Genomic DNA, 72089 nt, shown 5'->3' with positions numbered 1-72089 from the left:
TAGGCGCCATTACGACAAGGTTAGTTTTTCGGTCGTGACATAAGTTATTTATCATTTTGGGATCAAATCGATTCGCTTTCTATAAACCAAACTATAAATTCAACTGTACTGTTTTATGGGTAAACAGTTTGGCGCCCACCATGAGGCTTAGACGGCTGCATAATTAAGTTAATTCTTGCATCTATTACTAACCTGTTTGATTCTTTGTATCTTAGCAAAAATTATTAAAAAATGGTAGCTAACAATGTCAACATCGTACACAAAGTTGAGACACAAGAAAATCTGCCTCAACGTGAGGAATCTATCAGTGGCACCCACAACGAGAAGGACGTAGTAATGTCGTTCCATGGTGGGCATTATCCCCGACATGTATGGGAGGCAACTCCTGACGATGCTGAGGACGAGCATGTTGAGGAAACAGTGAGGATCTTGAGAGAACAGCAAAAGGCCATCATAGGCCATCTCTCAAGGCAAGACCAGGCCATGACAAAACTAAGGCAAAGCATTGTCAAGTGCTTCCAACAACACGAATGGAAGGGGCCTTGCTCCTCCCAGAGCTCCCGTAAATCAAACAGCACAAAGGGTTGATAATAACACCCCGAGGGGTGAGGTCGGCTTCGATGGAGCTGGGGGGATCAGCTTCGACAAAGCTAGGGGATCGGTTTCGATAGTGGATCTGGTAACGACAATAACAATGATCCCTTCAAAAACTGAGATCATGCGGTTCATGAGGGAAATGAATGAGCGGATGGACCAAAATGCGAAAGAACTCCACTCTCGAATGGACAAAATTCTAGGCGCACCACCAGTGTTGAAAGGCCCGGACTCAAAGAAGTACATCAAGTTGTCGTTCAAACCAAGCGTAGCATTTGAGTTGATTCTGAAATGGTTCAAAATGCTAGACGTACCAAAATATGATGGAACCTCGGACCATCAGGAGCACATCACCACCTATACAACAGCGGTGAAAGGAAATGACTTGGCTCAACATGAGATTGAGTCAGTCCTGTTGAAGAAGTTCGGAGAAACCCTCACGAAGGGGGCCCTGACATGTACTCACTCTTACCCAAACACTCAATAGATTCCTTTGAGATGCTCGCAGATTCTTTCTTCAAGGCGCATGCCGGGGTGATGGATATAAATTATTCATGTAATTTCATATGTAAAAAATAAGTTTTTAAAATAAAATATGAATATTGATATCCTATCCTAGCATATTTTCTAACAAATCTTGTAGGAAGAAGAAATTATGAAAAAGTAGAAAAAAGGCTAAAAGACAAGAGAATGAAGCAAAGCCACAGTTGCACACATCATCTTCATATTCGCAAATGTGGAATATATATATATATATATATGTCGGCTTATGGAAAGAGATATATATATATATATATATATATGGGTTTATGGAAAGAGACAATTAGAGAAGCAAAAGAGCGATAGATGCATATGTGGAATCTATATATGCAAAAGTCACATTTGCAAGCCTAACTCATGAAGTCAAGAATGGAAGCAAAAGAGTCATAGATTCATGCGTGGAATCTATATTTTCAAAGGTCACATTCGCATACATGGAACTTACATTTGCAAGACTAACTCATGAAGTCAAGAGTGAAGCACAAGTTCCATAGTTGCATATATGGAATATACGTACACAAAGGTCACATTCGCACATGGATTTCACATTCGCAAAAGTGGAACATGATAAAAGCTACTCATCTTTTCCTATAAATAGCAAGCTCTCTTTGTATAAGGATATCCAATCTTTTGTAAGACAAGAAGTAGTCTTGGTCTTCTTTCTTTATAGTAAAAATATTTCCTTGGTCTTTTAAATATTTCTAGTTTTCTAAATATCTTTTTTAGCTTTTCTTACTCTATAATGGAGTAATCTTTTTTCATTGGGATAGTTGATGAAACTTGATATATTTTATAATACTATCTTAGTTTTTATATATTCTTGGCTTGAAACGTTTTATTTACATTTCATACTGTGCTGAAATGATAGTTTTTAATTACTCTATTATCACGTCTATATATTTTATTTCTAAATTATTCATATATTAATTTTGTAATTCTCGCGGAGAAAAAGTAATATATAATAACTTATGAATAAAATAGTAGAGTGAAAGTTATTTTTAATAGTAGAGTGAATAAAATTAATATATAATAATCATAAAAGTAATATTTCAGTAAACTATTATTTCAAGTCAGTAATCTTGCTTGTCTCAGTTTTAGTTCTCACGGAGGAATTGTTGTAGACAAGATTTTAATCCTTAGTAAAAATATTCTCATGAAGTTTTTACTTTCTTTTAGCACAATTTAAGCAAGAAAAATATTTCGGTTTAAACGTCACTAGTCATAAGTTGATTAATTAACATAATTCTCACAGAGTGTTATTAATTGACTATTTTTTAGTGAGAAAAATATAATTGTATTAGAAATAAGCAATTATTCTTTAAAGAAATATATGTTAAAATTGAAATTTTATTATAGTAATATTATCAAGTGAATTCAATGATTCCCGACTCTTTTTTAAAATTATAAATATTTCAAAAGTTATTTATTTTGTTTAAGTAATTTAACAAGTTTTAAACCTCGCTCATTTTTCATCAATTTGATTCTCTCAAATAGTAGTTAAAATATTACAAGTTTGTAGCATAGATTTATTGATTCCATGGAACGGTGTAGCTATTTTATCTGAACATTTTTATTGTACATTATGTGTTAGAGCACTTGAGCTGTAATTTATGCTAGAAATCATGTTTAGGCTATATGTTGGCACTATTGGGACCCACAGTGGTCGTTCTTTCCTGTTGAGTTATTTTCTTAATTGTAGTTATATACTCAACAGCATTCATAATTTCATATTATATCTCAATCTCTGATATTGTATATTGTCATATCACATCATTGATTAGGGCTGCATAATATGACCATTGTGAGCTCGAGAGACTGGAGAGATTAGTGACTGAGTTGGGGCCTGAGCGTCGTACTGTGAGATATATATATATATATATATATATATATATATATATATATAATGTGAGGGGGATCGGATTGCACGCCACAATGAGCCTTATGGCTATATATGTGTGGATCGGGTTGCACGCCGCGACAAGACTTATGGCTATATATATGTGGATCAGGTTGCACGCCGCAATAAGCCTTATGGCTATATATATGTGGATTAGGTTGCACGCCCTAACGATCCTAATGGCTATATATATGTGGATCGGGTTGCACGCTGCAACGAGCCTATATATATATATATATATATATATATATATATGTGGATCGGTTTGCACACCGCAACAAGCCTTATAGCTATATATATGTGTGTGTGGATCGGGTTGCACGCCGCAACAGGTCTTATGCCTATATGTAGATCGGGATGCACGTCGCAGTAGGTACTGTACAATGTCGAGTGACTGAGTGTGCTGAGTATTGAGCATGGTGAGAGAGAATACGAGACAGTGAGATTGAGAACTATGAGAGTGTGAGTACATGAGTTCATCAATGAGATACATTGCATTTAACATGCGTACTTGAGATACATGCATAGAGATGCATTTCCTTCAACTGCCCGATTTTGGGGATATGCATGATTTCACATGTATATTGACATGTAGGCATAGAGATGTATTTTCCTCATGTTATTAAAAAATGAAACATCTTATTTATTGTTGAAAGGTTTTTGGAGAAATCACAGTTTTTACAACTTACTCGTATTTTGGTAATTTCGGTAAAAGATTTGGATTTTCACTGATATACTTGAAAAGCATGCCTATTTTCTGGAATTGTGAATGAGCTGAGAAATATATCTCTGAGTTACTTCTTTTGTAACTTTTATTAAGTTGTTATGAACTGGTGTTGGCTATTGGTTTTGGACTCTGACCTCTGTTCCAGCTCGTCACTACTTTCAACCTAAGGTTAGGTTTGTTACTTATTGAGTACATGGGGTCCATTGTACTCATACTACACTTCTGCACCTAGCGTACAGATGTTGGATACTGATGTTGTTGCATACGGAGGGAGCTGGATTGGAAGATTTACCTACATTCCAGTAATGGCTATCACTAGTCCTTAGTAGCATTAGATTCGAATTCTGTTCATTTACATTTCAAATAGATGTTGTAATTATTTCAATTCAGTTTTGTAAAGAAATCTAAATCTTAGAAGCTCATGATTTGTGCTACCAGTCCTTGGGGAATTCTTGTATAAAAGTAGTTGTATTATTATTTCTTTTCTTAACAAATCTCACTAAATTTGATAATTGTTAATTGGCTTACCCAGTGGGTCGGGTTAGGTTCCATCACGACTAGTTGGATTTTGGGTTGTGACAAGTTGGTATCAGAGCACTAGGTTCATAGATTCTACAAGTCATGAGCAAGTGTCTAATAGAATCTTGTGAATCGGTATGATGGCGTCCATACCTATCTTCGGGAGGCTACAGAACATTTAGGATAAACTTCCCATCTTTCTTTCCTTATTGTGCAGAATTGATTCAACTTGAAGCGTAATGCTTTGAATTCCTTCCACGTATTTGTATGCGCATGTGACCACTTGGTATCAGTTGTACATCGACGGCTTGTGATTCCATGGATGAGGTGCGAGATGTGATTTCTGTGTGCTGATGATGGGCTAGTCTGGAGGACTTACAGCCGGGTTTTGTCTGTAGCTTGAGCACCGGAAATTTCTTTTGTGTGTATTTGTCATGCATGTGCTTCTACTGCTTTCTTATGCTATACATGTTCTTATGTGCTTTGTTTTTCTACTGTGTTTTGTACCATGCTCGCATGTTTATCTTGCTGTATTTTCCTATATGATCTTTTGCTATGCTTTTCCGGTATTTTTGTGTTCTTCTACTATATGTATTTCCTACTGAGTTCTTAAGTTTTGTTTGCCTTCTACTGAACTCTGTTTAAGTCCCTTCTAAAAGGTTTTCTTAAACATGTTTCTTTTACTGTCATGACTATTCTCTCATTATGCTCCTACACTCTGTCTGCTTTGAATGTTATTTGTATTTGTTTGTCTTCTCATGAGATTCTGAAAAGAAATCTCTGAGCCTGTTGCCTCCTCATCTCTGTATTTGACTCGAGTCGGAACCTTAGAATTTGGGGGTTTCCTCCGAGTTTGGTTATATGATCAAACTAGGGTTCTGTTTGAGAACCCTTGACTCTTTCAGACTTATTTCTGGGTTTATGAACTAAGTGTGAACTTCTTTTGTTTGCACACAATTCTGATTCTCCTACACTAGACTCTTCTATTGAATAGCATGACAAATTTCTTCATGTTTAACGTGTCTATGTGCTTTTATATATGAGGAATCTTTCTTCAAAATGGTTTTCCAACTTGTGATTGATTCAGAATTCCTTTTAATAAGTTTAATTGATTGGCACTGATTTTCCTTAAGTCGAAATCCTTCCCATCTTTCTGACTTGGTTCATTCATACGAAAATTTCTGATTTACTAGCTGTTAACTGACTTTCTTTCCTTATTTGCACAAACCGTGTGCTATCAAGACTTTGTCCTTAAATAAACCTCTATGTATTTACCCCTCTTGTACTGCTCTGGAAAAGTGTTTGATTGACCCCTTTCCTTAATTATTTTGCCCGTTTTAAATCTGAATCTCTTATAATAGAGACCTTGTGTAATTGATTTCCAAACTATTTTTTAACCTATTTCTACTTGCTTTTTGCACTATAAAAGGGTACGACCCTTCTGCACTTTAGGACACCTTCAATTCAATACTTCTACACTTCAGACTTCACAATTCTCTTCTAAACTCATAGCATTCTGATTGCTCGTGTGCACTTTGGCTTTACAAGACTACTGCTTTCTCTTTGTTTGTTTTTTCTGAAACTGGTATGTCCTAATTTTAGTTTTAGCATCACCCCAATGTGTTTACTTAAAGTTTTTATATCCATGGCTACCTTACTGCTATGTAGAGTTCAATATTTAACTTAATATGCTTATGTTCTACTGCCTGTTTCTACTGTAAATCTTTGCTCCCTACCCCATTACCCCTATGTGTTTGTAAGTGGTGACTTAGGGCATGGCAACATGAGTTGTTGCCTATGATTTGAGTTCTGAACCAGTGAGGTCCTAACCTTTAACAGGCTGGAGGGTGTGCCAGCATATCCCATTGTTGAGTATGCCCATCAGCCTGCTTCTTTTGTGTTCTTGCAAATTCCATACTCCTTTATACCCCTATATGCTCTGATTTTTAAGTTGTTCCCTTTTCCCCCTTTTCCCCTTTCAGAATTTCACTTCTGCACTTGCACTCTCTCCTAGCTTCTAGGTTCTGCCCCCTCTTGTGAGCCTTGCTTTAGGACCTTGAGTTCCCTCTGAACTTGGACACTTGAGGGTTGGCCCTTCCATACTGCACTATGTTCTTAATCTGGTAATATTTGGGTGTGAGCACTGCCCGGAGTCCATATGAGGCTCTTAAGGAACTCTGACACATCCAAAGATGAGAGGAAGGCTTTGGATCATGATCTTTAGAGTTGGTTCATCTCATATTTCAGACATGGAGTCTGAATTAGGCTCCCATTGGTTGTACCTTTTAATTTTGCTTTTCTAATTTCATTTCGAGTTGTAATAACTTGTAATAACTATTGGGGATGGCTAGTGAAAAGGGAAGGAATATGCATGCAAAGGGGTAGATATCATGTTCATAGGGAATCATTATACTTCTGCATTTCATACAGATATCATGTTCATAGGGAATTATTATACTTCTGCACTTCTGCATTTCATATAGATATCATGTTCATAAGGAATTATTATACTTCTACACTTCTGCATTTCAAATAGATACTATGTCTATAGGTTTCTGCACTTCTGCATTATATAGAGACCATGTCTATGGGTTTCTGCACTTCTGTATTATATAGAGACTATGTCCATAAGTCATTTCTGAAATTCTGCATATCATATAGATAATATGCCTATAGGACTTCCTGCAATTTGCATGTGCATCTGTCATTAGGTAAACCTATTTATAGGAGTTAAATAACTAACTGCATATAGATGACTTGCCTATAGAATTTCTTCATGTCAATAACAATATTTTTAAAGTCAACAACGCCTAGAAAGCATGCCTATAGGAATTAACAACCTAGTATGTAACGTTTTCGTTCACCTATAAGTCTAAAATCGGCAATATCATTGTCCAACATCTGCAGAATCTTTTGTCAAAACTCATCTTCCCTGAATAACTGACGGCCTCTTCTAAAATTAGTACACTTCATCTTTTCTAAAACCAGTAGATATCATGCCTATAGGTTTCGTCTAACGCTTAGGCAAGCCTTAGGATAAAAAGTTATGGCTGCACCAGTTTTTTTGTTAATTACAACCAGCGGACAGGTCTAATTCGGACTTCTTATCTGAAAATATGTGATAAATTAGCCTGCTCTCCCCTTTTAAGTTTTAATCAGACCCTAATCAGTACATGCAAGACATGTTAAACTATATGCTTTTCTTTGATTTAAGGAGGTCTGTTTGAGTCGTATCTGCTTATGTGTTTGCCTAATACTTGTTATACGTGCTTCTGTTTATCGCCTTAGTATTTTTACCTTTTGAAACAATAAATAAACCAACTTTTCCACCATTATAGGATTAGTAGTCCCAATCACCTCCGGAGCTGATAGGATTGGGGCGGGTAATAGCATGCATTAAGTAAACAAGACTATTCCGCGCTTTAACACCTTAACGGGGTAGGAAAGGATAGATATGGATGTGATGATCACGCGATAATGTCACGTGTAACCCCTCATCGAGGAGCGATTACCAAACATTGTATGGGGTGATCCATATTATTTATAAACTTAGGACCCCCCCCCCTTCCCTTTACTTGTTTATTTCGTTGTTTACCTTTCAAAATTTTAAACCATTTTTTCTCAAATTTCAGCTTGCCTTTCACTTCTTTTAATTTTATCTATTTGCAACCATTATGTGAAAACCTCCTCATATTTGAAACTCGTATTTGCTTACTTAAAGTCACAATTATAGTATGGCCGGGAACCACACTAGTGGATCTTGAGGGGTGCCTAACACCTTCCTTCGGTATAATTTCAAGCCCTTACCCGATCTCTGATTTTCCTAAATCAAACTCTTCTTAGTGTTCTAATGCACTTTAATCATTAGGTGGCGACTCTTCTCTTTTAATACCCGTTAAAAGAGTTTTCAATGTCATAAACCCTATTTCGCGAGAAAAAAAGGGGGCGCGACACCGGGCAGATGCTTCTCCTTTCCAAAACGGGTCGCTGGTTCAGGCCCGATAGCACTCAAAGCGGGCTATTTTCTTATGAAGCCCAGACAATTCAAATTGCAAGTTTTAATAAAGCCCATTAGCATACAGATAAGTGATATGTTAGCCCAAACATCACAATACTTAGCTAGCCATGTTATACATCCTTTAAACAAATTGTTCTACTATTACTGCACCATATATATATATATATGAAGATTTAAAACTATTACCAATTTATTGTTGAATTCACACATGTAATTATCCGAACAGTATTGAAACTCTAAACACTCAGATTGAATATACACAATGGTGACAATGGATCCTAAATAAATCCAGGTGTTCAAAGCCAGTAGCTAAACCAATGAAATCATGATACGAACTTAAATCTGGACTAAATCCTTAATACTAACCTAAACAATTTTAAACAAAATCAAACAAGAGATGTTCATCATCTAACCCCAATCCATACTTCAGGAAGTTTAAACAATATGCTTAACCAAGGACTTTCTAGCCAAATCACAAACTAACATAATAAGCTGAAATCATAAACCAGCCTTGACAATGATATTCAACATCAGTAGCATGAATGAATGAAGAGAACACATAAGATAAAACTAAACTTAATACAACAATTGGATAAACCTTTAAGAGAACAGATGAAATAATATTTAGCAAACTAATATTAATCTTTAAATCTCCGCACTTGTATACATGTTTCAAACTTGCACTTCACATATCATTCAAGGTCCAAAGGATACCTGTATGTCAAAATAATGCAAACGTGAGTGAGGATTTCAGCAATAGCAAAACAACAGTCAAGCAGCAAATCAACAGCAGGACTCAACCCCTTTTAGACCCTCTTTAAACTCAGCAAAATCAGAATTTCCATGAAGAGGAAAGGATGCTCTTAAAGTTGCAAAAAGGAATCAGAAAAAGACTATCCAGTAATGCAGAAAACCATTTGTGTATTTCTAGGGTATTTTCAGAATGCCAAATCTCTAATGAAGAAAGCAGTGCAGGAACTTCTTCTTTTTTTCTTTTTTAAGGTCTGAATTCTGATGAATTTTTCAGAATTTTTCGTGCAGAGAATGATGCTCAAAGTCTCTCTTTTGAGAATGAAGGAAGGGCACTACTTATAGGCCTCTAAGTCCATGTGCTCAAAACAAAATTGGGAATTATTCCCAGCTTGCAAAATGCATCTTTTTTAACTAACTGGGATAACTGGCTGTCCTTTATTGGCTCAGCACATTTGTGCTAACCAAATAGGGACAACTGCCTTCTTTCTAGAGTCTTCCAAATAGGAAATATCTGGAAACCCTTGTTATTATCTCCCAAATTAAACCCCTAAGTTTCCAATTGCTCAATTAACCCCTCCTAAGGATTTGCAAACTATGGCCAACAAGAACAAAATCAAAAGATCAAAGTTTCAAAAATAAAATGTCAAACAGAACCCTACTGGAATTCAAACCTAAAGCTAAATTAATCAATGAATGGAAACGTTTACCTAAATAAATCTAATAAGAAAGAGCCTGAATTTTCGGATAAATATGGATGGTAAACAAAAATGCATATGAACCCTAACTAGACCAATTTTATGATATTGAAGGTAAACCTTAAATACCAAAGTGCTGAAATTTTAAGTGCCCTAATGAATGAACCAATAAGAAGAATTAAAAGCTACGAACAACAGGGAATGAATCTAAACATGGTAAGATTAAACATGCGGCCAAAATCAAACCAGTAACATGCAGAAAACAAAATCAAAGAAAAAGAAAGAAAAGATAATTTACCTACACTTTCCCTTTACATATTGGAACTACTATGAACTTGATCAATCCATAAGTTAGAAGTGCACTTGAACTATCATTAATCGACTGTTCTTGTGTTTTGGGTTCACTTAACCATCAAACGACCAGAAAAGCAAAAAGGGGGGAAAATTAAGGCTCGAGATTTTTAGATTCAAGATTTGAACAATTGGAGGGTATTTTCGGGGAAATTGGTGATAGATGTAGGAAGAGGAAGGGACAACGGTTTCCCAATATCGATTTGGGGAAGTTTGCAGGGATTAGGGTTTTGGGACTCTGAGTTTAGATCTAAAATTGGGGGAATTTGAGAGGGATTCGAGGGAAACTATTTTGGGATTCGGAATGAGGGGAGGACGGGGATTATAGGGTGTAATTTTGGTGGTGTTTGGAGGTGGTCCGCCATCGTGAGGCGATTTCCGGCGGCGGAATACAGCGGAGACGGGGGGAATATGAGGGCAGCTAGGGTTTCCGTCTTTGAGTTTGAGAGATGGAATGAGGGGGTCGAATGGGTATGGGGGCGTTTGGACAATTTTATGCAAATAGGTGACCAGTTCCGGGCCGTTGGATTACAATGATCCAACGGTCGTGATGAGATCAGGGCAAAACGGGGTCGTTTGGGGATGGGGCAGGCCTGGACCGGGTTAATATATTGGGCTGGGGGTTGGAACGGGTAAGGGGGAGTTTGGGCTTAACCTGAATTGGCCAGTTTGAATTAAAACAACCCTTTTGCAATTAACCCTTTATTTCCTATTCTTGTTGTTTCTTTTTCTTTTCTCTTTTTTTTCAATTAAAATCCTAAATTAATCTAGATTTTAAAACTAATAAATTTCATAAAAATTATAAAAATATCCTTGATCCTAAATCAAAAGAGAAAAACTACTATTCTAAAATTAAAGCTAAAAATGCAACAAAGGACCATTTTTGTGATTTTTATTTTTTAATAAAATAAAAATTAACTAATTAACCTTAAGAATGTAAAAATAAAACCTAAATACAATGCATGGTATTTTTTGGCATTTTTCATGATTTTTAATGGAAATTAAACGTGCACAAAATGCAAATAATTAATAAAATTCTACAAAAATCCTATAAAATGGCAAATAACTGGAAAAAATCTATTTTCTTGGATTTTATAGGATTAATTCATAGAGGGAAAAAATCATGTGCTCACACTTTCCACTCTTCAAGTAGTTGATATACTTGTTCCTCAAATGGTTAGTCCGAGTATTGGTTTAGACATAGAACACAATAAACCATTAGGTTTTTATTGATCAATATAACACCCCTTAAGGATTCTTTAATCCCCGAGCTAAGTTTAAATTGATTCGATGTAAGCTCGAGATGTCGAGACCCTTGAATCCGAGTTGAGTGAGAACGGGGTCTCGAACTCTATATGTTTTGGCCCTTATGCTCTTTTAGATCGGCTCTCAGGCTCTTTAATTTGGCCCTTAGGCTCTTTAAGTTGGGCCAATTCAGCCTCTAGAATGGCTATATAATTTTCCCCTGTTTTCGGCTAAAAGACTTGGTAAAAATTTAATTATGCCTTAGCATGTGTTTTTTGTACCTATTGGGTTTTTCGAAAGTTTGACGAATCGAAACCTTTATTAATAATTTATTTGTGTAAACATAATCTAATACCTCTTGAGGATTTTCCGAAGGCTGATGTTATCGAAGCCTTTAGATTATTCGAGGGCTGAATTTATCGAAGCCCTTAGATTATTCGAGGGCTGAATTTATCGAAGCCCTTTATATTTTGCTTTTGCCGAGGGTATCCTGATTTAACTGGTTTTTACAAAGTGTTTGAAGGCCTTTAATTTTATGGCGGAAGTCGGACATCTCCAAGCCGCATTATTTTGGCAGTAGCCTTTTTATATGACCGTAGCCTTCGGGTATGTCACTTGGACTTAATTCCCGATAACCTTTCGAACTTGTTCGAAAAGTTAGTCCCCGAGTATATTGGTCTTGGCTTTTGTTTCGAGGGGATGCCTCTTTGAGGTCTTGTGAGTTCGAGTTTTCGACGACTCGAATGTGCTAACTATCGATGACAGTCCCCGAGTATTTAGAGGTGCATTTACGTTTTGGCTCTTGGGTCGCTTCCCATAGGATTGTAAGTGTAGAGCTCGTATAATAGTAAGTTTTTTAAAGACACAAAGTATTTTTGATATAAACAGAATGCCTCTTCAAATAATTGATACATGTGTATATGTTTTGTCGTCGGGGCTCGACTATTCTATATGGACACGGTTCATTTGATCGTTTGGCCCATTATAAAGTTCTCTTATCGAGGCCTTCTTAGGTGTGAAGTATTTTCCTTGAAAATATAACCTCCGAGGGTGATGTCCCCCAGTATTCGAGGTTGATTGAAAAGAAGACTTGGATACTGTTGAGTTTTCCTTAGGTAGCACATAGTTATTGCCTCGTTAAAAACCTTGCCGGTAAAACCTATTTGGGACAAAATCTGATCTAAGGGAAAAAGAGTACAATGCATGCTTTAAAGCCTAAGGCCTTCATGTAAAAAGGGGGCCTTCGAGGTCGTATGCCTTCGATAGCTTCGATCGAAAATCTGCAGTGAGTTAGTTCTAAACTCAAATGGAAAAAGGGATAAAGTCATACCTTAGCAGTAGTATCGTTTGAGTAATGATATGTTCCAATTGTTTGGCAGTTGTTCACCTTCCATTGTGCTAAGTTTATAAGATCATTTGCCAACTACTCCAAGGACTCGGTACGGTCCTTCCCAATTTGGGCCAAGTTTCCCTTCATTCGGGTCTGGAGTATTGAGGGTGACTTTCCGTAGGACTAAGTCCCCGATTCCAAAGTGTCGAAGGTTAGTCCTTCTATTATAGTATCTTTTAATCCTTTTCTTCTGTGCGACCATCCAAACAAGTGTTGTTTCTCGCTTTTCATCTAATAGCTCGAGGCTAGTGTTCATAGCCTCGTGATTTGATCCCTTCGATGCATGTCAAAACCTGGCACTGGGTTCTCCGAACTCGATAGGGATTAGGTCTTCGGAGCAATAAATTGAAGAGAACGGGGTAGCCCTCGTGCTAGACTTTGATGTCGTTCGATATGCCAAAAGGACCTCGGGTAGAACTTCTCTCCATTTTCCCTTTGCATCGTCCAAACTTTTCTTTAGGTTTTGAATGATAGTTTTGTTTGTTGACTCGGCCTGTCCATTTCCAAGTGGGTGGTACGGTGTTGATAATATCCTCTTTATTTTATGTGACTCGAGGAACTCTATCACCTTATTGCCAATGAATTGTTTTCCATTGTCACATGCAATCTCGGCAGGTATCCCGAATCGACATATGATGTGGTCCCAGATGAAGTCAATAACTTCCTTTTCTCTGACCTTCTCGAAGGCATGTGCTTCCACCTATTTAGAAAAATAATCAGTCATAAACAAAATAAATTTAGCTTTACCTGGGGCCATTGGTAGAGGGCCGACTATATCCATTCCCTATTTCATGAAAGGCCACAGGGATAAGACCGAATGGAGTTGCTCCCCGGGCTGATGGATCATTGGTGCAAATTCTTGACCATTATCACATTTTTTGACAAATTCCTTAGTATCCTTTTCCATGGTATCCCAATAATAACCTGCTCTGATAATTTTGCGAACCAAGGATTTCGTCGTCTTCCAACTCATTCCCTAGGAGGTTACATGGTCATTTGGATCTGTGGTCCCATTATACTTGGGAATGTCGGGCATCCGAAACCTCTTCGGGATCGGCTTTGGTGTCGCGCTCGAGGGGAAAGGCTTCTGAATATCTTTTTGGAATCCGGCCCCTTCAATATTGGAGGTGCTCCCGGGATCTAATTGACCCTGGAGTTATACGTTTTCACCTTGTTGTCGTTGGCCTCAATCTTTTTTCGTCAGACTCTACCCGTTTTGTCAATGCTTCGAGCATCTTTATCACCTCAGAAGTGTCCCCGAGCCTGACTTCACCCGGTTCCACAGAAACTTGTTCAACCCTATGAGTATTTTCCCGGGATTGTTCGGGCTCGACCTTGTTAGGCGCGTGACTTTGGTTCTGCAACTATGCTATCGCTGCTTGTTGAGCCTATAACATTTCGAAAATCAATCGCAGGCTCACTCCATCACCCTCACCTTCAGGCGCTTCTCGAGCCGCTGGCTGGGGTCCCCCGCGAATATTATTTTCGTGATCAGTTGGTAAATTGATGTTAGTAGCCACCTGTGAGTTGGCATCGACCGGATCGGCGACTGGGACACCGTTGGGATCGACTTGAGGCATATCATTGCTAGGCATCACGTTATTATTCTTACCATGATGGCCTGACTCAGCGTCAATGTTTAAGTAAGCAGACTGAGAGTTTGACATCCTTAGGCTTTCCTATAATCAAAATTTCAAAGAACAAACGTAAAATAGAGTGTGTTATGGAAATTCTATCAAATCACCACTATTATCTTTAGCCCCATTGTGGGCGCCAAATTGTTTACCCCAAAAATAAGTAACAATTGAATTTGTAAGCGATTTAAGGAAGAAGTGATTTAATTCAATACGAATAACTAAGAACAACAGGCAAATAGGTTTAAAATAAAATAAATGATCAAACCAATCGTAATACGATGACCAAGCCTAATCTTAGTTTGAACAATGGAATTCGTCCTCGATTGGACCTTCGGTATAAGAGCGGTCGCGAATAAAGAAGAGAATAAATGAAGAACATTTTGAACAATAGCTAGAAGACAATAGTAAATTTTTTATTGCTTTGATTTGCGTGTCACAGTGTGTTGAAATAAAAGAAACATTTCTCTTTATATAGTAGGGGAATTTTAGTCCTAGTACAAGTCTAAATAAGGTAATTATCTTCTTTTTCTAGTAAATGTCGATCCGTAATTGATATTGGACGAGATTCTCACCACAATATCCGATCGAGGCCTCGATTTTAATCACATTGAGTCATGCTTCCCCTTTGTTTACTCATTGGGGAATCAGGGAAAGTTATACCCCCGATTTTACCCATACACACTCACATTTTTATTTCCTCGACCAGATATGTTTTTTTCTCATATATTAGAATTTTATTTAAGGAAAAGAAAGTGAAATAGGACATCAACCTATAACTTGTGGCCAAGTTTTTGGAAAGTTAAAAGCACTTTCTTGGAGATATAATCTCACTAAAATATAGTAAGAAAGATTAGAAAAGGTTTATAAACATAAAACGGTTATGATAAAAATCAAAATATGGTAGATGTCTACTCTTCCTCCATGATCTTTCTCTCAAATAGTTAATGACATATTCAATGACATATTTTCTATGTTCAATGACATATTCCATGACATATTTTCTTCACTTTTTATGCTTATATAAAGGCCTTGTAATAGATATAAAAATACACCAAAGTGAAAGAAGAAAACACTTCTCCATTCTCTCTATCTCTTCTTGTTTACATTTTACTGCATTGCTTTTATTTTATAACACGTTATCAGCACGAAGCTCTAATTTTATTCTTAACTCCCGCTAAGTTGAGCCATATTTTATTAAGGTATGTATCATTATAATCATTTTATTTATGACAGTATATATCATATGCTCATTGTTTGCAGAGTACTTGTGCGCTTGGGCATCTTAAATAGTTTAAGTACATTGCAGTGATAAAATAACTATTTCCTTCCGTGCTCAACTCTTAGAGGACCTCAAAGTCATCAAACTAGCTATGCACTAATGTCATACTTATAATATTCATGGACTCCCTAGATCAAAACATATCTTTAAGGCATTTTGAAGAACTGTGAGAAATAAATTGACAAGCAATAATTTTATAGTTTAATTACTTTATATTTATTGGAACATATAAATAATGTTAGTCACGTTCAGTTCTATTAACACATATATATCAATAATATAAAGTGAAATGAAACAAGTATGTAATTTCTACTTTATGGCAAGAATAAAATGAAATAGTAGATTGTTAACATGATATAGCTCTATTTTCATTTCTTTTACCTTAATCGTTTTGTTTTCATTAATTGTTTATTATTATAATTATTTCTCTAACTTATTCATCTTTTATGATAGTTTTCACTATGTCAAATTTATCAAAACTTGAATTTGTGGCACTTGACATCACCGGGAGGAACTATTTATCATGGGTTCTTGATGCTGAAATTCACCTTGACGCTAAAGGTCTTGGAAATACTATTATACAAGGAAATGAAGCATCAAATCAGGATAAAGCGAAGGCCATGATTTTCCTTCGTCATCATCTACATGAAGGGTTAAAAACTGAATATTTAACCGTAAAAGATCCACTTGAATTATGGATTAATTTGAAGGATCGATATGACCACCTAAAACTTACGGTATTACCGAAAGCTCGGTATGAGTGGATACATTTAAGGTTGCAAGACTTTAAAACCGTAAGTGAGTATAATTCTGCTATCTTTAAAGTAAGTTCTCTATTAAAATTATGTGGAGACACTATCACAGATGAGGACTTATTGGAAAAAATATTTTCTACTTTTCACGCTTCAAATGTGGTGCTACAACAACAATACCGTGAAAAAGGTTTTAAGAAATATTCTGAGTTAATCACATGCCTACTTGTGGCTGAGCAGAATAATACTCTATTAATGAAAAATCATGAAGCCCGTCCCACTGGGTCAGCTCCATTTCCGGAAGTGAATGTTGTAGCAACATATGATAAGTTTGAAAGAAAACAAAATAATTACCGTGGTCGTGGACATGGTCGTGGACGTGGCAGGGGGCGAAACAATTATCGTCATTATGGTGGAAATAAATTGGAGAACAATAAGGGTTCTCAAATTAATCATTCAAAAGGTAAAGCTAGTATGTGTCACCGATGTGGTATGAGAGGTCATTGGGCACGCATTTGTCGTACGCCAGAACATTTTGTCAAACTTTATCAAGCCTCCCTCAAGAAAAAAGAAAATAATGTGGAGGCACACTTGACCTTTCAAAATAATGATGATGAAGCAGGTCCCTCAAATAAATATGATTCTAAGGCACATCTTGCATATAAAGATGATGATTTTGAAGGCCTAACAAATATTACTCATTTAGAAGTTGGGGACTTCTTTGAGGATATTGACTGAAGAACTAATCATCTTACTGGGGAATGAAGCTATAAAAGTTGTTATGTTTATGTTTGCAACTAGTTTATTTTTCTTGAGTGTATTTTCCTAATGCATCATGTGTTGCTAGTTTCTACATTTCTAATGTATTTCTTAATGTTTTTTTCCTGCTTGTCTTTCATATTTCTTATGATGTATTATTTGTATTTGTCTTTTTTATGAAGAATATGAAAATTCCCCAGTCTTCAGTTGGACTCAAGATTAATAAAGATGATATATGTCTTCTGGATAGTGCTACAACACACACTATTTTAAAAGATAAGAGATATTTCTCTTATTTGGTAATGAAAGAAGCGAATGTTAATACAATATCCGGTAGTACAAGATTAATTGAAGGTTCTGGAAGAGCCAATTTATTACTACCAGGAGGAACAAATTTGGCTATTGATGAAGCACTATATTGTAGTAAATCTCAAAGAAACTTATTAAGTTTCAAAGATATTCGCCAAAATGGCTATCATATTGAGACTACAAATGATGAAAAGATTGAATATCTTTATATTACTACAATAATGTCCGGTAAGAAATATGTGCTTGAAATGTTACCTGCTCTTTCCTCCGGCTTATACTACACAAGTATTAGCAGGATTGAAACACATGCCGTAGTAAACGAGAAGTTTACTAATCAAGATAATTTTATTATTTGGCATGACCGGTTGGGCCATCCTGGTTCTAATATGATGCGTAAAATAATTGAGAATTCACATGGACATGCAATGAAGAATCAGAAGATTCTTCAATTTAAGGAATTCTCTTGTGCTGCGTGTTCTCAAGGAAAATTAATTATTAGACCATCAACTATTAAAGTTAGGATGGAATCCCCTGCATTTCTGGAACGTATACAGGGTGATATATGTGGGCCCATTCACCCTCCATGTGGACCATTCAAATATTATATGGTTTTGGTAGATGCATCTACAAGATGGTCACATGTGTGCTTACTATCAACTCGCAATATGGCATTTGCGAGATTGTTAGCTCAAATAATAAAGCTAAGAGCACAATTTCCAGATTATGCAATTAAGACAATTCGTCTTGATAATGCCGGTGAGTTTACATCCCAAGCCTTTAATGATTATTGTATTTCAACTGGGATAACAATTGAGCATCCGGTTGCTCATGTTCATACACAAAATGGTCTAGCAGAATCATTGATCAAACGCCTCCAATTAATTGCTAGACCAATGCTTATGAGAACAAAACTTCCCATTTCAGTATGGGGTCATGCTATTTTGCACGCAGCAGCACTTGTGCGGATAAGGCCCACAAGTTATCATAAAGTCTCCCCATTGCAATTGGCTTTTGGTCAGGAGCCAAATATTTCTCATCTTAGGATCTTTGGTTGTGCGATATATGTTCCAATTGCTCCACCACAACGCACAAAGATGGGTCCTCAAAGAAGGTTGGGGATATATGTTGGATATGAATCTCCTTCTATTATAAAATATCTAGAGCCGATGACTGGAGATTTATTTACGGCAAGATTTTCTGATTGCCATTTTAATGAATCAATATATCCAACATTAGGGGGAGAAAATAAGCAGCTAAAAAAGAAGATAGATTGGAATGCATTATCACTGTCTCATTTAGATCCTCGAACAAATCAATGTGAACAAGAGGTTCAAAATATTATTCATTTACAAAATATTGCAAATCAATTGTCAGATGCATTCACTAACCTACCAAGGGTGACTAAGTCACATATTCCAGCTGCTAATGCTCCAATTCGAGTTGATATCCTGACAGAATAATTAATTAAAGCAAATGAGTCTAAGCCATGCTTGAAACGTGGTAGACCAATCGGTTCTAAAGATAAAAATCCTCGAAGAAGAAAAAGAGCAAGTGATCAAAGTGAACATAACACAGAGGTAGTGGCTCAAGAAAAGCCCCAAGACGTAACAAATGATAAGATCTTAGGGGAGGTCCAGGTACCTAAAAATAATGAAAATGAAGAGATATCAATAAGTTACGTCTCAACCGGAAAAGATGGAACCGAAATAATATTGTTATCGATAACATTTTTGCTTATAATGTTGTTGTTGAAATAATGCAACAAGATGAGGATCTTGAACCAAAATCTGTCAATGAATGTAGACAGAGAAATGATTGGCCAAAATGGAAAGACGCTATCCAGGCAGAGTTAACTTCACTTGGAAAACGTGAAGTCTTCGGACCCATAGTTCGAACACCTGAAGGCATAAAGCCAGTAGGGTATAAATGGGTTTTTGTGCGAAAACGAAATGATAAAAATGAAGTCGTTAGATATAAAGCACGACTTGTGGCACAAGGGTTTTCCCAAAGGCCTGGAATTGATTATATGGAGACATATTCTCCTGTAGTGGATGCTATCACCTTCAGGTATCTCATAAATATGGCAGTACAAGAAAAACTTGATATGCATCTAATGGATGTTGTTACAGCCTATTTGTATGGATCATTAGACAACGAAATTTTTATGAAAGTACCTGAGGGATTTAAAGTGCCAGAAGCATATAAAAATTTTCGAGAAACTTGTTCAATAAAGCTTCAGAAATCTTTATACGGATTGAAACAATCAGGACGTATGTGGTACAATCGCCTGAGTGAATACCTGTTGAAAGAAGGGTACAAGAATGATCCAATTTGTCCCTGTGTCTTTATAAAAAGGTCTGGATCTGAATTTGTTATAATCGCCGTGTATGTTGATGATTTAAATATCATTGGAACTCCTGGGGAGCTTCCAAAAACAGTAGACTGTTTGAAGAAAGAATTTGAAATGAAAGATCTTGGAAAGACAAAATTTTGTCTTGGTCTACAAATTGAGTATATGAAAGATGGAATATTTGTCCATCAATCGACATACACCGAAAAGATTTTAAAGCGATTCTATATGGATAAAGCACATCCATTGAGTACCCCGATGGTTGTGAGATCACTTGATATAAAGAAAGATCCATTCCGACCTCATGAAAATGATGAAGAGCTTCTTGGTGCCGAAGTACCATATCTTAGTGCAATTGGGGCATTAATGTATCTTGCCAATAATTCCCGACCAGATATAGCTTTCTCAGTAAGCTTATTGGCAAGATTTAGTACTTCGCCAACACAAAGACACTGGAATGGTATTAAACATATATTCAGATACCTCCAAGGGACCATTGATATGGGTTTATTTTATTCAAATGAATCCAAGCCATCATTGATTGGTTATGCAGATGCAGGATATTTGTCTGATCCACACAAAGGTCGATCTCAGACAGGCTATTTATTTACAAGTGGAGGTACAGCCATATCATGGCGTTCGACAAAACAAACTATGGTTGCTACTTCTTCAAATCATGCAGAGATAATAGCCATTCACGAAGCAAGTCGAGAATGCGTTTGGTTAAGATCTATAACTCAACACATTCAGCAAACATGTGGTCTTTCTTCGAAAGAGAATATTCCAACAATATTGTATGAAGACAATGCTGCATGCATAGCTCAATTGAAAGGAGGATATATCAAAGGAGATAGAACAAAACACATTTCACCGAAATTCTTTTTCACTCATGATCTTCAGAAGAATGGTGAAATAGATGTACAACAAGTTCGTTCAAGTAATAATTTGGATGATCTATTCACTAAGGCATTACCAACCTCAATATTTGAAAAGCTGATATATAAGATTGGAATGCGTCGTCTTCGAGACATTAAGTGATTTCTCATCAGGGGGAGTTAACACGCGTTGTACTCTTTTTCCCTTACAAGGTTTTGTCCCATTGGGTTTTCCCTGCAAGGTTTTTAACGAGGCAACCAAAAGGTGTATTTCTAAATATGTGTACTTTTTCCTAATAAGGTTTTAACGAGACACATTATTTATGGACATCCAAGAGGGAATGTTATGATAAAAATCAAAATATGGTGGATGTCTACTCTTCCTCCATGATCTTTCTCTCAAATGGTTAATGACATATTCAATGACATATTTTCTATGTTCAATGACATATTTCATGACATATTTTCTTCACTTTTCATGCTTATATAAAGGCCTTGTAATAGATAGGAAAATACACCAAAGTGAAAGAAGAAAACACTTCTCCATTCTCTCTATCTCTTCTTGTTTACATTTTACTGCATTGCTTTTATTTTATAACAAAAACAATGGAAACAAAGATCTTAGTATACATAAAAGTATGGGTTATAAAATAGTCTAAAGAAAAAATTGATCGTTATATTTTTATTCTTTTTTATCTTTTGTCTCAAAAGGATATCCGTCAAAGAATTCAAACAAAAATTATATATTGCTTAAAAATGTCATTAGTGCAACGTTATTGAATAATATCTTCGTTATTTTGATTAAAATTATCCACCATTTTGTTCCGTCCGCTTTATTATAAGTTGTAACCTCCATAGCTCGCGGCGTCCCTATCCCCTATTCCCCTCCCCAATATTTAAAAAATGAGGCCGAAATATTTAATATCATAGATGACCCAATATGTCAATTTCATAGTTGTAAAAAATTTAGCACAAGATCATTAAGTAACATGAGAAAAAAGTTCATAGTTATGGCGTATTTGCACACTCGAGATGATATAATGATATACATGGACCATGGTCTAGCCATGTAGTATTATGTAGATTTAAATATTTCCATTTATGGTCTTCCAAACTTTTTAGAACTAGTGGTGGCTGGCTGGCTATAGATACCATATTACAGTTGTATCAACTTAAAATAAGAAGTTCCAACCTAAGGCCTAAAACACTATAAATAGACAATTCATTCCACGTGGGGCAACTTTCACTTATTTTTATTTATTTATTTACAAATGAATTACGTAAGTGTACGAAATTATTACTACTTTTTTTGGATTTGAAAGCTGATAGTCCTTACCTTATCACCACGTAACTTAAAGTCAGACCATCAAGATACTAAGATCATACCAACAATATATAAAATTATAATATGTAGCCATGCCATATGAGATCAGCTGGTCGATCTTACGAATTAAATGGGAGTTGATTTCACCTTATACGACTTAGCTTAGGCCTAAGAGTATTTAAATACCATAAAGAACGTGCCACTTATTATATTTCTTATATTTTATATACACGGGTTTATCCTTACAAAAACAAAAAGAACATAAAAATAAAAATAAAGGAAAAGAGAAAAATCTAATTCGACATAATGTATAAATAAAAATTATCGAATCGCCTTGATATAAGGACTTTATTTTTAGTATAGTTATAAAGGTGATTTAAAAATTACGTCTGTTTATATGTTCAAATTTCAAGTGTGATATTTTAGCATTATTTCTTAACTCTTTGTTAGAATTCTTTAACTTTATCACTACCTTAGTGGTATTGATAAAAGTTTCAGTATATGTGAGTTCGATATATTCTATTTTCATTTATCCTTCTCCTACTTTTATAGTCTTATATCTCTGAATTTAATAAAAACTAAAAAAAAATTGTCTACCCAAAAAGAAAAAAAGAAAGCGATTGCAAGAAGTTCCGTGGCGGAGAAATTTCGGTCTGTATGGTGGCTACATACAATGGAGCCGACTCACTCAATCGGATATGTAAAATCTTTTGCTATTTTTAATTTGTTATTATAGAAGGGGGAAAAAAACCAAAATTGTTGGGTGACAATCATTTACATCCTGTAATGTTGCTTTAAAAAATCAAACTCTCCCTCTAACAATAAATAATTGACATTCTTCCCTCATTTTTCAAATGAATTTTTAAATACTCGTTTTACCCCTTTATATTACCAGTCGTACTAGAGATTCTTTCCCGAATTATTCATATATTAATGCCACCTGGGATGATTTTAATGGATCAAGGGTTTTGAAAAAGTCAAGATTATCTAATTTCATTAAAACTTTATTTTTGTAGTTGCTACTAATAGTTTTACTAATTTCAATTTGATATTAGAATTATTTAAGAAGTAAAAAACAAGTACTTATTTGGGTAGGCTTATAAGTTGATTAAACTAGTTTATACTTACTTTTTAATGTATCTATGCGTTTAATAAATATTAGTCTGTACGTTCGTGCGATGCACGAATATCTTATGTCAAATATTATGAAACACATACAAAAAAAATAAACTTTCAATTACATAATATTCTAAAATTAATAACAACTGAATATGTACGAAATTCAATATGTAAAAAGTTTAATAATATGTTTCCTTCGAACAAATTAATAATGTTTTGGCACAATGAAAGGACAAAATAGAACTAAATATTATGGAATTATACAATTAAAGTTGTAAAATTACTTAAAGAATACAAAATACTTAATATTATTTTTCTGATTCAATAAATATTTTTTGATTTAATTAAACCTTAATGATTCAGATACATAAAAATTATATTTACTCAATTAGTAATAAAGAAACTAAAAATAGAAAGGTCATTTAGTCATTCATACATTGTGTTGGCATTTTTTTTCTTGTGGTGCACGTTATTTTATGTCAATTACTATAAAAGTCATATTTAATAATATATAAATTCTTAACTATACGAATATTCAAAAGAAAATTATATGTTACTGCTAGAAAATAATTTAACTCCAATCCTAATCAATACAATCTCTAAATTCAATTCCAATTCTGATTAATCCAATCTCTAGTTAAAAAGCACATGAATCTATATTTTGTAAGTTCTAACTAAATATATAAAAGGTATCGAAGAACCTTCCAAATATCCTATCGTGAAAGGAAAAAATACCTCTTCAAGAAGGAATCATGATGTTTTATTCGAAGGAAAAATATTGGTATTTATAAAAAAAAATCCTAACACGTAAATAAAAATAAATCACTTTTCAGCAATGAATGAAATTTATATGAAGTTCGTTACACAATAAAAAGGTAAAAATTCATAATGTGAATAAGAAGGGAAAAAAGTTCTCCAAGAAGGAATCTCCTATCCTCCCACTAAAATTACGTACTTGTTATAATTAGGAACAATATTTTTTTTTAAAAGAAAATTATGGACATGCCTTTCTAGTCTAAGTAGGATTAACTTTGTAGGTTTAGCGTATGTGTAGTTTAAATTGAAAAAGAATTCCATCATTTGATAATTTACAATTAGACCCTTAAATTATACAAATACGTAAAGGGCAAATAAGTCGATTAATATTTTGGGAATATTTTAGTCGTTCAACATTTAGCATAAATTATTTGTACTTTTATAATAATATAAATTAAAATGCTTATAAGTTAGTTACTTATCAGTCACAAGCCATAAGTTGATTATCCCAAATATAAGTCTCACCTGTGTTTTTATAGTGCTAATATGAAAACAAAATTTACATATTGGTCCAAATAAATGAAATATATTGAATTTCATTTTGAGATAGAGATGTTCTTTTTCGGCTAGTAGACTATTGGGTTCAAAATATTTTCTCATCCCGATAATAACGAAAAAGTTCAATTTAACTACAAAATCGAGCTTTTAATGCTTCCTATGGACCAATTCAATAAAGCTTAATGCTCAATTTGGTGCCATTATCTTTTCTTATTTCTTTAATTTTGTTGATATTTCATTTTCTTATTTTAAGGAATATCTTAACTATTCGTAGATCTAATTATATGGTTTAGTTATTTCTAGTATATCATTCTATTACCATTAGTAACTATTATGTGAAATGGGAAAAAAAGTATTTTGTAGTTGTTTTTAAGCTTTAGCTATTTCTTAATCTAGAATTTTGTAGGATATTCCAAATAATCTAATATTGAATATTGCTTTATGGTCTGTGCCAAAATTTAGGTGCCATAATACAGGGTTGAAGTAGTTGGTCAGAAGTAATGGACAATTTGTGGGCTTTTTTTGCACTTGTCCATGGAATTTATTTTAGGTAAAAATAGCACGGGTTAGCCAGTTTTTGGACCGGTAATTGAAAAACAGCAAGCGTTTGCAAAGTCAATAAAAAATAATCACTATTTTGCTGCAATACGGAAAGTTTCAGCATAATATACTGGAGATCGGTGCACCTGTGTATGAACTTCCAGTATATTATGCTGGATCGGTATATTATACTGGAATTCTAGTATAATATGCTGGAAGTCCAGTATAATATACTGGAGTTCCAGTATATTATGTTGGAATATTTTTCGGATTTTGAATAGTATTTTCGTTCAAATTTATAAAAATGACTAAATTTCATTTACTTTTGAAACCGTGGGTATTGACCAATTTGTCCCATTTATTTTATTTTATTAGGTTCAAAGATGGCACATGTTACATGAAACTAATATAGAAAAGAAAACTAGAAAAGCAATCTGAGGTTTGGCTCCTATTTAATGGTCACGTCAAATGTGAGCCGTTTTTGACAAGGAATCTGTGATTCTATCTCTTGCTATTATTATTCTGTGTATCGAATAAAAGATAAATACAACAACTTTACCAATAGAAAGAAAAATCGAAGCCAAACAGAAATATGCAGAGCTTCAAATCAGCAAGTATTTTGAGGCGCTTACTGCAGAATTCGCGCTTGGTTTCTCACTCCAGAAGCTTTTGCATTGTCTCTACCAATGCCCTTGTTGATGAATCCCAAAGCACTGTGAGTTCTGATTTTTTTTTAAAAAAAAAAAAATTGTCAATCCAATTTATGATTCATTATCAAAATTTCCATTTTGTTATAAAATATGAGTTTGCATTTTTTAGGTGTTAGTGGAGGGAAAAGCTTCTTCGAGAACAGCAATCCTTAACAGACCCCATGCGTTAAATGCTCTCAATTTTTCAGTTGTTAGTTTCCTGCCTTTTAAAGACCTTTACTTTTTGCTTCTGTTTTTGCCATTTTTGAAATCTACAGTGTGTACGCACAAGAAGATCATTTTTGAAATCTATTGCTCTCTTTTTTGGATTTTTTTTATTGATACCCACCAAGTAAAATCGTGTTTTAATTAATATCCAACCATCAAAATCGTGTTTTTATGCTGAATTGATTTTGTTTTGGCTTTGGGAATGAACCCTACATGACACTGGGGAATCTTGATATTCCAGTTGGTTGGCAATCTTAATTTCCACCTTGTATAATAAATAAAAACTCTGCATGATACTGTTGTTTAGGTGGGTAGGTTGCTAAAGCTGTACAAAAATTGGGAAGATGATCCTGATATTAGATTCGTGGTATTGAAGGTAATTTGTTAAGTAAATTATTGTTTGAATTTTTTTATGGCTTTTCCTATTGTTGTTCTTCTGGATTATCTTAAGGTGAAGTTACATATGTTAATCTACTGAGTAGTAACTCAGTTATTCTTTAACTTTGAAGGGAAGTGGCAAGGCATTTTCTGCTGGGGGTGACATTGTCACTATTTATAATTTGTTAAAACAAGGTATGTTGTGTCATTTTGACTGTTGTACTTCACGGCGAACTTGTTCATATTCTGCTATGTTGCAAGTGATACATGGTTAAAGGAATTTTAAATATTTAAACACTGTCGATAATTGTATTATTGGGGTGTGAAGAAGTTGTTTAGATGTGAATTATCTTAATTAAGCTATTTGTGCTGATAGCTGGATGTTCTGTTGTTTTCATTGAGTAGGGTATTGATATCTATTTATTTTTGGGAACAATTAAAACGTTTCTACTTCGTTTTAAAAACTGCAGCCGGCATCTTCATGCTACCAATTTACTATTACCTCAATTTTAATTTGATCTTCTCCATTCTTTGTGTAATATTTTTTGTATTGGATGGATGCAGGGAATCTTCAAGACTGTAAAGATTTTTGTTGGACAATAAATAACTTAGTATACGTTGTCGGCACACTCTTGAAGCCACATGTAAGTATCATTATTGTTCAAACATCAGATACTAAAAGAACTGTTGACTTGAATTTTCTTCTGTTTTCTGCCTCTTATATATGTATCAGGAACTTTTGTTGTATTTACTAAACCTTGATAGAGGCCAGCGTCTTATAAATTTTGTAGTTACATGTCTTTTATGTTGTGATCTAACTGTGCGTCTAGACTTCCGCATAATAAAATATGCTTCTGTAGTTGGAACCTAAGAATTTCTAAAAAATATATGTAAGTTCTATTAGATGTTGAATCAACATTTTCATCCTATATTCGCCATTGCTTATTGAAATTTCAACACCTTTGTACTTTATGCTGGCAGTTTTAAAGATACTCTTATAGAAATATCTGGATTTATCTTTTTCAAAATAAATATCTGGATTTATTAGAAGATCGCTTGTTCTGTTAATTGGATTCTCTCTCATCTTACTGTGACTAAGCTGCTGCAAAGACAGCATCTCGACAGTTAATTATACCAATCACTTCTTTCTGAATTAAAATGGTATTCAGAGAGGTTAGATGTGTCTTGCCAAAGTTTGATTGGATCTTATTCATAAACTTGAAATGGTAGCAACACTACTTTATCATGCTGGCTGCTATACAATCTTCATAACGATGCCTGTTGAGGAAAACATAATCAGTCACATTAACATTATGATTCATAAGCTTAAAGAACTTCCTTAGGACAAATGCAAATTTGATCCACTTATTCATAGATATTCAACTCCATTTTCTTAGTTCATCCATAGTTCTCTTGCTGCTGTGTTCTTTGACTTCTGAAATGAAAGATTTGGGATAAGCTGTTGTTGATGCTCAACAAAGTGGTCACCTGTTTAGACCTATAGTTTGTCTGTTCCTTTTTGCCCATGAAATAATATCTCCTCAATTTTGGAAGTTGTTTATTTTGTTAAAATCATGTGATCATTTTTGCTTTGACAAGATGCAGCCATAATGGTCTTTTCATTCTTTTATTAATCATAATATACGTCTTTTTTTAGTTCAGAAACCCGGTGTGCATTTATCAGTAGTTATCATCCATATTTCTTTGTATCTTTTTATCGATTAGAGCTTTTTGCGCACTTTCGGATTTGAGTTACTTCTCGCTCTCACCTCCTCAATTCCATGTTGAAGGAATTCAGTCATTGCATATTCAGTACTTGTCATACTTTTGTTGACATTAGCTGGTCCCTGGATGCGGTTCCCAAGTATAGATATTAATCCTCAGATGCCATATGCAGGTTGCTCTTTTGAATGGAATTACCATGGGTGGTGGGGCTGGCATCTCAATTCCTGGAACTTTCCGTGTTGCAACTGAGAAAACTGTATGGAAAAGATTAGTCATGCTTTATTTGTTTAAGCTTTTCATTTGTTGGTTCAGAATAACCTCTCCTACTTCAAGAACTGCTAGACTACATTGCTAAGTAATGTGAAGTTCCATTTGTGCTCATTCTTATATACAGCTTAGTGACTTCACATATCATGAATTTTCTGTTCTTTAAATCTTAATTATTTCTCTTCAGAGAGAAGTTCAAATCCTAGTGCTACAAACTTATTCAGCAAATTTTTCCTCTGCCCCTTCTCTTGCTTTTCCTTTATTGATAGTTTTGGCCTTATCAGTTATTATTATCTATTTATGAGTTCGTACCGAGTTAATTTGATAACATTCATCTTTTAATCTTCTTAAATTGAATGCTCTATATTGATGAAGTTTCTTTGTACCAATAAGTTAAATAGTAATTTTAATTGTATATTATCAATTCTTTTGACTTTTCGTGATGAAGCTTGTTTATTTCGGTTATATATGACTTATAACCACAGGCTTAGCGTTTAAAGTGCTGAAAACATTAAGATATCTTGGTCTTACTGAAATGCTATAACCTGATTTTAAATTACTCAAGAACTAAAGGAATGTGCAGGAAATAAAAATTTTATCGAACTTAATAGTCAAAGAGGTCTATCAAATTTGGCCGGTGCACGAGGTGATAGTTTAGGTGTTTCAAGTGCTGTTAGATCGATTTTTCACCGTTCTTACAAGGGTATTGGGTCTTGTATCAATGTAGGTTTTTGCCACACCAGAAACATTGATCGGTTACCATCCCGATGCTGGGGCGTCATTTTACCTTTCACACCTCCCTGGTTATTTGGGTATATTCGTTTGCTGATCTCATGCTGTGGTTTGGATCCATCAGTAACTTCTATCATGTCATGTAGCTGATCGTCTTTGATGATGAATTATCTAGTTGGAAACTACTTTTCTGATCCCCGCGCCCTCTCTCTCTCTCTCTCTCTCTACACACACACACACACACACACTTCCCCGATCTCCTCTTCTCTGGGGAGATGCGCATCTTCTATGGGGAAAAAATAAGCATGTCATATCTGGACGTTTCCCTTCTTATATGCTTGTTATCAAAATATTTGTACTAACGTGATTTTCTTTTTACTTCATCTTATTTTTCCCTAACTCATTGGGAAGTAAGCATGTGTTCCTCCTCCTGTTTCATGTATTTTGGAGATTATGACTTTGAATTCTACCTATGTTCAGAATTTTTCTGGACTGCCTTTTTTTTTTTTTAAATTTAACTTCATACGGTGATGTTAATATGTGGTTCTATCTATTTAATATTTAGCTTTAAATGGTGGCGGACTAAAATTAGTGGGTTACAAGCCTTTTTTTTTGTAGATAACTGATAACTCATGCTAGATCATGTAGCACTGCATTTACATGGCTGACTCTTTGATGACTTCATATTCTATGGCATATAAATGTTAAGCAACCTGATGCACGCATGTCAGCTCATGTAAACCCTATCTATCTTATGCTATACTAGTTTGTGGTTCAAGTGGAATATGTTTTTAGTATGCTGCCTCTCTCTGTGTCTCTCATCTGTTTGGACATTTGCTACTGCGTAAATGAAAGAAAAAATCAGCATGGAAGAAAGCTATTTAAATGTTTTCAATTTGCAGGAGAGTACCTGGCCCTAACTGGAGACAAGATCAATGGAGCAGAAATGATATCCTGTGGGCTTGCTACTCACTACTTGCACAGTGCAGTAAGTCTACTACCTTTGCTTAATTTGCTTTGCACCTAGGTACCGATAGCCTACTTAGGTTATTTGACTATTGCTCTGAAAACTTCTTCTCTGCCTTCTCCACTCCTCTCAGAAGCTTCCCTTAATTGAGGAACAACTTGGTAAATTGATGACTGATGATCCTTCAGTGATTGAAAGATCTCTTGAAAATTGTGGAGAGATTGTCCATCCAGATCCAACAAGTGTACTTCACAGGTACCTGTCATCCTTGCTAAATATGGAAATTGGAATGTCCATAAATATATTAGTTCCTGCTACAGTTTGAAAGGGGGTGGACTGATACATATTACCGTTTAATGTTAAGGGCTGCTTTTGGATTTGAAACACCTTTTCTAGTTGTTAACCAAACATATATACCACAACAGTCAGCGGATTCCCTACCTACATCTTCGGGGAATCCCGTTCACGTTTCTTATAGAACATCGAAAGAATCCCTTGGCTAATTGAAATCATAAGTGGACACGCTGCAGCCTTGCTTCAATATTTTACCTGCTGTTGGAAAGCAAGTTACAGGTTTAATTGGATGAGACACTTGCCCTCATTTCATAACATTTTTCATACTACTCAAAAAGAAAGAATTGCAAATCAATCTCTTACTTTCTTCTTCGAGGAATCAAATTGGTAATTTTTGGTAAATTGTTTAATTCAGTAAACACAAAATCCTGCAATTAGCTCTTCATATTTAGCTTCACTTAGATTTGTAAGTGGCGAAATTGTTTTTTCCATTATAGAGAAACTGGTAGTGGCACCATCTTTTCCTTTATAAAATACATCAACTAGTGGAACAAACTTCAGCTCTCTAAAACTTCACACTACATTCTTAAAACTTTGTGGTTCATGATAATTTTTGTCATAGTTTCACATGTATCTTTTGGTTTTTGTATTTAGTCTTGTTCTTTAACCTTTTGTTTTTGTAAAAATAAATTCTTATCAAGTTTGTGTGATCTTGCTTGCAGATCAATGTGTATTTGATAGCTTAATCTAATCCATCTTTTCTCTTTCTTTAGGATTGAAACTCTCAATAAATGTTTCAGCCATGACACAGTCGAAGAAATTATTGATGCTTTGGTGAGCATATAGTTCCTCTGAGTGTGTAACTTGTTTCCCAAATATACTGAAAAGGTCTCTGAAAGATACAAAATTCTGATGTTAATTGATTTTAATTTGCTTAATATCTCTAGTGAGAAAAGAAAGAACAGGGATTAAACATGTGGTATTCAGAAGGTGGAAGCCTCGCCAACATACCATCTTCGACTCCAGTAACAAGATACGATCATATTAGTGGAGGACGAAGTAAGTCTTTATAGGATAGCACATCTTAATTCACTAGCCTGGGGTGTGAAGGCTATTACCTGGTAAGAAACTCGATCGGATGGGCGTACAATCAAAGTGTCGCCAGTAGAAACATTATTCTTTTCTATAACGGTGGTGTGGGCCAATTTGCTCGCACCTCGACTATTCCAACAGGTACTTGCTATCTACCAAATTTTAGGCAGATAGGAAGAAATCACCTAGCCTTTCTGTCTCTGACTCTCTCCGACTCTTTGCTAGATTTGAAACCTAGTCTCCCGTGTTTTTCACCGGCTTCATTGACTATTTGGCTACAGTCTACCCCCTTAGGTGCCAGTGGAAACATATTTTAGTTGATCAATGCAATAATGTTCAGCATCGGATTGCTTTGCTTTTAATACCTCGGCCATCACAAGTTGCCACTATTTGAAAAATCTGAAACAATGCAATGATCATTGCTCAGCATACTCTTTGTTTGCTCCTTGAGGTTCAAAAAGTACCTATAGGTCCTGGGGCTGTTGTCACACTAACTTATATCTATCATTCTTTGGGCAAAGCATATTGTGGAGATTCTAACATCACGTATAAATTGCAAAGAGAAGCCTTTAAGTGCTGCACTTTGTTGCACCATAGTACAAGCTGAGTCATTGCGTTTGCATCTACGACCTCTGGGTGCTCTTTCGAGCGAGATGGATTTTCTCTTGTTTTTAAAATACTGACAGTAAAGTATTTAAGTAAACATATAAAGTCTGCTACATGTGTGGAAGTTTTTAAGGACAGGTGTGATTACATTTTTAAAAAGAAATTTAAATGTTGCCAGGAAAGTGAGGCAGCCAAGAAGCAAGATGCATGGTGTGTTTCAACATTGCGAAAACTACAAGAAACAGCCCCACTGAGCTTGAAGGTTTCACTGAGATCTGTAAGTTTCTCTAGATAGAATGTTCTCCTTTTCCCTTCTGCCACCAGGGCATTGTGACATGACCTTCCAATAATGCTTCTGATCAGATACGCGAAGGCAGACATCAGACTCTGGACCAGTGTCTAATTCGTGAGTATCGAATGTCAGTACAAGCTTTCTCTGGACAAATAACTAATGACTTCTGTGAGGTAATATATGCTGCTAAAAAAAGTCTCAGTACTAAATTCCACAGATGATCATCACAGTGTACTAATATCTTCCTATCAGGGGGTTCGTGCACGGCTTGTGGATAGAGATTTTGCACCTAAGGTAAATCAATATTATTGCGAACTAATATGCTATTTTTATGAATTATGAGCCCCTTCCTGGAGGAATTTTCCTAAGAGTCAACTTTAACCTTAGAGAGCGTTTCTTGATTTATGTTAAAACGTGCAGTGGGATCCTCCAAGCTTGGATAAAGTAACAGATGACATGGTAGATCAGTATTTTTCTCGGCTAACAGCATTTGAGCCTGAACTGGAGCTACCTACACAGCAACGTGAAGCATTTACATAATTTTTGGGTGGGGCAACTTCTCAACTCTGAAGCTACCAGAAGAATAGGAAAAGGGGAAAGAAAATCTGTGAATATCATTTATTTTTCTTTACAGAATAAACATTGAGCAGTTAAGTCTTGATATGGTCGCATTTGCAAATCTCTTTTCCATACATATCTGCTAAAGCAAGAAAGAGTAATATGGTGCACAAGAATGACACTTTGGGAAGTCAAATTGATGACAAACATATCTTTTTAGTAACAAAAAAACAGAACTTTTAGCTGGTAGGCCGTGGGTATAAGCCCTCCCTATTCCAACTTTAGTAGAGGAATGATTGCTTATTTTTGTCTCGCTTTTTACTCTTTTTTCTTTCTTAGAATATTCTTCAAGAATTTAACTTATATATACTATATAATTGATTTTTACACTATCAGAGCACTTTAACTCATTTACGATATTACCAAATTAGGTTTGTTCTAAAAAGTTGCATTACTTTTCACTAGGTCATTTAACCTAGTGGTATTACATAAAAACATACAAGAAAACACATGTAAAGTTCCGTGGTACTAAAATAACCTTCTTGATGTTTATAACGCACCAAGAAAAAGAAGCAAAACTGGAAATTATGCCCACTTTCTTAACCTACATCAATGCAAACTTCAGTAGTAACTTCTATAAAGATACGGGTGGCGCTGAAATCAAACTCTGAATTGATACAGCCACAGACGCCCTCCGAGTGTCCTAGAATTTAATTGAAAGACCCATAGTTGGGATACCTAACCTTCAACTAGAATTTAGTTTGCCTTCGATCAGTGTTTTGACAGATGCAAAATCATTTTCTTTCGAGGCTTCAATACAGTCTAAGCAGACTGCTTCACCAATGGAACTACTAAAATTGGAGAGCTTGAGTGGGCACGCGCGCGCACACAGAGAGAGAGAGAGGAGTCAGTAAAATCAATGCACTGTAATTCTTTTCAAGGGGGATACACAACTTACACGTATATAAAAAATAATTATTTGTCTTATTCAGCTTATCAAAATTGATAGACCAGTTCTGGTCCGAATGATTTCACAACATGCCCACCCAAGGGGACAAAAATTTATAAAAATTATTAGAGACGATGTAAGTGTAGAAGCTTCTTCAAAGGCAAACCATATAATCAACTCTCTTTGCTGGCCTTGTATGTGTTAACCAGTTGTGTTTGCACATCACTTGAAACAGGTGCATGCTCTTTATATTCCATTGTAAATTCACCTTTTCCCTGCATGAAACAAAAAATGATCGGGTATATCAATGGCTTTCACTAAGCAAAGAGAGCATGGATTAGTACCACAAATTTCCACACTATGCATTGTACGGATATTTTGGATTGGAAGGAAAAGAAAAATAATGAGACTAGGCAAAAAAGAGAAGAAAACAAAGTCAAAGTTAGAGGAGAGGAGTAAACTTAGTTTTTTTATTGAATATAAAGAATGTTGGTCGCTGACTCACATCACATTAGCACCTTAATGACATATTTTTCACATTAGTAATCTTTTTGGCATTACAAAAGCTTCATCAGAACGTGTTTACTTATTTTAGGTTTTCACCCACTTTAGGATGAAAACAAAATTAACACTCTCTCCTGCCTTCATTTCACTCCCTACGATCAATACAAAAGCTAAAAAATTTGAAATCACCTCTGTCCTTTCTCTCCCTTTATTTGATAAAAGTGTGTGTTGAGGAAATGGAAACAAAATTACTAACCTGTGTCATTGATCGTAGGGACGTTGAGTACCCAAACATGTTGTTGAGCGGGACCTGAGAAACAAAGAGTATTGCCTCAGCAAACAGAAGACAAATGATTTACTCATGTCATAATACTTTCAGAATAAATGCATACTGTTCCAAGGCTGAAAAGAATGAATTTTGAGAAGAACCCTTAGAAGCCATGTAAATTAGCAATTATTATATCTCAGTTTCAAAGCAGCAAACATGTGCAAGTAACATGCTCTTGAAGTTTCATGAATCTACAAGACAACAAGTTCTCATAACTTTGCATCTTCCTTGCCAGTAAACTGATCTGTTTCAGACACTGTTTGCTTAAGGTATTAATTATTAGATAGATACACTAACAAATAAGCATGATGCATCTTTCTCACACAACTTTCACACAAATACTAGAATGCTACAATAAATATCATGCGGTGCAGAGTATTCTTTTTCACCAAGGGTAAGCCAGAGATTCAGCCGATCACCAACTTGTTCTGGTGTTGCCCTTGGTAAAAAAACAACAATAAGCAAAAAGTATTGCCTTAGGTATTAAAAACCTTTTACCCCCGGGGCTTTAGTTCTGTCTCACACAACTTTGTCACACAAATACTAGAATGCTACAATAAATATCATTCGGTGCAGAGTATTCTTTTTCACCAAGGGTAAGCCAGAGATTCAGCCGATCACCAACTTGTTCTGGTGTTGCCCTTGGTCAAAAGACAACAATAAGCAAAAAATATTGCCTTAGGTATTGACTTAGTACAAGCCGGGATGTGTCGTAGACACACGTAACTAGTTTAAAACCTGGTTGTTGCACCAAGTATGGTATTCAAGTGGAAAGGCTGGAGAGATGCCCATTATCCACCGAATTCCAAAGCTAAACTAAATGATTTCTCGACCACAAAATTATAAAAAGGTATTTCACATTTTTCAAGGAAGCTGAGCATAACAATGTAACATGTGGGCCCATTTGGACAAATACTTGGTTGAAGTTGAAAAACAAGTACTTGAAGTTGAAGTTGAAAAAAGGTATTTGGAAGTTGAAATAGTGCTTGGACATGAATTGCACTTGAAAACAGTTTGCATCTTACGAGTGAAAACCATTGTTTCACTTTAAATACTCCTCAAACCAGATTCTCTATTTCAAGTAGAAGTTGAATAATGAACAAAATTTTAAAACAAACATTGAATTGCAAATAATAAATTATTTACGTCCAAAAGCCTATGTAAGACCCAAAAGCACTGATGAACAGGGAATTGGGAGTTTATAATTCCTCGTGAGGTTTAGTATTTCTTCTTACAGAAAGGAGAAACCCATCAAACATAAATAGCATAAGCAAGATGATGGTTCTGCAACTTATATGCACAACCCATAAATTGTTGCGATATCCAAACTTTTTGTAACAACTGTGGAGATTCAAAAATTGCAAGAGTATTTGTAGAGGTAAGCAAAGAGCAAACTGGCATAAGAAAAAACAGAGGCATGGTCAACTGAAGTTTCTCAATTGTAGTAGCACTAAACTGGCAGAAAGGTAGAGAATATAACAGTAAAGAGCAGCTCGAATGAAATCTGAACAGTAGGTAAAAAAGAAAGATGTCAACCCCAATAATAAAAGTTAACATACAATGATTAAGTTTCACACACATGCCACTATGATATGCATTACGGCCATTTTTCAGCCACTTTTTTACCTAAAAAAGGCATGAACGATTGATTGCTGGACCTGTGTTCGGAAGTGGATTTTTACAATCACATAAAGCCATCCAAACAGAACAAAGAAAGAGGGGACGGAGAACATGATTATAAGCAGCAATATATACTGACAGCAAGAGGCACCAGAAATCAATTCAAAATACAGCTGAAGAAAATACAGCTTAAAGAGCAAAGAAAGATAAACATACATGGGCAGTAATTACAGAGTCATCTCCTTCCTGGTCATTGCCGATTATGACACCTTTCCTCCTTTGATATTAAGAAAACAAGAAAAATGAAGAGCTTGGTTAGAAAAGCATAAATCAGTTTCTCAAATCTTAATAACATACTCCCAGAAAGAAGTTCACTAACTTATTTATATCCCCAGTAACAGTGCCCTGAAATTCTGTTGGCACTTTCATTTCCACCAGCATCACAGGTTCCAATATGATAGGCTTTGCTGCAGCATAACACTGTTTTGCAATCAAATTAGCGATACACAATGAGGAAACGGTAAAATTACTGCAAGCATACACAACTTCGGTAAGGCTCACCAAGCTGAGAAAAGAGAGAAAGGGCAGGAAGTTGGAGGTACAAGCAAGCATAAGAGTAATTGTCTACCGATCAGCTGGATGAATGTGTTACCTGTCTAAAAGCATAAATGGAAGCTAATTTGAACGCAAGTTCACTTGAATCAACAGCATGTGAGTTACCATCCGTCAAAACAACACGGATATTTTCAACTGGATGACCAATCAGAGAACCCCTGGAACACAGAAAGATCCAGATTTGAAATCGATCAAAAACATGTAAAGGGAACTAGGCAAGCATGTCATGAGAAGATCTCCACTGAATCTTGAATTGACTAAGCTTTGATAGTTCCTAAGCAATTACATAATACAGTACCGCCTAGATCCTTAACTTGAAGAAAAGCAATTACATAATACAGTACCGGCTAGATTCTTAACTTGAAGGAAAGCAGCAGACATATCCAAGAATCTCCAGGCAAGTCATAGTTGAAATTAGAAAAGCATACTTACGAATTGGCAGCCTCCCTGAAACCCTTTTCAATTGCAGGGACGAAGTTTGATGGTATAGCTTGACCAACAAGCATGTTGTCAAATTCAAACTTACTGCTCGACCCTTGTTCGAGAGGTTCAACATACCTGTAGAAACAAAGCATTGAGGAAACATGAATATCAAAAATGCCACAAAATGAACAACAAAAATATAATCAGCTAACTCCCCCTCCCTAACCAACTCTCTCAGGTTCAACAAACATACTCTTGGTTGTGCCAGATTTAAGTTTTTTTAGGCCAGATTTAATGGAGAGGGAATGTAGAACTACTCCACGTGGTTAAACCTTATCTATTATACAAGCCCAAGACAATAGTCTTTCTTTTTTTGAATTGATAACTTTTGTATATATTAATAACATCAGTACATAGGTTGTACTGAAAACCAAATTTACAAGTAGATGTTAAGTAGATGCTGGTGTGCAACCTAGCAAGATCCTAGTATGTCTACGATTGTCAATGTATCTTCTGTGTAAATCTGTTTACACCAAAAACAAAAAAGAAGAATACAATTGAGTTTGATCTTCTGTACTGGGTTGTTTCTATCTTCGAAACATCTATCATTCCTTTCCCTCCAAACTGTCCACCAGATACAAGCCGGGACAGTCCTCCATCTATCTCTGTTAGTTGCTTCAGCACCAGCTTCTTCCCAACTATAAAGAACTTCATTAATGAAATACCCCTAAGACTAATAAAGATTTTCCATAGTTGGTCTGTTATCTTGCAATGTAGAAATAAATGGCTAACAGTCTCAGCGTTTTCCCCACATAGGAAACATCTTGAACACAGAGAAATTCCTCTTTTTATAAGATTATCCTGGGTTAATACAGCCTCCTTTGCTAATAGCCAAGAGAAACATGCTACCTTATATGGAATCTTTGTTCTCCATATATGCTTCCATGGCCAAGCATCTATCTGAAGATCATTTTGATTCAAAATCTTATATGCATCCTTCACCTGATAGACCCCTCTGTTGTGCATCTACCACCAAAGTGAATCCACCCCTTCCTGTAATTCTTTAAATGCTTCCAGCTCTTTGTAGAGGTCAGCTAATCTTATTATCTCCCAGTCATTCAGCTGTCTTCTAAGAGTGAGTTCTCATCCTTGATAATTCCACATATCAGCTACTGTCCTATGTTGGTTTTGTGCCAAACCAAACATATCAGGGTATCTTTCCTTTAGGCTTCCATGTCCCAACCAATTATCATTCCAGAATGATGTATTCATTCCGTTGTTCACTCTTATGGAAGAGTGAATCTTCATTATAGGCCAAAGTTCTCTGATGGATTTCCCCACACTAACTCCATATGATGTGCTGACTTTGTTTGACACCCAGTTATTTTCCTCACCGTACTTAGCTTTGATCACTTTGCTCCATAAAGTTTGAGGTTCTTGAGAATATTTCCATAGCCATTTCATTCTAAGAGCCTTGCTTTGATTCTTCAAATTTCTTATTCCTAAACCACCCTGTTTTTTGGCCATTGTGAGGGTCTTCCATTTAACTAAATGGAAGACCTTTTTCTCCTTATTCCCTTGCCAAAGGAAGAATCTTCGAAGTTTGTCTAGTCTCTGTATGATTCCAGCAGGAATTGGGAAAAAGACATCATGTAAGTAGGAAGTGAGTCTAATACTGAGTTGATTAAAACTAGTCTGCCCCCCATTGCTAGGTATTGCGATTTCCATCTTGACAGTTTCTCACACTTTTCAATGACTAAATTCCAGATCTCTTTGGATTTGGATCTTGCTCCAAGAGGCATCCCAAGGTATACAGTTGGTAGGGACCCTACTTCTCCTCCCATTGTCTGTGCCAGTTGCTCCATGTTATTAACTTCATTAATGGGATAAATATGGTTCTTTCTCCAGTTGATGTGTAGTCCCGAAATTCCCTCAAATAAGACCAAGATGATCATTAGAAACCTAAGTTGCTCCTCTTCAGCGTCACAGAAGACTAGTGTATCACCGGCATATTGAAGATGTGTGATCTCTAGAATGCTTGCCCCATTCCTGTGAACCTCGAAACATTTAACTCATCCATTGACTTTGGTCGTTTTAATCATGTTGTTGTCCTTCCATGGCTATAATGAATAGAAAGGGAGATAAAGGATCACCTTGTCTTAGACCTCTATGTGCATGGAAGAAACCTTCAGGAGATCCATTTATGAGAATGGAGAATGTAACAGTAGATATGCAAAATTTCATCCAAACGATCCATTTTTGCCCAAAACCCATTTGTTCTAACAATTTCAGTAGAAAGCTCCAGTTGACATGATCATAAGCCTTCTCAATATCTAGTTTGCATAGGATTCCGAGTTCTTTCTTTTTGATTCTTGAATCCACAACTTCATTAGCAATCAATGTGAGCACGTGATTTTGACAATCAACACTACATCTATTATTTGTCTTCCTTTGATGAAAGCCATTTGTTGAGCATCTACTAGCTTTCCTACCACCCTCTTAAGTCTTTCAGTCAAAACTTTTGAGAGCAGTTTGTAGAAACTCCCTATCAGACTGATTGGCATGAAATCGCTCAATTCTTTCGCACCTATCTTCTTTGGAATCAAAGCTATATATGTTGCATTGAAGCTTTCTCAAACATCTCCTAGGAATGGAAGTTGTTGAAGGCCTCCATGATGTCATGCTTCAAAATATCCCAGCACTTAATGAAAAAACTCATTGTGTATCCATTTGGACCTGGGGCCTTGTCAGTTGCACACATCTTCAAACAGCTCAGGACTTTTTGTTCCTCAAATTTACTCTGTAAAGACTTTCTCTGATTCAGAGATTTTTGGACTGTTTTCGAAATTGACTGTCGGTCTCCACTCTACAGGTTCCGAGTATAACCCCTTGTAGAATTCAATGATCACATTCTTTATTCTGTATGGCTCTTCTACTGCTTCATCTTGAATCATTAGTTGATCAATATTGTTGTTCTCTTGTGTGCATTGGCAGTACGATGGAAAAACTTTGTATTCCTATCCCCTTCTTTGAGCCACAAAGCTCTTGATTTTTGTCTCCATGCACTTTCTTCATTCTTGAGGTGATCCTCAAACTCCATGAGGGTAGCTGCCTTCCTCACTGATTCCTCCTCTGTCAGAGCTCTTAATTGTTGTGTTGCCTCAAAACCTGCCAATTGACTCAGCAATTTTGATTTTTGCAATCCCAGATTTCCTTTACAACTTTTGCTCCATTCTTTTAGCTTGCCTTTGAGAGCTTTTAATTTGCAAGCTAAAATATAGTCTGGTCTTCCTGAAAATTCAAAAGATGTCCACCAGTTTCTAATTCTGTCATTAAAACCTTCCACGTTCAACCACCAATTTTCAAACTTAAAGTATGATTTAGCTTGTTCCCAGGCACCACAGCATAGAGTCACTGGTGAATGATCAGAAATCAGCCTTTGTTGGAGAGTTTGCTTGATATTTCTGAAGCTTTCATCCCATTCTTCTGAAATGAGAAATCTATCAATTCCGGAAGCGGTTGTATGATTATCCCCTTTAAACCAAGTATAGTAGCCTCCTTCGAGTTGAAGATGTATCAACTCCATGTCCTCTATAAAATCCGAGAATTCCACCATCTCTCTGGACCTCCTCGAGCATTCCCGTTTTTCAGAATGGTACCTTGTGACGTTGAAATCACCACAAACTACCCAAGGGCCTTCCATCAATCCCCTCACTACACCAATTTCTCTCCATACTGTTCTTCTTTCTATTCTGCAATTTGGAGCATACACTCCTGTTATATGACATTGAAAATTCTGTAAAAGAGTCTCGAACTTGCATGTCAAAGTGTATGCACCAGTCTGTAACACCTCCCCTTTCCATACTCTGCAATCCCATAGTAACAAAATCCCCCCTCTCGTAACGCTAGCTTCTAAACATGCGTACCTCACCCATCTCCCACCCCAAATTTGATTAACTATTTCCTTGATATCCCCCTCCACTTATCTCCTGCATACAGATATTATCTGCCTTCCAATTCAGCACTTGACTTTTTATGATCTCCCTTTTCTTCTTGTCATTTAATCCCCTTACATTCCATGAAATTAAATTGATCTTCATATTGCAATAATAGATAGATCTCTTCCCCTACTCCTTTTCCCATCACTCCTGAATTTGACATCAAAGGAGGCTAATCCTTTTAATTCCAGTGAGCCTTTGAACCTTTGTTTCTTCACCTCCATCTCTGTCTACACTCTTCTAACTTGTCTGCAGCTGTCAATTTGCATTAGTAACTCCAATGCTTCTTCTTCATGGCCTTGAAAATCTACTCCAAACATTTTCCCCAGTTTGATCATATTTTGATGGACCCACAGTGTTGCATCCATCTCTTTATCCATTACTGGATTGTGTTGTTGTACTGATATAGGAGTAACCTCCTCGATTTCCCAATCTTGGATAGAGTTGAAGTGCTTTAACTGTTGTTGGTGCTCTAATGCATTTTCAACTTGATCTTCCCCCATCTTTTTGTTTATGGTATGCTCCCCTGCCTTCTGTCCTAGTATTCCTATCTCTGCTTCACCTTCTGGCTGATCGCAACTCATATGTGTTGCCTGTGGCATAATTTCAAGGTTTGCAATGGGAATTAGACCCCCTAGATTGGATCCTTCGACTTTCAAGTAAGAGGTGCACCCCAGTTCCTCAATATAAAGCGTCAGCCTAATTTCATCAGTGGCCTCACACGAGAGATCATTAAAAATGACTTGTGCAGCCAAATCAGACTCATTTGATTTCAGCTCATTATTCGTCACATTAATGCACAGATTTGTCGAACTTGGACCTTGCATATGTTGCACCCGTGCCTTTCCCTTATTATTATTTTGCAATATGGTGCATCCCACTTGGTCGCCCATGTTTCTCTCCGCTCCAAAGCTATGTGTGTTTTCCGACGACTTCAGCTCAAATCTTGCCTGTTTTTCAGCCCAGATTGGGATGAAAAATTTGATCCCTTCTCTTTCAATCCCAATCTCATTAGGAATCTTTCTGTTGTCACCAACAATTTGAATTCTAGCCCACTTAAGGTGATTTTTTAGATCAGTTTCTTCTTCAGTAGCTATCCATCCCCCACAGAGATCTCCTATTTCTTTGAAGATCTTTTGTGACCACAGATGTAAGGGAATCTCCATGGCTCTGATCCAGCATGTTTCCACAATTTGAGAGTTTGGAATGCATCCAGCAGTGTAGTTCTACCATTCCATATGAAGCTTGAACTTTTTCCATCTCCAATCTCCTTGCAGAATCTGCTCAGCCATGTATCTGTTCGAAAACTCAAATAGAAACATGTTGCCAGTCATTTCATACATGTTGACTCCATATGCTTTGTTCCATGAAGCAGTAGCACATCGCCTTATGTCTGCTAAAGTGGGTCTCTCAGTGATTCCTTTCCCAAAATACCCAATAATGCATCTTTTTAGTAAACTTGTGTCCTCCGCTCCTGGAGGTTCCAAAACAGAGATATCTCCATTGTTTGTACTGACATTTGCCTCTTGAAAGGTATTGGATTGTCATTTACTCTCCTTAACTGCTTTGTCATAAGGATAGTTATCCATAGTGTTTCTGGGTGGTACTGTGGTATTCAGCTTGGGGGCATGATAGATGAATCTTTCTATCTTAGCTGCTATGTCTTTCCAGCATGCGTTCAAAGCTAACTCTGGGATTATAATAACTGACCTCCCCTCTCCCTTTAGTGACAGAATACTCATACATCTTCCTTGAGCGTTAAATTTCCTAGTGCAGAAATGTTCTGTCATTTGGTCCTTATACTTCCATCTCTTCACTAAATTCTTTTGATCTGTCGAGGATTCTTTAAGCACAAAGCAAATTCATTCCATTGTCTTTCTACCCATGGATAAGCGTCTTATCATGTTGCGGCTTCTCTCCACCCATTCAAACCATATATCTTTGTTGGAGTTCCATCTGGTGATGTCAAAAGATTTGAATCTGGCGTTGAAGTATATCCTGTTGTCTCCCATAATGTACTAACCCGCTGCTCAGGTTATGAAAATTACAGAGGGTGTTTGGTAGTAATCACAGTGGGTGAATACTAATTCCGAAGGAGATGCTTGGCTCCGTTGAGAGGCTCCCCGTAATGGTATTCTGCTTGAGAAGAAGAAGAGAGAATTTTGTTTTGCAACTGAATGAAAAATGATTGAAAAAAGGCCGGAGAAAAGCTTCACTTCGCCGGAGAAAACTAAAAGTGGTCGGAATCTAGATCTGCAAGGAAGGGTTTGGTCGGAACAGGGTGATGAAAAGGCCGTCCTGAAGAAAAAAGTTGAAAAGTTGCCTGAATTAGGCTCACGCGCCGGCGCGTGGGGGAGTGCTCGCCGACGCTTGGCCACGCGTGGCGGCGCGTGGGAGATCTGATGTCGGAGCTGTTTGCAGGGGTAGGCTCGCATCACCAGTGGCTCTCCGATGGTGTTTGTATGAACTCAGAATTCAAGGTTCTTAGGCTCCTCGGGGAGTATGCCTGAGAGCAGATTTTTAGTACTGTTGCAAGTGTCCAAAAGCTACTTACAGCATCAATAAAAATTTGTGAACAGCCCAAGACAATAGTCTATGCACGGGGATCTGTAATTGAGCCACCAACTGTAAGCATCTAAATTACTATATAAGCAGGGCAGGGTTTTTTTTTTTTTTTTTTTGGGGGGGGGGGGGGACTTAGTTTAAGTTATAAGATTTAGAGTACTCTGCCAGGGGCTGCAACTGGCTCACGTCTAGATATTAGCAGAAAAGGATGCTAGCTGGAAAGGTATAGGAAATTTGGAAATCACATTACTAGCATTAGTCCTCTCTATTCGACTTGCCCTTCCTTTAATTAATGGTAATTATTTAGAGGCCCTTATAAGTTGCACATAACAAGCAAATAAGCCCAATAGAAAAAAAAGGGACTAACCAAAATGACATATACATCTATACTTACCCAATTACTCTACCATATTGACCTTGCCCACCACTTTGCTTCTTGTGTAGATAATCAAAATCTGCTCTCTTGGTGATGGTTTCCCTGAAGTTTACACGAGGCTTTCCAACCTGAGCTTCAACCTTAACAAACACAGAGAAAGTAAGAAAAGGATCAAACAAATGATGATGCACGACGAAAATAACTATAATCAAACAAATGATGATGCACGACAAAAATAACCATCTGTGAAAAAGAGGATGAACCTTATATTCCCTTCGGATGCGCTCAACATATATGTCCAGATGCAGCTCCCCCATGCCAGATATGATTGTCTGCTCAGGAAACCATTGAGACATTGAGAGACTCACTCCATAAGATCGACAATTCCCATAACATTCTAAATATGGAGCCCACATGTGGGGTAAACAAAACATACCTCACCACTCTCAGCATCTAAACCCACACGGAATGTAGGATCCTCCCTCTGAAAGCGATTTAAAGCTTTTGAGAACTGCCAACCAAAAAGAGACAACAATTATAATAGGCTCAAAAAACAATGGCATAGAGTGCGCACCTTGTAGATCCAACAGAACAACAGGTTCTAGCATGAGCACTCACTTGACCACCAGAGTCTTTAGAAACCGGTGAAACAGCTAATGACATCACTGGTTCAGGGACATTCATAGAAGTCATGGTGTATTTAACTGATCCATCAGTAAAAGTATCCCCTGCAAATGGATCAGAACTAAGCATCAGAATACATCACAAAGAAAAGATATATGCTTCTTCTCACTAAGTCATCTAAGGATAGAATAAGATGTTACCTGAAGCACAATCTACACCAAACACAGCAACTATCTGCCCAGCATGAGCCTCTTGGATATCCTATGTTGAGTTGACATACATTTCTAAAAGATAAGAAAGATGGCCAATTGGGAAATACCGATAATCCAGGCAAAAGATTCATTTTGTCCCCTACTAAAATCTATTTAAATTTCCTCCAAGGTTCATTCAATTAAAGAGTAACACAAATATATATTGTCCAACATAGTCAGATAAAATGAATTTAGTCAAGAAGTCAAAAGCACAAGGCGTGGCTGACAAACCTCCATCTCATTTGAATGCATTCTGACCAGACGAGGAACCTACAAAAGAAATTCAGTTGAACCTGGGATTAGAACAGCAGAATAACAAATAAGACTAATTTTTCTAATAGTATGCAATAACAGCAAGCATATTCTCCACGTAAATAAATCACACGTACACGATTGAGTGGATGACTCGAACAAAGACATAGGTTATGTTGGTATCTATATCACAAAGTAGAGAACAGGTTTTTTCAGATATTTTTCCCCTTGCATAAGGTCCTTACAACAAATCTTAACTTCTAACTTCCTTTTGAACTCCCTCCCATCAACCAGCCGCAAAATCAAAGGAGCTTTTATTCTCGGGGTATGTAGATACTTATCAAAAAAACCGGGTATGCCAATCCACCGTATTCATGTACCTTTTTTAATAAGGGTCTACGAATACGGTGAATCGACATACCCGAAATTTTCTTTTGATAAGTATCTATATATACCTATTCATAAGTTTGTATCAACGAAGTCTTTTTTCCACAAGTAATTTTTTGCAATTCCACATCTTCTTTAACCTGATACCTTTGGACAGGCCATATTCTCAACCCACCTGTGGCTTGCTACCTGGACAAACTCTCCTTTCCTTTTTTTTGTGCTAATAGATGATTCTTATAAAGGGCGACTGACACGCATAAGGAATAACCAGCATCCCAGTGAAAGCCAATGGAATGAGTTAGCGAACAAGTGAAGCAGAAACAAGTTTTTTTTTTCGAATAAGCAGAAATAACATTTGTTGAATAGAATATAACAAGAAAGCATTATCAATTCAGAGAGGCTGGAAATGTTCAGAGAAGAGTACACTTCACAGGAACTGACCAGAAAACCAAGAAAAAGCAGGGTGTCTCATAAACCTGTGAATTTGGTAAACACGGCAACCATGAAAACCTCCAAAAAAAATTATAGAGTTACAAAGCAGCCTCAATCCAAACTAGTTCGGATCGGCTATCAATATAAAAAAATATCAATACCAGTAGACACCAAACAAATTCAAGTGGTGAAACTATAAAACAAATATACACTTCAGATTTATAGAGATCATTGTGAGTATGTATATAAAATTGATTTGACATGCTTAAAATCACCATAAGGTCAAAGGCAATGCATTCAGATGCTAAACTGACATGAGATATTTTGGCTCAAAATGATTGATTCTATATCAGAAAGATGAGTTCAATTGAGCTCACCTTAATCCTCTTCCCGGTGTTCACGTTGATTATAAAGTCGCCCTTCCGGATGACACCTTCATAGATTCTTTGATGGAAGATTATGTCAAATTGTGTGTTCTTGCTAAGTGCACATACAGAGAAATAGTTACACAAGAAATAAGTTTATATACCTTAAATAGGTCAATTGACCAAAACGCCCTTCCTCTAATTTAAATGCCAAGGCAACCAGAGGGCCAGTGGGGCTTCCGGTTAATGTAACCTAGCAACAAATTAGCACAAAAAGACGTTAGTCTCTACATCTGTACATGGAGGAAAGGAAAAAGTAGGAACTCAATCAAAAGAATTATCCACTAACCTTCTCTTCATTCTTTGTTTGATCCAGAGCATAGTTGCTAACTTCAACTGGACAAGGCAAATAATTGAGAACACCATCAAGAAGTGTTTGAACTCCCTGTTTAGCACAAAATAACAGAAAGTACAGATGTAAAATTGCAACCACTGAAGCGTAAGGGAATTATACATTTAAGGAAGAAACGGGTTGTTGTACATGATAGGTAAACATAGTGAGGAAAAAAGGCAATAAAATGCAGCAAATGGTCACTTTCCTTAGGATACGACAACACGTGTCTTTGAATGGATGAAATTAAAGGCAGGTCGAAATTGTTAATTGAAAATCAAGAACAGAATCGAGCATTAAATTGTGCCAAATCAAGCATCAGCAGAGAAAAGATAGCCAAGCAACACCAGGAATTTTAGAACGGCAAGCAGGCAAGAACAAGATATACGCCAATATAGGATTAAAAAAACCATGAACAAGGAGAATTTTTTTTACCACTAAACAAGTAGTCAAATGCAAGAGTGCATTAAGGAGAGAGTACTGTTTGCCTCACAGCTGTAATCATTAAGGATTCAGTCTCGAGAAGAGTATAACATGGTCACAGCTAGTCAGAATCTCAGTTGATATTAATTTTCAATTTGACGAGGTTGACCCAAACAAAACGAAGCGGTCAGTAATTTCTAGAAGAAAAATTACACCACTGACCTCCTGGCGTTTACAGTGGGAAAAAATAATAATAATTAAGGTAAAACTTATGCAACTTAGGTGTTCTACACTTAAAAAAAGCCATATAGCCATTATCAATTTCAGATCAAAATTCTCCATTCCATATTAAGTTAATCAGTGAACAAAACAGCACCTTGTTCTTGAAAGCACTGCCCATAAAAAAAGGAACAAACTTCCGTGCTATTGTCGCTCTCCTTATGGCTGCCTGGAGAACACAGAAAGAAAATTATAAATAGGTAAGGGAAGAATAGATGTCCCCAAGAGCTTAGGATTACTTAGATAAGGTCAATACTCAAAGATCCAGCAGCAGTACATTATCATATCAATACCAAGTACTGCAATATTTGTTGTATTAATTATAGACATTAATGTAGGTTAAACACTTTGATATAGTACATGTTAAAAGATAAGGTTTAGCATATAGTCGCATAAAAATCTGTTCGCAACCAATTGACCTAGTTGTGGTAAATAACCCTGTCCACCCCAAAAGCATCTCAACTCCAGTCCCATGCTCACATATTTAACATGGTACAGAAAAGAACATTATGCTAAAAAAGGAGGTATGCTTTCAAACTATCACCAAATCTCCGTCATTGTGCTTGCTCATTTGAAAACCTACCTAGCATTCAACTGCTATAGTTCCAAGATCTACAATGACCACGTTAAGCGGCAGGAAACAGTCACTTTTAATTCTATCCCCGACATGATCACCGAAGCTTGCAAGTTTCGTTTAACAATTGAAATTAGGTATTTACCTACCACCCATTACATCTATCAAAATCTACTACTTTGAAAAGAAACATTTGTGTCTTAAACAGAATGTAGACTTCTCAAAGCAACAACTCAAAAGTACCCCACAAGAAGGTTGTTATTTCCTTATAAACAAGGTAGAATAATTGCGTGCAGACCTCAAGCTCAGCAGATGATATAGGCTCATCATTCAGAAATGCTTCAGCAAGCTTATCATCAACCTCAGAAACTGCTTCAATTAGCTCTCGCCGCTTCTCAGAAGCAATTGCTTCCATATTAGCAGGAATATCTTCTGTGACAATCTTCTCACTGCAAAAGCCAAAAATGAATATGACCAAGTAGAGCAATGTACCAATCATATCTAACCAAACATGTTTTAGCTCGAGACGGACCCACTGGAACCATGGAAATAGTAAGCTTTCAACTGCACAAGATCAATAAGACCCTTGAAGTCATCTTCCAACCCAATTGGAACTTGCACAGCAGCGCTATGGTGCCGAAGTTTTGATCTTGCCTGTGTGAAAAGGAAACAGAACAAGTATAAGAGATTGTCTTCAAAATTTCAATGTGCTAGACTGTTATTCAGAATTCACATAACAAAGTTCTAGAGGAAAGCAGCAAAGTAAGAGATAATATCAATGATAACAAGATGCTGAGCAGCATATAAGAAAAAAGCATTTTAATAGAGGTCCATAACAATAATAAGTGCTCCCTGCCAAAGAATCAGGCAAACACACACAAAAAAGTAAAAGGTAGCAGTGAATCAAGTAGCAGATGTTTATAACAAAGACAATACTTTCTGAACCCCAACCTAACTGTCCAACTTTTTATATTGAGAGATATAAAGGAATTCAGTTAACAGAAGAACTATGATGATGATCTTTAGCACGAACGCTGCATGAACACACTGGCTTCCCCGCCTTAAATGTTTTCTAGAGGTCTACTGATTTGGCACTCAAATAAATTTATTCATGTTTAGTTCCTTCACGCATGATGACAATGAACTTCACTGCTTGCGATTTCTCTGAAATACCAGACAACAAGAGAAATGTCGCCTGGCAGCAAGCAACAAATTAAAGAGCAACAAAATTTAACTTATTTAAAAGGAAAATAAGCTTTGAATCAAATTTTAGAAATGTAATAGCCCTTCAATGATGCATAGCTGACCTGGTTAAGAACTTTCCATGGGTCTGCCCCCATCCGATCAAGTTTATTAATAAAAGCAAGTCTTGGGACTTCATATCTTCTCATTTGCCTATCTACAGTGATAGACTGACTTTGGACACCACCAACACTACAAAGGACAAGAATGGCTCCATCAAGAACACGCAAGGCTCTTTCCACCTCAATCGTGAAATCAACATGACCTGGTGTGTCAATTATGTTCACCTGCAACAAGCAGAAATTAAAAACTGGATCCACAAATCTACCAAAAAAAATTTCTACTAACCAAACAACTGACGATTATTACAATCTCAGAAAAGAGAAAACATTTGCATGCAATATTATGCTAATCTTTCCTAGTGATAACCCAAGAAAAGAAATAGGAAACGGAAGCTACAATAATGTTTCACGTATCTGGTTGGATCAGTCACGCTTAGCTCAATAAACTAAGCACCCAACAAGAATCTCTTGTGAACCAGTCCTGATAATTTCATTTTTGTCCGTTTTGTTTGACTTGCCTCGTTAATAGGATATCAATAAAGAATAAAACTAATATATTTTTACTATTCCTTTATCAAAAAATTGATAAGGGATAAAACAATCTCATTCTAACCCTTGTTGAATAGAAAATAAAAAATTTCTCTCTTTTTGTTTTTCCCTGTCCAAAATAATAAAGGATCTATCACTAACGGCTGGAAAATCAAACTTTCATATAACCGACATTTATTCCATGGCTGCTCTATGTTCTTTATATAGAGCACAAATGTCGAATAAAAACCTACTATGATTCGGTTGATTATGTACTTCAGCAAGATTATCCCTTTAACTGAAATGTGGAGAAAGGAAAGCAGAGAACTGATTCTTGGAAATACTAGAAAGGAATAGGCATGACAAATCATTTTCCAGCAGACCACACAAAATGCTCTAAGCATATTCTTCACATTGCTTTGTATTCACCAGCAGCTACAACAACAATAACAAAAATATGACGGGAAATCAATTTTCCTCACATTTTCTTCATTTACCTCCATATAATCTGCAGGTGATAACACCAACCAGCACTAATAGATTGAAAGTTCCATTTACCATTGGGATTGGTCTAAATTGCAGTAGGAATAACCCTAATGTAAAACTTGCCACCTCTAGAGGATTCAACATGCGTCTTCTACAGTTTAAAAATTGATCCGATGACCAGCTATTTGAAAACACAGATTATATTACATTGTCATAATCTGAAGTCCAACATCTAAGAAATTTCTCTCTAATGAGGGCAACAAAAGGTGGGCTCAGTCCAAGCAATTTATGTAACATGGACCACTTCAATTTTGTTTTTATGTCAGTGCATGAATCTCATAGTAGCCACGATTAGTACTCCAAAGAAGGAAATCGAAAGTCTCACTAATGTCTTGTGGAGAAAACGAAATTTTTGGTTAAAACTGATCACTGAAGCAACTGGGAAAATAGTGAGTCTCTAGGCCATCTCGGGTTGACTAAAAGAAATGGGTTAATGATATCCATAAAACGAGGCCCAGATATCTCCATCAGCTCTATAACTTTACCAAATCCGTTTGGCCATAAAAAAGATTCCTTTTTTCGAAAAAGAAAAACTTTTTTTCGGAATGAGCCTTTGGCCATGAAAATTTCAATTTTTCACTTAGAAGTTGAATTTCGGAATTTGAAAAACTCCAAAAAACTGTTTTTCAAAATTTTCACTTCAAAGCACTTACAAAAAGTCAAAACAACTCTAAATTGTAATAATGTCCAAACACATCTCTAATTTTCAAATACCATTTTCAACTTGAAAAAAAAAATCACTTTTTTCGGAATTTCACAATTCTCCTCCCTCCCTCAGAAATGTACTTTCAATACTTCTCGACAGTCAAGAAAGTCTAGACAGAAATTTTAAGATCAATGAATCAAACTTGCAATTAGAGAATGATAAATAATACTATTACTGGAGTCATTCATAGATCACAAGATGCACCCTTCAGCTACTCTTAGCCATTCAGCTTCGATAAATCAACCATTTACCAAATTTCAAAAAAATTCTTGTTCAACCACATTTCCCTGTTCTAATCAATTTCTGGCAAGAAAATAAACAAATCAAAATAATTAGTAAAAACTTTTAAAGGTGAAAAAGAATGTATTTTTTTAATACCTGATAGTCTTTCCAAGTGCAGTAAGTAGCAGCAGACTGAATAGTAATCCCTTTTTCTCTTTCTAAATCCATGGAATCCATCTTTGCACCAACTCCATCTTTACCTCTAACTTCATGGATCTCATGGATCCGACCCGTATAAAACAGTACCCGCTCCGTCAATGTGGTCTTACCGGAGTCAATATGAGCTGAAATTCCAATATTCCGTACTTTTTCAAGAGACTCTCTCCATGCCGCCTCTTTCTCGTCTCTCACTCTGGCGGTGGCAGTGCTGGAGGCGGCGTAGTGGAGGAGCTGGAAGTTTCCGGCCAATAAAGCGGCGATAGGGGATTGAGGTGGGTGTTGAAGATTCAACGGCGTTGTCCTTTTGGTGGAGGAGCAGATATTGTAGAGTAGGCGCGTCGTAGAGGATCTAGCTGACCGAGCCATTGGGGGTTTAGGGTTTTGCCAAAACCCTGCTGGAAATTTTGCTCCTGTGAAGAAGAAAGGTACGGAGGTTTTTTCCTTAATGCTGTTCTGAAGAATAAAAACGGGCTGGAATATCTTTTCTAACTGAGATAAAGAAGGTTAGATTGAAAATTTATCTCACAAGCGTATACAATATCAAATCAATAAATGTATTATTTTCTTACATAAAATTTTCTTTCTTGACTATGATTAATTAAATTTACGATTTTTAGAAATATTTTTTAGTATCTATTCACATATCTTTGCTACTATTTCACTATTTCAGTGACTTTGAGATTGTTGTTACTATCTTTCAAACCAATTTATTAGTACTACTTGTTTCTACTATTTTTTTTTCTTGACCCAACAGCATTTCCACGGTAGGATTAAGACTTTTGTATACACTAACCTCCCCAGATCTCTTTTGTGAAATTTTACTGAGTTGTTATTGTTGTTGTCATTCATAACATTTTGAAAAATAACATACTACAAATATATAATTAAACAATTTAAAATTCATACCAAATTATGAGGATCGAGTCACTAAGATACATGATCAAATAGAGCAAAAACAAACATTCTTATCATGTGTTCATAATCAAGAGAAAAGATAATAACCAACCTAACTTTAATTTGTGACTACTATTTATCCTAGAGTTACATTTACTAGCCGCGATACATATACGGACAGTGGGTGACTTGTTTCAAAAGGATTTCGAGGAAGAAAATATAGTAATATCCGAGATTATTGGCTTAAAATATCTTATCCAACACCAACAAGAATGTTACACATCTCCCTTTTTCTTCATTCTTACGAAAAGTGTAGATACCTTCCGCCCACACTAATACACTATCTCACTTCTGAGAGTTGACTTAAAAGGATAAGAGGAAAACCATAGCTTCTAGTCTAGAGTAAAACCAAAACATGGGGGGAGGAGCCATGTTGCCACCATTTACTAGTACAGTAGGACTATCCAACAACTCTTCCAGTTTCAATTTTCCCCATTCTTTGTCATCAATTTGTAACACATCCTTTGAAGAATCTTGGGTCAAGAATCGGTGTATTGATTATGGGCCAAAATCTGAGACTCTTGATATTGAATCATTTGATGATGAAAAAGGAACAAAAGGGTCTCCTTATGACTGGGTATTTGGTTCTGTGCCATCTAGCTGGGAGGTTGAAAAGGCTATGTCTGATCTCCAAAGGTAAAATGATCAAATGAATAATCTTTGCTTTTACGATAAAGCTAATTGATTCTTTTTTTTTCTTTTTCTTTTGGGATAGTTTATTGGAATGCTTTGACTAATCAATAACTTTCTTTTTGTGCTTCCCAACATAGCTTGTACCAAGTCCAAATTATGTAGGAGGGTTGTCTCAGATTGAAACAACAACAACATACTCAGGGAAATTCCGCAAATGGGGTCTAGGGAGGGTAGTGTGTACCCAGAGTCTACTCCTACCTTTGTATAGTTAAAGAGATTGTTTCAGATAGACCCTCGGCTCACGGAAGCCAAATTATGACGAATCTTTAAATACTGAAGAGAGAAAAGTAGATATAGAGGATTATGAAGCCAAATCTTTCTAGTATCGGATCAATTGTTAATTGGATGGTTTAAATTGAATGTGCTAATACTCATGTTGATGTGGCAGCAAGATAAGTTTAAGCTATAACCCAGACTCCCTAATGTTAAAAGATGAAGAATCCAATTCTCCCAAATCCGAAATTTGAAAAAATTGAGAGTATGGTAATTAGAGCCTTTCAACAATTTTCCCAGTTTGCATCTAACAATTACTTGTTTGAATCTTATATACTGTTTTTGCAGTTTCATGAGTGGGTGTAATGATCCTAAAGAAGAGATGAATCAGTCGAGTCTGCTGCAGTCCCATGGATATGCAAGATTTTATGATGCTTTTCGTATGCTTCAAAATGAACCACCAATTCAGGTGTGACATTTTATTCCTGCATTTGATATGTCATTGATCTATATATGTATCTGAAGGGAGTTTATTTGCATGTAGAGATTGGTTGTTTCCTTAGCTAGTGATAGAGCTGTTTGGGAAGCTACGATGAACAACAAGGCTGTTCAGAATCTGCAAGGCTCACTCATATGTGCAGGTTTACATGGATCATATTATTAACTCCTTGTAGACACTTTGTCATTTTCCTTACATTGGTTTGTAGTGTGCTGATAGGAAAAGCTGTTGTTTTCACTCTTCTACTCTTTTTATACAGCTGAAGGGAAAGAATCTCAGAGCTCAACTGAGGAGTCAGACATCGGATCCCTGGTAGTGAAATGGATTATGGGCATCACAACTTCAAAACTCGCGGAGCTGATCCAATCAGTGGGATCATTGTTGAGTGAAATATTCAGTGAAATACTTGAACCAGCCAAGAAAGAAAACCCCACTTCAGAACTGTCTGATCTCTTGGAAGAGAAGCTTAGATCTTCTTTCCTTTTATCAGTTGTTCTGTTGTTGATTGTGGTCGTGACAAGAACCCAAGGAGCTTGATCGGCTTCAAATCGCTCATGAGTGTTTTATATAACAAATTTGCTACATGCTTTGATATAGAGGGAAAAAAAAAAACCTATTGTGAATAATTTTTCATAAGTTATAACCCTCACAATTGCTTCCCTCTCCCGTTCTCCAGATATTACCCGAAGGCATTCTTTTTGTTTAGATTTGTTCCCAACGCCAATCTCTTTTTGCCTCTCGTATAGGGCAGTATTCTGACAGCAGTTCATTCTTTCCATAGTTCTTTTCTCATGGAAATCACAATCAGTTTCCTTCCCACCCCAAATTGTATGGTATTAATTCGTTCTGGGCTGTTGATGTCGTCATAAATTAAACCATCACTAGTACTTTTATGCTTCAGTTTGGAGATCACTCGAATTCAACAAAAATAAAAGAATAAAAAAGGGGTGAGGTGATGAAGAACTATGCTCAACCTCTTAGTATATTCATAAGAGACCAGATGTAACAATGCAATCTGTTAATTTTGGTTTTTCCTGAATTTCCTCTACATTTCATAATCATCATTGTCTTGACAGCAATAGGCAAAAAAAAAAGGAAGATTTTGAACAAGGCTGAGCACCATTTCAGAAAACTAGATTTTGCAGCACTTCAATCACCACTCAGATGTGAGGCCTTTGAAAAGTATCACGATCTAACATCTCTGACTGAAAACTAATGGCATACACATAGCTGGAAAAAGAGATCCAACAAGAGTCGAGAGATTCCCTCAGATTTGTACTTCTACATGAAACTGTTCACAGCACCTAGCAGAGTGCACCAATCATCGAGTCAACCATAATTTAGGGCCCGTTAATTCACGATTGGCAGCAGATCCTTCGTTTGCAAGCTTCTGAATACGAGAAGAGAATTCTTCAGCCTGAACAAATGTAAATGGTATCATTAATTTCTGATATTTAAGGTAAATTTAGAAAGAACCATAACTCCTCTATATTCAGTTTATTAAGGTTTGGGTTCAAGTCTAAACTTGCATCCAGGCGACGCCTTCAACAAAATTAAATCTATTCACAAATGAACAGTAGAAAACAGACCTGTAATGGTAAAAACGTAGGCTATGTATTAATCAGTATCAGTAATAGTAGATCCCTAAAGCATTCACTATGTGGTACAAATTCAGCTGTACCTAGACAGAAGCAATGAATCTACAAAGATAAACTGAAAATGAAATGGCAGAATAGCACCTATTATTGCTTCTTAAGTCAAAAGTCATTTGACATACAATTACATATTATGACAAATTAACAGATACCTGAATAAAATTGAGTGGTGCTTAACAGAACTTAGTTAGCTTACTAGAACAATCTTTGGGCATAAGGCAGAATTTGGGGTAGTAGAGAGAAGAGGTATAATGGACCTTTTGCCCTAAAGTAGATGCATGGGAATATAACCACAGGCCTCAAGAAAGTGATTCCCACCGGCAAATATAATTCATCAGATTGACAAGTCGAGGTGGTGATGCCTTCCTAAATCTTTGAACCGCATGTAGGTGTTGTTTTTTGACAATACCTTTTTTAGCCTCTAACCAAAACTGGACTCTTCGTGCTTATTCATAAGAATTAAATTCAAAACCTTGTCCTATCTATAGATTTTTCTCTGGTGCTTGTGAATTTAAAATGGATAGTAAATTGAATTAAATAGTTAGAAACTTACTAGATTAGTATATCTCACCCTGCAAGATCAATGATTCTCCGATTTAGCACTTACAAGTGCCTATCATACCCTACCTTACCATGCAATATCAAGGACACTTAAGAAAATCATAAAAGAGGCCTTTTAAGATCATATCAACAAAATGATCCAAAAAGAAATGTAAAGGGAAGATGAGTATGATTTCAGCTGAATTGTCAAACAGCTGCTAATACCCCGCATACTCTAAATTACTTTATAAATTTATCTTCTCTGTTAAAACTGTATTAGGGATGGCAATGTCTCCTGACAATATCTATTTCACAAATATAGAAGTTCTTGACTTATACAGAACAATATCGCCATTTTTGTTCCATAAGATTATCTGGAAGATCGAGTTGAAAAACTAAGACTTCCCTTTTTTTTTTTTTCTCCACCTCTCTCCAATCACATCGTTTACTAGTCCAGCGTACTTACTTTTCATTCTGATTTCATTTTTAGGCTACAAAACAAGAGCCAGAAAAAGCATGAGAGGCAATGTTCACCTTTTCATCAATCCACATCAGTGAACTCAATTGATTGTTTAAGATTCGGACAACAACATCAAGCGGTGTCATTCCATCTGGTGCCTCAAGTTCTCCACCCTAAATGAAATAGAAAAATAAACATAAAAATATAAAACCAGTATATTGTATAAACTTTACACCATCTAGTCATAATGCTAAGGTCAGGGGTGGAAGCCGAAATAAATGAAGGTACAAGACCTGGCTCGCATTAAGTGTATTAATGATTGACTTGATCTGCTCTGTCATCTTCTCCATTTCCCTCTCCACAAACTCAGCCTGTTCATACCTGAAATTTCACCAAGTCCTCAGATATTGATGCATTACAATATGTCTGGGTGGAGGATTATAGAGGATAAAAGAGGCAGAAAGAATCTACGATTAAGAAAACCAAAGTTTAGTTCTTGACTGCACAAGGTAGTGGACGAGCTTGCTTCTGCTTGCTGGAGTAACTAAAGGACAGATCAAATCAACAGTTACCTTTTATGGCCCGACTTTTTGCACTAGCAAATGGGTAATATCACCTTCACATGGAAACCATTGCCGCTAAATATATATACTTTTAATCTTCAGGTTAATAAACTTAATTTTTTGCATTAAAATGTACTTCATTCTCTGTTACTTATTACGTATATAGAAAGAAGGTTCCTTTTTTTAACAATAAAAATTTTAAGTGAAAACTAGGCGAAATCACAGCGTGGTACAATTCCAAAATTACACAAGTGCAACATGACAAACAAGGTAGCATGGCACGAACTGTGGACGTTGTTGAAAAATGTATAAAACCAAGCACTAAGCAACCTTGATTCTCCTTTCTTTTCTTTTCCCATTGCCTCATTTTATTTCTTTTCAACTCCCTTATCTCTCCAATTATTTTCATTCAAGCTTCAACGCTCATCATGTCCACATCCAGCAATTGGAATAAAACGAAGAGGCTGCCGGATCTTAGAAAGGGAATAAAAATAATTTGTTTACCTGGTAGCATACTTACGGCCTATTTGTTTTGGATTATAACAATAAATTCAGATGATATAAATACATGATTAGGAAAAATTAATTAAGATAATCATATCTTATTGAAGAAATAGCTCCAGAAAATTATTTTTGAAGCTAAACCTGTTGTCATTGACAAAACCGATTAAATCAGGAAAGTCTATAGAATCCGAGGAAATAATCCAAACAAAAAGAACCCTCATTTTATTGGTTGGAATACGTAGGAACTACTCTAAAGCACATATATATGATAACTAACTTAATTATCTGTAAAGTGGTTTACAAAAGAATGTATTAAGAAGGAACTTTAATGTCTCAGCAGATGTTGCAACGTTTAAGCTCCACGAAAAAATTCTTGACCATTTGCTATTACATGAAAGAATGGGCTTATTATCTCAATTACTTGTTACTTATTTCATCTTCATTACTACAATTGAAATTGGCTCATTAAGATGGAAACAGAAGACAGCAACATAATGCATTTTATCATGCTTGTTTAAGGTCATTAACCACTCCAGTCAAAGAAATGGAATGAGATTTTTGCAGCTAATACTATTAACAAGCTGGATACGAATTTCGAAAGCCCATCATTATGCGATGGCTTCAAAGAAACAAGAAACAAAGAAGATTAACCAAACATGCACTCACATTGCATCCCTTGTTGATGCAGCTTCATCATCAAGAATCACACCTCTCTCATCTTTGTAAATTCTGTCAGCTTCTTCTTCCATGCTTTGCAATGCCTTGTCAACCTAACAGAAGTGAGAAAAAAGAGAATGAACTTCTGCCACGACATCATTCCAGAACAAGTTAGAGCACAGTGTATACATAGAATCAACAAAGCTAATTACCGATGAGTATCATAAATGCACGGGGTTATTACCATAGTATATGTCCCTTAAAATGATAATCACTATAAATCACAAACCAGGAGTTACAAGAAAGAAAACAAAGCAACTGCTAAGCACTGCCTTAAGTAGGTAGAGAAGATCCACTCAACAATTAACACAATACTCATCATATATACAACAATAACAACGATAACCCAGTGAAATCCCGCTAGTGGGGTCTGGGGAGGGTAGTGTGTACGCATACCTTACCCCTACCCCAAGGGGAATACTCATCATATATACAAGGTAAACAATATTATGCCTTGCCTCAGTCCATCCTCAACCATGGATGACAAATTGAGAAGATTTCAGAAGATCTAAACTTATATGAACTTGAAATAGATGTTGAATTGACAATTCATTTCGCCAAAACATGCCCTTGTTAAACAGGTGAGAGGTGTATGGACTAATAAATCCTTCTAAATACTCTATAATTTTAACATACCCTAGTCAGATTCTTTGTAGGAAGACCTATGATGCCTAGAATTGAAATATGACAGCTGGAATTGAGTAGCGCTACCATAGTACAAGGGATAGAAAGATATCTGAAAAATTGAAAGGCAAGTTCAATAGAGCGGGACAACCATGTTACACGAGAGTGATCATTAGGCCTATCTAATGATTAAGGACCAGGCAGAATAAAGCACGTTGAGGGAAGTCCTAAAATCTCGACATCAATGCATACTTAGCCATGATTAAAACACAACGGAAGCAAAGGATCAAACTAATTCTGATTAAACTAGTTATACGTGCAAGAGATTATAAGATACAGAGAACCACTGAGTTGCCTTAAAGGCAAAGCATTTTGTACCGGAATGTAGTGGTCCCAGGCAGAACAGAATGAATAAGATTAAAGTAGCAACCTTAATGGATCTGGAATGGCATAGTTATTGATACCGGCTAATAACAGCTTTCTTCAATGATACATTGACACTGAAAGCATGCACAAGTTGGGTATCAAAGAATCTCATTCAATTACTCCAGACACATCAACCAAATTAGGATTTGGAAACACGTCTTCAGAAGACCATTTTAGGCATTTTACCACCAATATATTGGTTAAAATTGCACAAGATGAGATAAGCATGGAATGCTTTCACAATCACATAAAGTATTAGACATTAGAACATGAAATGAACGACTCAAATTGCAGGAAAAGATAATGCTCATTAAGTAACCTCTTCCTGATGAGTCTCAATTAGCTCCAGTTGTCGCTCTAAGCTGGTTTGTGTCTCAACAACCTTTGCAACTTCGCTCTGAGATAGTAAAAACGTAATTGCAGATGTCAAATTTCCTATGAAATAACTGAGGACGCAATTTATACAAGTATGTTTAACCAAACCATAACTAAAGAACAAGGCTACAATCCTACTAGTAACTCTATTAACAGAAAATTAGCGGCAGAGCTTAACTAGAATGAACATAGTGCTCCATTATTAATCTCATAAGAATACGAGTAGATTTCTTAATAGGAAACATCTACCTAACTGTTACACAAGGAAATTTGAAAAAAAATTCTCACCACTGAGGGAGGTTTGGGGGGCTTAGAGCTAACTGAATACAGCAGATACAAAATAGAAATGCATTTACAGAGATCATGAATTACATCTAGAATTTAAAGAAGAATGCCGACTTTAAGAGCCCGTTTGGACATAAGAAATTTTTCCCTTTTTTCCAAAAAAATTTCAATATTTTCCGAAATCCGCGTTTGTTCATAAAATTTCCAAGTTTCAATTGAAGATGCATTTTACAAATTTTCGAAAAATTGAAAAACTCCAAAAATCTGTTTTTCAAAATTTTCACTCGCAAAACTTCAAAAACAACCCAAAATTATATTCATGTCCAAACACAACTCTAAATTTCAAATACCATTTTCACTTGAAATTTTTTTTACCCTTTTTTGGAATTTTATAATTCTTATGTCCAAACGCCCACTAAATAAACTTCGAGTTACCTCTAGTCTGAGAAGAATATCACGGTTCTGCAAGATCCTTTTGTCCCAGTCAGCTATTGCATTAGCCTGCTTTCTAAATTTTGCAGCGCGTTCTTGCAGCTCAGCGTTCCATTCCTTGATGATCTTTCATTGAAATAAGGAATATGCAATAAGTTCAATAGGTAACAATGTAACTAACAGGAAAAAGTGAATTCCTCAACAAGAAACAGGGATGGGTGATAATCCACTGAAAAAGCCTCGACAACCGACCAAGAAAATACTAAAGTTACTGCCTCTATCACCTATCCTCCCTTGTGAAGTATGTTCATATAATTAATTTTTTGCTAAACATTGCTCCGCCAAAAAAAATGAAACTTCGGCATGTTCAAGGAATCAAGCCTATAGTTCAATACATGTAATCCAAAGCTAAGTGCATTGGATCAAACTAGAATTTGACTAACAAGGGAAAAGATAGTGAAAAACATACTACCCAATTTTTAGCACATATATTACCTCTTCTACAGACTTTCCTGTAATTTCTGAAGGTAATTTCGGTGTGGAAGTGGCAGCTACAGTAGAAGTTGAAGTAGTCCTGCAGAAAAAGGGACAAATTCAAAGTCAAGCTAATGCACATACAGCCGGTCACAGCAAAATTTGAACTCAACTGATTAATAGATTCGCTAATTAGTTGCAATTAAATTCTAAAAATAGTGTGTTTTAGACAGTTAGACATGAGCAGGGAAAGGAGAAGCAGAAGAACTCTTTAATTCATAATAGAAGAGACTCTTCTCTTTACTAAATAAAACTACCACGGAAGCAAACAGAAGCGAACTTATTTGATATTACTACTTTTTTTAATAACCATATTTTTTTTTATATTATTACAACTGAATCCAGCCTAGGTGATTTTTGAGAGGACTAATTGTGACTAGCGCTGCACTATTCTACAAATTCACGATAAACATTAAACAGTATTGACAAGCAATTCTAGTTTCTTCTTCCCCATTGACTTCTTTGTGATCATTGGAACTTTTTTTGGGTTAGGATACAATAATGAATTTACTGATGTTGGAAAACAATACAGGTAGCATCCAGAGAAAAAAGAAGAAAAACAGAACCTACATACTTCTGTACAGATAATACTTAATCGCCTTTCAAAACATAATAGCCAATTGCCTACACTAATAGAAACCTTGTGGGTGCTCCAAAAATTAACCTTTGTAATCCTAATATGTTCCAATTTAGAGCTTTAAACTTGATAGTTCTCACGGTGACAAAAAGGAACTCACATACTTCCTTACAAGATTTGAGGAATTTTGTGAATTAGAAGAAAGAAGTTAGGAGAATAAGAGACCAGCAAGCCATACAAAACTAACAGTAACTGGATAAGCTTTCTGCAATATTTGGAGGCCTAATGATCTGAAAAGTCAATCAGTGGAGGACTGCGAAGGCCCGAAAGCTTTTTTGAAATAAATTATTACAGTGTTACATCACAAAGAAAACCCAAAAATGCTGCTCCATCCAACCACACACGCTGAAGTGAACTCATCAACTATCTACTGCAGTCACAAAGTCATTCATTTACTTTTCACTTTTCATCTACAAAACTCTCTTCACTGGGACATAACCCAGGGGCTTTACTCAGTCAGATAAAAAGGTTTTAAGTTACTTTACAATAAAGCAAATACATACCCACTACTAGCAGTTGCAGTCAAGGCTGATGATGTCGGAGCTGCTGAACTTGTTGCAGCGCCAGAAGTTGTGCTTGGGACACCTAAGGAGTAAGGAAAAAACCTTATAATAACCATGATATTGAACAAATGACACTTAAAATTTCATACCTATGAATTGCTTGAAACAGGACAAAGTAACATAGGGGGAAATGACATTATCAAACCAGAGTTGCCACACTTACAAAACTGATTACTTGATAGTACACTCCCTCCTTCCCAAAATTTTAGTCTGCTTTGCTTTATGAGGCTTACTTGTTGTTGTTTGCTTTATGAGGGTCAATTTCACCCTACTTTGAGCTTAAAAAGGATGATAATTTCATTCTTTGAAATTAATAACTAAATGTTTACGAACTACAAAAAATATTATCACTTACTATTTTTCATCAAAAGAACAGCAAAATACATTTGATAACTTAGTCAATGATTTATTTGGCTCTTATGGTAGCAGCAATTCAAAACAGAAGATAAACGATGCACTATTTATTTCAGGATGTGTAAACGATTAAGCAAACTACTACCATCAGTCCTTGTAAACGTATTAAAGTTCTTCAAACATTTCCATATGATCTCACAATGTTGTTCTTATCCTAACAAATCAGGTATATAGTGCTCAGTTTTGTAATTACTATTGAGATTAAACAACCCAGTTTAAGCTCAAAAGAGTTCTTCCTCGATTCGATGTGTCAGTTTAGCTCAGCATTGCTTTGCCTTCCATTTTACTTTCTGAAGTCATAGACAACGAATCCACCAGTCTGGGTGTGAAGTTCCCTTAACAACTAACTTCACTTCATTAATCAATTAAAGTTCCATTAAAGTATATTGGCCACTAGAGTCCAATCATACGCAAGTTTAGTTATCATATGATACAACAGCTACAATATAGACAACAACATTCAACCAAAAGTACTAGTGAAACTTACTAAAGCTTGGCACAGCCGCAGTTGATGCAGATGTTTTGCTAGACAGCGAAAAACTTGTGGTTGGAGCAGCAGCACTTGTTGTTGAAGCTGAAGAAGAGGGTGCAGCATTAAATGCAGGAAATGTCAGAGATGAACCAGTCCCGGTTCCACTAGTTGTAGAAACAGCAGAGGAAGCTCCCGTAGCAGTTGCAGTGGTAGAAATGCTGGTGGTAGTAGTAGTAGTAACTGTCGAAAACAAAGGCGATGAAGCAATTGAAAAACCGGTACTAGCAGGTTTGGACACCGGGGTTGCACTTGAAGAAGCAGTACTGGAAGACGTATTAAATGGAAAAGCAGTAGTCAGTGAAGGAGCACTCGAAGCGGCTGCAGAGCTTCCTGTCCCTTTTGTAACTGAAAATGACAGAGAAGTAGAAGCTGAAAAAGGCGATGGCGATGATGAAGAGACTGAAGCTGGCGTGGTCCCAAATGCAGTTGAAAAGGAAAATGCTGGTGCAGGTGAGCTAGACGCTTTCGCTGATAATGAAAATGCAGGTGCTGCTGAACTTGACGCTGATAATGAAAATGCAGGTGCAGGTGAACTAGACACTATCGCTGATAATGAAAATGCAGGTGCTGCTGAACTTGACGCTGATAATGGAAATGCAGGTGCAGGTGAATTTGGCGTTGATAATGAAAACGCTGCAGGTGCTGCTGAACTAGTTGATGACGTGGCGAGTGAAAATCCCGGTGCAGAAGATACCGAAGTGGTGGTTGCAGCACTTGACTGTGAAAATGACGGGGCAAAAGATGCTGAACTGGCAGCTGCTGAGCTGGCAAACGAAAATGCCGGTGAAGAAAATGCGGATGCTGATGAGGCCGAACCAGAAAAACCGAATGGAGTGGTGGAAGAAAAAGTAGTGCTAGTAGTAGTTGCTGCAGTTGCAGTAGAAGAAGCAGTTAATGGTGATGAAAACAGAGAAGATGAAGAAGAACCAAATAAGCCCAAGCTTGAACTTGAACCCGAACCAGAGACCGACCCAAACAAGCCCCGCGACGGAGTACTTGACGACCCGAAAAGTGCAGAACTACCGAAGGGGGATGAATTGGCAGCGGCGGTAGCTGAAGTTGTCCCAAACAATGGGGAACTACTAGCAGATGTAGTGGATCCGAACAGGTTCGTAGTGGTACCAGAACCGGACGAAGATCCGAGTAAGTTTGAAGTGGTACCCGAACCGGAAGAAGATCCGAATAAGCCGGGTGTGGGACTGGAACCAGAAGAAGCACTAGATGAAAAGCCAAACGACGCTGTAGAAGCACCGGTAGAAGAAGAGCCGAAACCGGCGAAAGAAAAGGAAGGACAGGAAGAGGCTGAAGAAGCAGAAGAGCCAAATCCAAAAGGAGCAGACGTGGCGGGGCTAGGGTTAGGGTTTGAGAAGGAAAATGAGGAAGAAACGGTAGCAGCAGCGGTGTTAGGCGTGGAGGAAAAAGACGGGTTTGAAGAGAAGGAGAAGGGCGAAGAAGAGGAGGAGAATGAAAAGCCTGTCGACATTGTTATCGGAGCTACGGTGGCGCGTGTATCCTACTTCTTACTTGTTCAAAATTCACCGCCGGAGCAGGAGAGGAAAGGAGAGTAGCAGCAGGGGATAGTGAGGGTTTTTCAATGGGCGAACTGCGTAGAGAATAAGCCGAGCAGTTGGCCCTGTCCAATTTCTTGTTTTGAAATTTTGCCCCTCCAACTTATGTCTTTGGACAATTTTAGGAAACAAAGTTTTTTGAAAAGAAAAAAAGTTCATGCAAAACAAAAAGAATTTCATTCCTAGATTGTCCAAAAGACAACATCTACCGTAGCCAAAACTTACCCCTATTTTTTAAAAGATATTTTTTTAAAATAACTAACTTTTCAAAAATATTTTTCCAAATACTCTTTTTGGAGTTTTAAAGTTTTTAAAATATTTGAAATTTTGAGTTTGAAATTTTTCAAAAGAAATTTACTTTATTTAACAATAACTTCACAAACATACATCTTTCTTGAAAACTCAAAACCTAAGTTAATTGCCTTCATGGTTAATCATTCACATAAATCAAGTTAATAGTGAGTGTATACGGTCAAAATCGGCTTACCCGATTTTGCTATTTGATCAAGATGAGGGAGTTGCGGCAAGGATGACCTCGTAAAGAATCAGACCCGAGCTCGAAGACGAGGCATCGAGTCCAAAGATTAAAGTGTCTGTCGAGACCGAGGCCAAGAGCAGGTGCAATAACTGAAAGGCGAGATATTTGTAACCGGTCGGAGATCACGACGGAAATCTCGGAGCAGATCAAATCAAGGGAGATTATTTGTATCAATCATGGGATTGACTTTCATAGTTAGAATTGTACTATAATTAGAATTCCTATAGTATATAAAGGGGAGTCCCTATCATTTGTAGAGACCTTACATTGATACAGATCAAAGCAATATAATTTTTCTCTGTTGTTCATCAATTCATTGTTCACTGATAAGAATATATACACTTGTTACTTTCCTGCTATTTCACTTACTGCTCATCGGAGTTGCTTTATCATTTATTATTCTTACTATTCCACCTCGAGACTATCCCGAGTCGAGGTCGAGACCAGGCTAGCATACTGGTTTGATTTATTTTATTCTCTAATTTATTCATTTATCTTCTTTCCTATCAATTGGTATTGGACGAAATCACATATCCTTAAAACCCCAATATAAGTTTAATTGTTATCCGAATTTGAGGGAAAACAGCTGTTGATACCCAATTTTTTTATGTATATTTTATATATGTAAAATACTTTAAAAATATCATATGTATGCATATATAGGTATATCCAAACATTTTAGTATTTTTCCTAATTTTAAAAGATTTTAAAATCAATTTATTGCCCTATTTTAACAGTACAAAAACTAATAATTATTCCCAAAATCATCATTTTGGTGAATAATTTATTTTATTCTCATATTTATACCAAAATATAGCTAAGGTAATTTTTGCACATTTTTGTAAATTTATTTAGTATTTTAAAAGTTAAATTGAATTTAATTGTAATTTTAGCCTATTTTAAGATTTAACTGCGCGTATAATTATAAAATTGGTTCCAGTATTTTTAATATAATATAATAATAATATATATATATATATATATATATTATTAATTAATTTAGCACCTTTAATTTATTTTCAGAAGTCATTTTAGTATTTTTATAAAATAAAAAGGTAAAAACTGGCTATTTCAATTATAGCCCAAATTGATCCCCAAATAACCTAATTTCAAATCTCAAATTACCCAGCCCAATTTCAATTTAACCCGACCCCTGACCTGCTTATCCGATCCGTCCGGCCCTCTCTTTTAATTTAGGTCGTTGATCATGTTGATCAACGGCCACAATCATTCCTTACCTTTTTAATTCCCCAATGACTACCCTAATTCCCGCATTCTCTTCTATTAGCCGCCTTTGAAATCCCTCTCCTCTAAAACTCTCTCGAACCCTCTCGAAACCCTAGCCTCTCTCACTGTCTTCTAACTCAAGCTCACCGGAATCCATGGCATCTCAAGCCATGGATGGCCTAAACTCATCTCCCTCTACTCTCAAACACTTGGTATTCGAAGGTCCTAGGTCTGACCTCGAAGGTGTCCGTTCAGATCTCTACAGATCCAAGGTTCTATGGCCCTTGCCGGTTTTGCTCCGGCGTACAATGATGGTTTAAGCATGGTTCTAACCTCTCCGACTCAGATCGAACCTTTTCAAAGCCTTTCTCGTTTTAGGGTTCCCCTGAAGCCCTAAGCTATTCGCGGTTTTCTCTAATTTTTTCTTAGATCTATTCTATATATGTGCTCTACTTGAGTTTTTAAACGTTTTCCCCAATTTTTCTTTCAAAAAATTACTTCTTTCCGATTTAGGGTTTCTGAAAAAGCTTAAAATGTTTATCCAACTCTTCTTTTCCTTTCTTTGTGTATATTTGTCACGCATGTGCTTCTACTGCTTTCTTATGTTATACATGTTCTTCTGTGTTTTGCTTTTCTACTGTGTTTTGTACCATGCTCGCATGTTTATCTTGCTGTATTTTCCTATATGATCTTTTGCTATGCTTTTCTGATATTTTTGTGTTCTTCTACTGTATGTATTTCCTACTGAGTTCTTAAGTTTTGTTTGCCTTCTACTGAACTCTGTTTAAGTCCCTTCTAAAAGGTTTTCTTAAACACGTTTCTTTTACTATCGTGACTATTCTCTCATTATGCTCTTACACTTTGTCTGCTTTGAATGTTATTTGTATTTGCTTGTCTTCTCATGAGATTCTGAAAAGAAATCTCTGAGCATGTTGCCTCCTCATCTCTGTATTTGACTCGAGTCGGAAACCCTAGAATTTGGGGATTTCCTCTGAGTTTGGTCATATGATCAAACTAGGGTTCTGTTTGAGGACCCTTGACTCTTTCAGACTTATTTCTGGTCTATGAACTAAGTGTGAACTTCTTTTGTTTCTACACAATTCTGATTCTCCTACACTAGATTCTTCTATTGAATAGAATGACAAATTTCTTCATGTTTAACGTGTCTGTGTGCTTTTATATATAAGTAATCTTTCTTCAAAATGGTTTTCCAACTTGTGATTGATTCAGAATTCCTTCTAATAAGTTTAATTGATTGGTATTGATTTTACTTAAGTCGAAATCCTTCCCATCTTTCTTACCTGGTTCATTCATACGAAATCCTCAATTTCTGATTCACTAGCTGTTAACTAATTTCCTTTCCTTATTGCACAAACCGTGTATTATCAAGACTTTGTCCTTAAATAAACCTCTATGTATTTACCCCTCTTGTACTGCTCTGGAAAAGTGTTTGATTGACCCCTTTCCTTAATTATTTTGCCCGTTTGAAATCAGAATCCCTTAATTAAAGGGAGACCTTGTGTAATTGATTTCCAAACTATTTTCTTACCTATTTCTACTTGCTTTCTGCACTATAAAAGGGCACGACCCTTCTGCACTTTAGGACACCTTCAATTCAATACTTCTACACTTCAGACTTCACAATTCTCTTCTAAACTCATAGCATTCTGATTGCTCGTTTGCACTTTGGCTTTACAAGACTACTGCTTTCTCTTTGTTTGTTTTCTCTAAAACTGGTATGTCCTAATTTTAGTTTCAGCATCACCAATGTGTTTACTTAAAGTTTTTATATCCATGGCTACCTTACTGCTTATGTAGAGTTTAATATTTAACTTAATATGTTTATGTAGTCCTAACCTCTAACAGGCTGGAGGGTGTGCCAGCATATCCCATTGCTGAGTATGCCCATTAGCCTGCTTCTCTTGTGTTCTTGTAAATTCCCTACTCCTCTATACCCCTATATGCATTGATTTTTAAGTTGTTCCCTTTTCCCCCTTTCCCCTTTTAGAATTTCACTTCTGCACTTGCATTCTCTCCTAGCTTCTAGGTTCTGCCCCCCTCTTGTGAGCCTTGCCTTGGGACCTTAAGTTCCCTTTGAACTTGGACACTTGAGGGCTGGCCCTTCCACACTGCACTATGTTCTTAATTTTGTAACATTTGGGTGTGAGCACTACCCAGAGTCTATATGAGGCTCTTAGGGAACTCTGATACATCCAAAGATGAGAGAAAGGCTTTGGATCATGATCTTTAGAGTTGGTTCATCTCATATTTCAGACATGGAGTCTGAATTAGGCTCCCCTTGGTTGTACTTTTAATTTGCTTTTCTTATTTCATTCCGGGTTGTAATAACTTGTAATAACTATTGGGGATTTCTAGTGAAAAAGGAGGGAATCATGCATGCAAAAGGGGTAGATATCATAGAGAATCATTATACTTCTGCACTTCTGCATTTCATATAGATATCATGTTCATAGGGAATTATTATACTTCTGTACTTCTGCATTTCATATAGATATCATGTTCATAGGGAATTATTATACTTCTGCCCTTCTACGTTTCATATAGATACTATGTCTATAGGTTTCTGCACTTCTGCATTATATAGAGACCATGTCTATGGGTTTCTGCACTTCTGTATTATATAGAGACCATGTCCATAAGTCATTTCTGAAATTCTGCATATCATATAGATAATATGCCTATAGGACTTCCTGCAATTTGCATGTGCATCTGTCATTAGGCAAACCTGTTTATAGGAGTTAAATAACTAACTGCATATAGATGACTTGCCTATAGGATTTATGCATGTCAATAACAATGTTTTTAAAGTCAACAACGCCTAGAAAGCATGCCTATATGAATTAACAACCTAGTATGAAACGTTTTCGTTCACCTATAAGTCTAAAATCGGCAATGTCATTGTCCAACATCTGCAGAATCTTTTGTCAAAACTTGTCTTCCCTGAATAACTGACAGCCTCTTCTAAAATCAGTACACTTCATCTTTTATGAAACCAGTAGATATCATGCCTATAGGTTTCGTCTAACGCTTAGGCAAGCCTTAGGATAAAAAGTTATGACTGCACCAGTTTTATTTTTTGTTAATTACAACCAGCGGGCATGTCTAATTCGGACTTCTTATCTAAAAATATGTGATAAATCAGCCTGCTTTCCCCTTTTAAGTTTTAATCGGACCCTAATCAGTACATGCAAGACATGCTAAACTATATGCTTTTCTTTGATTTAAGGAGGTCTGTTTGAGCCGTATCTGCTTATGTGCTTGCCCAATACTTGTTATACGTGCTTCTGTTTGTCGCCTTAGTATTTTTACCTTTTGAAACCACAAATAAGCCAACTTTTCCACCATTATAGTATTAGTAGTCCCAAGCACATTCGGGGCGGATAGGATTGGGGCGGGTAATAGCATGCAATAAGTAAACGAGACTATTCTGCGCTTTAACACCTTAACAAGGTGGGAAAGGGTAGATATGAATGTGATGACCACGTGATAATGTCATGTGTAACCCATCGTCAAGGAGAGATTACCGAACATTGTGTGGGGTGATCCATATTATTTATAAACTTAGGACCCCCCTTCCTTTTACTTGTTTATTTCATTGTTTACCTTTCAAAATTTTAAACCTTTTTTTCTCAAATTTCAGCTTGCCTTTTACTTCTTTTAATTTTATCTATTTGCAACCATTATATGAAAACCCCCTCATATTTGAAACTCTTATTTGCTTACTTAAAGTCACAATTGTAGCATGGCCGGGAACCATACTAGTGGATCCTGAGGGGTGCCTAATACCTTCCCTTCGGGATAATTTCAAGCCCTTACCCGATCTCTGGTTTTCCTAAATCAAACTCTTCTTAGTGTCCTAATGTACTTTAATCATTAGGTGGCGACTCTTCTCTTTTAATACCCGTTAAAAGAGTTGTCAATGTTATAAACCCTATTTCGCGAGAAAAAAAGGGGGCGCGACGGCATGGCGACTCTGCTGGGGACATTTAGGCTTTTACCATTTCAGACTATTATTGTGATTTATGCTTCTTTATGCGCAATTATTTTTTTATTTCTTTTAAGCATTCAATTTTCTTTTCGATTGCGAAACTGGCTCGCCTCTTGTTTCTTTCCCTTGTCTCCTTTACTGCTTTCCTCTACTGCACTCCTTTATGAATGTTTTAAATTATTGTAATTATTACTTTATGAACGTGCAAATACGTGACAACTTGTTTAATCATTGCATAAACATGTTTTCAACATCATATTCCACTCGTGCCAAACAAATACCATAGCAATGCTTATAATGAGTGGTTGCTCTCTTCTGATATTTTCACCCTTTAAATCCGGCAAAGACGTATTTGCGATAAATTTAGTCGATCAACGGTGTAGTCGACGGTTCCGTTTCTTTCCCTCTTGAGTTGTCCGCTCAAGGGTACCAGTCTAATACCTCATAGAAACCTTACTATATTTAATTGTGCATGCATCATGGTCAAACTTAGCCGAGTCAGTTATGTTGTCCGCATAATGACTCTTTAAGACAGCCTCGTCCAAAGTCCATTGGGTTTTCCAAAAAACCCAAACGGACACTACCAAATTCTATGCATTTATTTAGAGAATTAAATGTTTTTATGCCAATTATTGGTATTTAATAGTCGAGTATGGTGGGGGTAAGGGTCTGCCCTTTTGTCTTGCAGAAACATGAGGCACGAAGTCCCCATATTCGGCATGGTCACAAACATCCACCCAAGGTTGCTAAGCTGGTGGGAGGATTTTCATTATAGTAATCAGACTCTTGTCCGAAAATACCTAGGAAATCTACCTTCTCTCCTGGAGGTCCAACCCAACAACAAAATTATAGAAGCTGCTACTCTGTTCTGGGACTCTGATAGGTCTGTGTTTCGCTTCGGAGAGATTGAGATGACACCCCTACTAGAGGAAATAGGAGGATTGACTGGTATACCATATGAGACTCCGGGTTTGTTAATGCCGGAAAATCACAAAGGAGGAGATTTCCTCAAAATGATGGGCCTAAAGAAGAATTCAGACTTGACATGTTTGAATTTGATTATTTGTACGAAAGGTACGGTCACAACAAATCCTACCGTACTTATCCGGATGAGTTTGCCCTTACATCGTTGGGGCATATTTACCGAAGGGTCTTTGTCTTCATGTTCTGTTTCTTGGGGATGATAGTGTTTCCAACGAAGAAAGCAAGGATCCATACCAGGCTAGCCATGGTCACCAAAACTTTGATGGAGGGAATTGGGGGACAACCATTTAGCATAGTGCCCATGATCATCGCAGAGATATACCGAGCCCTGGAAAAGTGTCAACAAGGATCCCCACACTTTGAGGGCTGCAACTTGCTACTCCAACTCTGGCTCATGGAGCATCTCCAAAGGGGTGAATATCGGCAAGAGATTCAGCATAGAGACTG

At 36.3% G+C, this 72089-nt stretch overlaps 4 protein-coding genes across 5 annotated transcripts; 2 read left to right on the top strand and 2 right to left on the bottom strand.

The window, feature by feature from the left end:
• Nucleotides 1-25386: 25386 nt before the first annotated feature.
• On the top strand, nt 25387-32918 carry LOC104245917 (3-hydroxyisobutyryl-CoA hydrolase-like protein 1, mitochondrial). 2 transcript variants are annotated; one of them, XM_009801624.2, is made up of 14 exons: nt 25387-25702; nt 25807-25887; nt 26212-26280; nt 26414-26477; nt 26847-26926; nt 28180-28263; nt 29002-29086; nt 29909-29994; nt 30107-30228; nt 31041-31101; nt 32144-32242; nt 32329-32430; nt 32510-32551; nt 32678-32918. In XM_009801624.2, exons 1-14 carry the CDS (start codon nt 25580-25582, stop codon nt 32795-32797), a joined length of 1218 nt encoding a protein of 405 aa, XP_009799926.1. In that variant the 5' UTR covers nt 25387-25579; the 3' UTR covers nt 32798-32918. The 2 variants fall into 2 exon arrangements, with proteins under 2 accessions (XP_009799926.1, XP_070022589.1); XM_070166488.1 differs by lacking the exon at nt 25807-25887 and having other exon boundaries at nt 25488-25702.
• Nucleotides 32919-33726: 808 nt separating this feature from the next.
• Nucleotides 33727-52177, bottom strand: LOC104245916 (elongation factor G-2, mitochondrial). The gene is made up of 20 exons (XM_009801620.2): nt 51634-52177; nt 49479-49700; nt 48704-48825; nt 48470-48620; nt 47695-47766; nt 46854-46949; nt 46669-46757; nt 46517-46583; nt 45300-45338; nt 45018-45078; nt 44812-44921; nt 44630-44704; nt 44457-44525; nt 44212-44333; nt 37264-37389; nt 36869-36989; nt 36596-36696; nt 36433-36493; nt 34525-34578; nt 33727-34039 (listed from the first exon to the last, which is right to left on the bottom strand). Exons 1-20 carry the CDS (start codon nt 52060-52062, stop codon nt 33938-33940), a joined length of 2289 nt encoding a protein of 762 aa, XP_009799922.1. The 5' UTR covers nt 52063-52177; the 3' UTR covers nt 33727-33937.
• A 640-nt stretch (nt 52178-52817) lies between these two features.
• LOC104245915 (uncharacterized) lies at nt 52818-54874 on the top strand. The gene is made up of 4 exons (XM_009801619.2): nt 52818-53286; nt 53905-54025; nt 54101-54197; nt 54315-54874. The coding sequence occupies exons 1-4, from the start codon at nt 53006-53008 to the stop codon at nt 54590-54592; spliced, it is 777 nt and encodes a 258-aa protein (XP_009799921.1). The 5' UTR covers nt 52818-53005; the 3' UTR covers nt 54593-54874.
• Nucleotides 54875-55003: 129 nt separating this feature from the next.
• Nucleotides 55004-64950, bottom strand: LOC104245914 (nuclear pore complex protein NUP62). The gene is made up of 9 exons (XM_009801618.2): nt 63272-64950; nt 62311-62392; nt 61132-61210; nt 60640-60762; nt 59864-59941; nt 58444-58547; nt 57004-57091; nt 56785-56883; nt 55004-55472 (listed from the first exon to the last, which is right to left on the bottom strand). The coding sequence occupies exons 1-9, from the start codon at nt 64797-64799 to the stop codon at nt 55377-55379; spliced, it is 2277 nt and encodes a 758-aa protein (XP_009799920.1). The 5' UTR covers nt 64800-64950; the 3' UTR covers nt 55004-55376.
• Between the last annotated feature and the right edge of the window lie 7139 nt (nt 64951-72089).

The sequence above is a fragment of the Nicotiana sylvestris genome, chromosome 1 (assembly GCF_000393655.2).
Source record: "Nicotiana sylvestris chromosome 1, ASM39365v2, whole genome shotgun sequence".
NCBI classification, from domain to species: domain Eukaryota; kingdom Viridiplantae; phylum Streptophyta; class Magnoliopsida; order Solanales; family Solanaceae; genus Nicotiana; species Nicotiana sylvestris.
The sequence above is the reverse complement of the archived record's forward strand: the minus strand, read 5'-3'. Positions and strand labels throughout refer to the sequence as shown.

Excerpts from the sequence above, each read along its gene's own strand:
- LOC104245917 (XM_009801624.2), top strand. The coding sequence starts at position 25,580 with ATGCAGAGCTTCAAATCAGCAAGTATTTTGAGGCGCTTACTGCAGAAT. Across the intron at positions 26,281-26,413 it reads TTAGATTCGTGGTATTGAAG|GGAAGTGGCAAGGCATTTTC; the intron begins GTAATTTGTTAA and ends TTAACTTTGAAG. Across the intron at positions 32,552-32,677 it reads ATAGAGATTTTGCACCTAAG|TGGGATCCTCCAAGCTTGGA; the intron begins GTAAATCAATAT and ends TAAAACGTGCAG.
- LOC104245916 (XM_009801620.2), bottom strand. The coding sequence starts at position 52,062 with ATGGCTCGGTCAGCTAGATCCTCTACGACGCGCCTACTCTACAATATC. Across the intron at positions 49,701-51,633 it reads GCACTTGGAAAGACTATCAG|GTGAACATAATTGACACACC; the intron begins GTATTAAAAAAA and ends TGCTTGTTGCAG. Across the intron at positions 44,705-44,811 it reads CTAAAGACTCTGGTGGTCAA|TTCTCAAAAGCTTTAAATCG; the intron begins GTGAGTGCTCAT and ends TTTGGTTGGCAG.
- LOC104245915 (XM_009801619.2), top strand. The coding sequence starts at position 53,006 with ATGGGGGGAGGAGCCATGTTGCCACCATTTACTAGTACAGTAGGACTA. Across the intron at positions 53,287-53,904 it reads GCTATGTCTGATCTCCAAAG|TTTCATGAGTGGGTGTAATG; the intron begins GTAAAATGATCA and ends CTGTTTTTGCAG. Across the intron at positions 54,026-54,100 it reads AAAATGAACCACCAATTCAG|AGATTGGTTGTTTCCTTAGC; the intron begins GTGTGACATTTT and ends ATTTGCATGTAG.
- LOC104245914 (XM_009801618.2), bottom strand. The coding sequence starts at position 64,799 with ATGTCGACAGGCTTTTCATTCTCCTCCTCTTCTTCGCCCTTCTCCTTC. Across the intron at positions 57,092-58,443 it reads GCATCAACAAGGGATGCAAT|GTATGAACAGGCTGAGTTTG; the intron begins GTGAGTGCATGT and ends GTGAAATTTCAG. Across the intron at positions 55,473-56,784 it reads TGATGTGGATTGATGAAAAG|GCTGAAGAATTCTCTTCTCG; the intron begins GTGAACATTGCC and ends ACATTTGTTCAG.